The 72,089-nt window shown below is 38.2% G+C and overlaps 1 long non-coding RNA gene and 1 other non-coding gene across 2 annotated transcripts; both read left to right on the forward strand.

Moving 5' to 3' along the window:
• Positions 1-21,930: 21,930 nt before the first annotated feature.
• On the forward strand, positions 21,931-22,000 carry LOC118150800 (small nucleolar RNA SNORD30). Its single transcript, XR_004738936.1, has one exon. It is a non-coding gene; the product is annotated as a small nucleolar RNA SNORD30 (small nucleolar RNA).
• Positions 22,001-45,398: 23,398 nt separating this feature from the next.
• LOC144581182 (uncharacterized) lies at positions 45,399-47,357 on the forward strand. The gene is made up of 3 exons (XR_013531720.1): positions 45,399-45,664; positions 45,748-45,812; positions 46,753-47,357. It is a non-coding gene; the product is annotated as an uncharacterized LOC144581182 (long non-coding RNA).
• Positions 47,358-72,089: the final 24,732 nt, after the last annotated feature.

The following is a 72,089-nucleotide window of genomic DNA, read 5'->3' on the forward strand; positions in this document are numbered from 1 at the left end:
TTATTGTTGTTTTGAAAAAAAGTCTTTTTCTTCTCAGTCAACTGACTTCTGTTTCTCCATTTATGTCTGACTGTCCCTCCTCCCTCTTGCCACTGTCTATGCCATGTGTAAGACCTAAAGGAAAAATAAGGAATTTATAATAGCCTGCGATTCCTTGAGAAAAACAAAGGACACTAACAACCCCTCTGAAAGGAATCTGTTTTCCTCATGGAATCCTAAAAGTTTTAAGCAGACAGATTCCACTTAGTTATAAAAGCTCTACTCTCTTTTGTATTGTAATACCTGTTCCTTTGGCTTTTGGAGGAGTACCAAAAAAATTATTTTGCATTATGAGAAAATTTTTTACCTTAATGTGTGTAATAGCTAAGTAAGAGATATACTTTCAGAGATAGCCAATGGCAGTCGCTTAGAGGACGTAGTCATTACTACAGGAGCTATTCTTTGCATGTTTAAGATAAGAAAGGATACAGTTTAAACTCTTAGAAAAGTGTCTGTAAAATCATTACATGGTTTGATTCCATGCCATTTCTCCCTTTATGAGTACGCAGGATTCAGTGTAGGCTCCACCCTGAGCTCAGAGGTCCAGTTAAAAAGATAGAGACTAAATTTAAAACTAACTATCTTAGCCAGGAGCAGTGGTTCACGCCTGTAATCCCAGCAGTTTGGGAGGCCGAGATGGGCTGATCACTTGAGGTCAGGAGTCTCAGACCAGCCTGGCCAACATGATGAAAGCCCATCTCTACTAAAAATACAAAAAGATTAGCCAGGCATGGTGGTGCATGCCTCTAATCCCAGCTATTTAGTAGGATGAGACAGGAGAATTGCTTGAACCCGGGAGGCGGAGGTTGCAGTGTGTGGAAATCATGCCATTGCACTCCAGCCTGGGCAACAGAGAGAGACTTCATTTCAAACAACAGCAACAACAACAAACTACCTATCTAAATGAATTGGTTACCTTATAAAATCGTATGGTAAATTTCTATGATTTTGTGTTGCCTTGGCATCTATTCTTAATCTTGTTCTAACACACCCAAACTCTCTCTGTTTCTCTCTCTTCCTGTACTTTGAAATGTAAATTTGCTGCCCTCTTTTCTCCAAAACTCAGTAAAGGTGTCTGCCATGGCCATGTCAAACAGATAAAATTTAATCTTTTCACAATTTAACCCAAATTTCCTTTTAAACTCCTGAGTTATCTGTTTCCTGGTGAAAATTTTAAAATCAAAATTTTAAAGTCTTTGTAATGCTCTATATCTTTATGTATACATGGATATATGTCTTTCTGTATACTGTCTACATGGATATCAAATTGACTTACTTGTAAATGAAACAGCTGAAATGAAAATGACCTTAGGCTTAGATAACTTTTGGTTTTGGTCCCATCTTCTTATATTGCACATAAGAAGAATCAGATTTCGACCAATTAATCTGGCTGAAAGTCCATAGCAAGTTAGTAAGAAGATGGACTATAATATATTTCTGTAGATAGCATACATGAATGCAGCATAAGCCATAAAAAATTCCTAAGTCCTTAGGCATCTATAGTAGAACACCAACTTTCTTTTAGCCTGATATTCAGATATATCTGAGCACAGCTGGCAATGAATTGGTGAGCAAGCCTGAGAAGAGATGATTTTCACAAAGTTATTAGAGCTTTTATTTTTGAGTTTGAGTGTGTAAGTGTGTGTATAGCTGAATAAAAGAAAAGGGAGATGGAAGTGATATAGCATATGTTGGAAAAATTTGTCGCTGGACTTCTATATGCAACAGACCGAATGCTAATGTAACCTCTGTAAACCAAAAAGTATCAGAAACAAATCTCAGTCATTTTAGGATTTTATTTTGTCAAAGTTGAGGATGCATCCAGGGAAAAGGAACACAAAACCACAGAAAGATCTGTGATCTGTGCTTTTTTCCAGTAAGTAAGGGTTTGGGGACTTCAATACTTAAAGGGGTAAGAGTCGGAAATAAAAGGGGAAAGAAAAAAAGTGGGGAAGGAGAGCAGATAAAAGGGGCAAGTGGCCCACTCTTTTCAGGTTTTGATCAGTGTTCACTGAATCCATATTTTTCATGTGAAAGGAGGGGGTAGAGAAATAGTCAATTATGCATTTGTTTCATGTTCAGTGAATCTGTGCTAATATGCATTTGCGTCAGGTGGGATGTGGGTCATGTGTCAGAGAAGACTTCTGTTCCTGTTTTTTGTCCTGTACCTGTGAAGATAAGCTGTTAATGATATTGTCAGGGTGCAACTCAACAAGACCGTTTTAGGGTAAAGATCTTGGGGCCTACAAGGAATTTCCTTGTGAGCAAATTGTGCAGGAGGGCCCCTGGGGAGGTATGTGAATTTTTATCTTTGTAAGAACAAAAGTGGGAGGCAATTTTGTGTGAGTCAGTTCCCAAGCTTGACTTTTCTTTGTCTTAGTGAGTTTGGGGTCCCAAGATTTTATTTTCCTATCACATTTCCCTCACCAAAAAGAAAAAAAAAAATCTTTCACAGAAAGCATATTAGAAGAAGAGGTTTCTCTGGGCTCACATTTTGTCTGATCTCTCATCACTAGGATGATTTATTACTAGACAAATAAGTCCCACAGTGTTAGGAAAGCTTATTCTTAGTAGGCTTTGAAGTCTCACATCCTGTGGAGAAAAACAGGGGGAGGAAGAAAGAAAAAGAAAATGGAAAAGAACAAAAAGGAGGGAGGAAAGATAATAATAACAAATTGGGAAAACAATACTGGAAAACTGATTTAGGCCATATTATCCTGATGTCTGTACCTCAGCAAGTAGGCACGAAATTTATTTCTATATAATTTCCTGTTATTTTCTCCCAAAGATTAAGTTGTCTAACTTTAGTTTGCAAGGATTTAAGAAAAGCATAGTTATAATTTCTAGTGATTGCAAGTCAGAAAAATGGGAGAAAAACAGGCAAATTTCAGTTTGGAGAAGTCGCCAGGAAAAAATGCAGAATTCATACCAAACTGTAGAAAACAATAAAACCTGAAACACAATGGACAAGGCTAGAATCTAATAACATTTGTACCATAGCTTCTTTTGTAAAATAATTTTTCTCTTTCCAACTTCCCAATTTAACTAAGGATGAAATCATAGTAAGGATCAATTTATTCACAAAATAGGTTTTAGTCTTATTATACTCAGCTTGATTATTTGCATAAAGTGCAGCAAGAATAATCATTTGCCATATGACTCATTTTTAAATTGACTTTGCTGGAGCATTTTTTCATGAAGAGTCTTAGATTAGACCTTTTAAATAAAAGTCTCAAGCCCCAGCCAATGATTTATCTGTGTCTGCAGATACTTGTATGAATTAGGTGAATTCCCCTCTTTTTGTTGTCTTGAAATAATTTGGGGTGCCTGGGTTTACTAATTTGCTATGGACTTCTAGCCAGACTAATTGGTCGAAATCTGATTCTTCTTAGGTGCAGTATAAGAAGACGGGACCAAAACTACAAGTTATCTAAGCCTAAGTTCATTTTCATTTCAGCTGCTTCATTGCTTCATTCAGCTGTTCCATTTAGCTATGATTCTAAGGGCAGATTCAAAGAAGATGTATCATTAACCTAAATTTAAATGACCTCTTAGATTCCCTGATAAAAATTCACATATTATAATGATCTGTCAATTGATAATCAATTTTATTGTGCATTTACTATTCAATTAATAAGTACTCAACTAAGAAACAATTTCAAAGAAAGGGATTTGTGTTTTATGTCTCAGATATATAGTGGATGATAATTTCTCAGTGGTCTTTCGTCACCAATGAAGATTTATAACTTTCCATTTTTTTTAATGAATTCTGTCTGAACTTGCTGTGGTCACTGGTAGTATCTCAAGCAGGTAGCACACAATGTCATTACAGAAAGATATTTCTGACATGTAAATAATAACATTTATAGAAAAATCAAAATCAAATGGAAAATCTTAATGAAAACATTCTATAAATGACCTTTTTGGTAAATGGTTTAGCATACAAAATTTCTCCACAAACTTCTAGCTTTAGTTTAGTAACCTAAAACAGCAGAAAGGAAAAACATAAACAGGTGGTTTATTTTAACATATATTTTACAGTGATATTCCTTTTATTATTTTATTCCATTATGAAAGCTATCAATTTGGTAATTTTTTGTCATAGTTTTACTTTTTAATCCTATAAAACCATCAAAAAGTAGTGTCATTAATTGCCTAGCAGAATTGGAAATACTAAGTGCTTTGGAGTAAGACCAACCTGGGTTCAAATACTAGCTTTCTATAGCCTGAAGCAAATCATTTGACCATTTATTCCCTGTGAGTCTTGGTTTGCCAATCTGTAAGATGAGAATATTGTTAGTTTATATTCTCTAGGATTTATTTTTTTATTAATGAATGACATTTAGCTCTTGGCTCCTGGCATATAGTAGGGAATCAGCAAATGTTAGTGCTAACCAAAATACCTTCCTCTAAACTCCCAACACACACTGTTAAACACACACAATATAAGTTCCCTACAATAATACTTTCTCCCTCTATTATAGTTATCAATGAATTCTCTAATTATTGACATGATTGTTTGGTCTAATTAAAATAACTAGACTCCCCAATAATTGATGTCTTCCTTGTGGAGAGATAATAGGTTAAGAAAAGAAACATTAATTTTGCCCAGAGACATATAGCAGAAATGGTAAATTTCACAGTAGAGTAATTTGTTCATTCAACAAATACCGTACATCTACCTTGAGCTAGTTACTTTATCATATGCTTTAAATATAAAGATGAAAGACCAGTCACTGCTTTCAAGGTTTTTGTGGGAGAAAATAACTTAAGAAGATTATGATAAAACACAGTGACAAGTACTTTGACAGGAGTGAGGGGTGCTTAGTGTAAGAGGAGTACGTGAAGATATTGTTGTTGTTTGGGGAAAACCATAGTAAAAGATTTCTGGAGGAGAGGCACCTGAGCTGAATCTCAGGATGAATAGGAATTTACAGATTTCCAAGAACAGGGAGACTTGAAATATTGCAATGACTTATGGCTGAATCTGGCATGTGGAACATTGGTGAAATGTCAAGAGGTGAAACTGGAGATGTTTACAGAGGATTAGAAATAATGAGCCATCTATATCATAGTACAAAGTTTGTATTATATACAGAGGGTAAAGAGAAAAAAAATGAAGGATTTTGAGCAGGAAATAAAATGATCAATCAGCATTTTAAACAAAAAAAGAAAAATAATGCTGGCAGTGATGTAGAGAATACCATTTAAAAAGGGGGGGATTAGCATCAGGTACTCTGGGTAAGAGGTTATTGGTCCCAATCCAGGAGGAAATGATATGTGCAGGAACTAAGGCATTGACAAGGGAAAAAAAGACAATACAAAAACTAATAAGAAAATAGAGTCAGCAGACTTTGAAATCTGTTGCTATGAGGAGTTTTAGCAAAAGCAAAGGAGTTCTCACTTGAACTATAGAGAAAATGGTATTTCTTTTTTTTTTTTTTTTTTTGAGACGGAGTTTCGCTCTTGTTACCCAGGCTGGAGTGCAATGGCGGGATCTCGGCTCACCGCAACCTCCACCTCCTGGGTTCAGGCAATTCTCCTGCATCAGCCGCCTGAGTAGCTGGGATTACAGGTACGCGCCACCATGCCCAGCTAATTTTTTGTATTTTTAGTAGAGATGGGGTTTCACCTTGTTGACCAGGATGGTCTCGATCTCTTGACCTCATGATCCACCCGCCTCGGCCTCCCAAAGTGCTGGGATTACAGGCTTGAGCCACCGCGCCCAGCCGAGAAAATGGTATTTCTATTCATCAAGTTCAGGAACTCAGGGAGACTTCCCACTACAGCATGGTGTGAGTTGTAAGAAATGTTGTGAATAGAAGAAATGGTTTGAACTACCTGTAAAACATCTTTGTGAGTTTGTGCTAAAGCTCAACATGGATATAGATACAGACACAGATATAGGTAGATACAGATGATATAGATATCTAGAAGTCATCCTCATCTTCATATAAAGGGTAGTTTAATCCCATAGGAAGAGATGAAACTCTTCTGGGGCATGCTAAGTGTATTGCTTGTAATATGTGTTCACACATCCTACATTAGAAAATATCTAGCATGGAGGTCACAAGCTCTTGACCCTCTAAAAATTTGCTAAAGATCACCAACATGAGATAGAGTGATTAGCAGAAGAAAAGGCATACAAATTTATTCAATGTGTATATATGGTAGTCCTTCAGAATGAAGATCCCACTTCCCAATGAGTTATAGAAACTTATATGCCATCCTGAGGCCACAGTAATGTACGTAGGGTCAGAGCATGGCCAGAAACAGCTAGTGTTGGTAAATCAGGTTTGGTGGCAAGACAGGTTACACTTGGCTAGCAAAGGCGGCCTTGTTAGGTAGATGAAGCCTTCCTCACAGAGAATAGCTGATAATTTTTTCTTTTCAGATTTTTAAAGATGTCAGACTCTCAATTTCTTCTGGATCCAGGGAAAGGCATAGAAAAGGAAGGTGGCCTGGCTGCATCAATGGAGATTCTCTACAGACACAAACTTTTTCCAGGAAAGACAGCTTTTCAAGACCACTTCTGTTTGCTGGCCAAGTGGTGGCCATTTCAAAGTATGACAAAGAAATATATTTTGGGGTAAAATATTTTAATTTTCTTCACTAGAATGCAACATGAAAATGTTCCACTCCTGACATCAAAACTTTCGAGAATTGGCCCTGGCACTCCATGTTTTGGAAGAGGGATTCTTTAGCACAATAACTGTGAAAATAGGGATAGACAAATGATATGGTAGCCAGCCTCCAAATTGACCCCTAATAAGCTCCATTTCCTGGTATACACATCTGTATACAGCCCTATTCCATGTTTGACCGTGTTTGATCTGTGTCACCAGTAAAATATGGCAGAAGTGATGAACATGACATGTCATTCTTACATTAGGTTATGAAAAGACTAAAGCTTCCATCTTGAAGATTCTTTTTGATCGTTGGCTCTGATAAAAGCCAGCTGAGAACACTATGGCAGTCTGTAGAGAGGCCCACACGTTGGGTAACCGAGGCCTTCAGCCTACAATCTTTGAAGAGTTGAGACCTGCCAACAACCAAATGAATGAACAAGTAAGCTAAGTGTAAGACCCTTTGGTCCCAGTCAAGACTTCTGATGACAACAGCCCTAGCTGCTATCAGACAGCAATCTCATGAGACACCCTGTACGAAAACCATGCAGCTAAGTCACTCTTAGATTCCTGATGCTCAGAAACTGTGAGAAAATAAGTGTTTGTTGCTTTAACCTGCTAAGTTTGAGGATAATTTTTTATGCAGCAATACATGTGACAGATTCCATATGAAAAACACAAGGCAAGATTCAAGGTCATTACTTGAGGTTTTAATGTATATGTAAAAGTCCTTTTCTCTTTAATCAATTAATGTTGGCTTGTCAATTCACAGATACTTATTAGATGTCTTCTCTGTATGTACATATTTATTGCCTGTTTCCTCTATTAGAATTACGGTAATCACCTCATCCCAAGTGTTAGCACTGAGATTTTTTGGTTTTAGTACTGAAAGCCCCACATTCCAAGAAACCTATTAAGTTTTCTTTAAACCAGGGCAGTTGGTCACTCTAACTAAAATGAAACAAGAGGTAAGTGGCAGTTTATCGTTTATCACTAGAAACCAGTATCTAGAACAGAAACTAACATGTCAATGGTGTCTAAAAAATATTTTGAATGAAGGAATTAGTGAAATAGCACTTTATATGTTTGTTGATCATACCTTCCCTAATGTAGCAGCAAGCTAAGTGTTGAACTCCATTTGAATGGCACACTGTGCATTGAAGTCACAATTGAACAGAAAGTTGGTAGAGGGGTACTAACCATGGTATTAAAACCAATTAAAGCTGATTCTTAATGTGGTTTTTCACTTTGATCACATAGGGCATGATAGCTCACAGTAAGAAGATTTCATTTTATTCTACCTAGAATGAGAAATGATTGCAGGATTTAAAACAAGAGAGAGAAATAATTTGATTTATAATTTTAGAAGATACTCCAGATATTCTGTGATAATGGACTGTCATGGAGCAAGAGTGTCAATTAGCTGAGCATTGTACTAGATGCTGTGGATAATTTGGAAGTATGCAAAACAATGTAGTTGGAAAGCTGAATTAATTAATAGAAAACAGTTATCAATATAAAATAAGTATGCAACTTGGCCAGGCGCGGTAGCTCACATCTATAATTCCAGCACTTTGGGAAGCCGAGGTGGGTAGATCACTTGAGGTCAGGAGTTCAAGACCAGCCTAGCTAACATGGTGAAACCCCATCTCTACTAAAAGTAGAAAAAAAAAATAGCCGGGCATGGTGACACATGCCTGTAGTCCCAGCTACCTGGGAGGCTGATGCAGGAGAATTGCTTGAACCAGGGAGGTGGAGGTTGCAGTGAGCCGAGATCATGCCATTGCACTGCAGCCTAGGCGACAGAGCAAGATTCCATCAAAAAAAAAGAAAGAAGAAAAGAAAGAGAGAAAGAGAGAGAGAGAAAGAAAGAAAGAAGAAAAAGAAAGAAAGAGACAAAGAAAGAGAGAGAGAAAAGTATGCAACCATGATGCATTATGGTGAAGATTCTAAAGTTTACGGAATTTCAAAGGGAACAGATATGAGTAACTGATTTAAGACAAGTAAGTAGAATAGATAAGGGATGACGTTTCTGGCAAAAGAAATGAAGTCACAGATGGCATGTTTGTGATAAACACAAAATGTATGTTTATGATAAAGGGGATAGATTAATTAAGCCTGAAGATTCTTTTTAGTGAGATGTAGGCTATTGGATAGTTAGGCCAGGCCTAATTCACACTTAGGTGATGTTAGCCAGGCAGTGGTTTGAAGTGGAGAAAGTTGGTTTTGGTTGCCATTCTTTCTTTTATTGATATGATACAGCATGTCTCTAAATAAAGGGTTATGGGGGATTGAGTATACAAAAGAAAGATCTAAATCTTCCTCCCTCATTCTAATTACATTTGAGGTACTTATCAAACTCACTGATGTTCTTTAGTAGATCTCAACGTTAAGATCTAGGCAAGAAACAGTTGGTACAAATATTCAAGTGTCCTTGTGGCGGAAAATAGAGCTCAGAGGAGGGATTTCAGTGAAGAGCAGCCCCAAGGGAGAAGACTGGATTTGGATACGTAAGTTAATGGCCAACAGGCCCTTTCATCTCTAGGAAGATATCTGTGGCTTGTTACTCTACTTAAAGTTGACAGTAAAATTTATCCATCACTGAGCTTGCCAACTGCCTATCATTTATTACTTCATAATGAGGTTTTTAATGCTAACTTTAGATTAATAAAATCAATGACCAATAATATATTTTAAAAATTCAACAGCAGGACTACCCTTTTTAGTATGAAATGGTCAAGATCCTTTAAATAGAATAACAATTTTATTATGAACAATCATTTTATTTTTACTTAATAACTTACCAGTGAAAGAAATGGCTTGAGATCAAGCCTTTTACTCTATAATACACTGACTCATAGACAAAGTCAGAACAATTTTTACCCAACAAACTATGACCATTTTACTCTTCAATTTCAGAATGAAAATCAGAAACAATTGTTTCATAAAAAAAGTGTTCATCTTTCTCACTCTGTGGAATGCTGCTGAATCAACCTTGTAAATTGCTTGTGATGCTCCTGGCAGTAAATTATTCCAGTTCATCTTTTCTTTTTTATTTTTAAATTTTTAAGTCAAACATGTATATTTTTTCAACTTAAATTTCTCCCTTGGCTAACTTATATAGATAAAGCCTGTGTGACGATGGTTGTTTTAATTAGCTTCCACAAATTAAATATTATTCTTAAAGAAAAATTTTCAATCAGTTTATAATAGATCACTTTAAATGTGAACATACAAGTAGCAAGAATTAGTGAATATTTATTAGGTATAAATTTTAGACAGTTAGCACTTGGTGACAAAGGCAAAATTAAGACTTGGCTAGGTCTATGCTCTACAGAAGGACTCCATGGCCTGGACTCCTTTTTCTGACTTTCCAGCTAATCAAATCTGCCTACCATATTTTCTATTATCTGGGGCCTACAAACCCCAACTATTATATTTTAAAGTGACAACATGACCAATTCTTTTCAGGGCACAAATGGGTGAGTTTGGCTTAACGTGTTAATTTTAATCTTAACTAAGACCTGCTAGAGACCTTGTAACTGATGCAGAGGATTTAATTCTAATGGTACCATCAAGCAGCTTGTAGCAAAAAAGGAAGATATATACCATTGGTCATAGCTGCCAAGTCTGTTTTTATGAAAGGCTGCATCTCCAATGAATGTCTTGTGAAAAATAACGATCATATAAAAATATCTACATTAATTGGAATTTAAACTAGAAATAAGCAAGTAGGCCGGGCGCAGTGGCTCACGCCTATAATCCCAGCACTTTGGGAGGCCGAGGCGGGTAGATCACGAGGTCAAGAGATCGAGACCATCCTAGTCAACAAAGTGAAACCCTGTCTCCACTAAAAATACAAAAATTAGCTGGGCATGGTGGTGCGCACCTGTAGTCCCAGCTACTCGGGAGGCTGAGGCAGGAGAATTGCTTGAACCCAGGAGGCGGAGGTTGCGGTGAGCTGAGATCGTGCCATTGCACTCCAGTCTGGGTAACAACAGTGAAACTCCATCTCAAAACACAAAAAACAAAAAACAAAAAAAATAAAACAAAATAAAATTTAAAAATAAGCAAGTAATATAACAAGACATAGCAGACAATATGTGGTTTTATATATTCAATAGCACATGACTTCTCCCACCTGATGAGTCAATATTAGTGCATTATCATTTATTCATTCATTGATTCATTCAAGAGACACATCATGAGCCAGATACAGATTTATAAAAAATATGAGCAGAAGATAGTCCATTCATTATTATGGGGGATACACTACCTTAACAAAGACACCCACAATTACAGTGGATTTCACCATAATATTTATAATATGAGATATATGTTTATTTTTCTGTCAAATCCAGAGTGGGTTAAATAGATAAAACTTAAAACTTTTTTTTCAACGTATTGCTCCATTCTCTTCTAGGGTGTTCATTTTGTTCACAGGTTCAAACTAACCTTTGGGAAGGATAAACATCAAAATTCAGAGAAATCAATGTATCTTTCTGGTAGAAATGGCTCAGATCTTACACACTTACACACATTCCATTGGTCATAATTTGGTCATGTGGTTATATCTATCTTCAAGAGAGGGTGAGAAATGAAAATTTTTGCTAAGTGTGCAGCCATTTGAGTAAGAAAAGTAGAATAGGTTTTGGTGGCATTTACAGTGTTCTTAGAATGGAGTGCTTTTCCACTCCATTCTAAGGTGTCTGAGTATTCTACAGGTGCTGGGAGTTGCATAAGGTTTTACAAAGAGTAGTGCTTTGAAGAACAGATTGGAAGGGTCTAAGATACAGAGATACCATTTAGGATGCTGTTGCAATGGTTCCAGGGAAGAGATGACTTAAGTTCTTAACTAAGGAAGTAGCCTACTTTTATGGTCTATACTAAGTTTTACAATCAAATGCTCAGCACATTCAAAAGGGGAAATGATATATGCTAACTGGAAGGAGGGAGTGGCACCTACTAAATATAGTCCCATTCTCTTACCCTCTATTCCAAGGCAGAACACTCCGAACATTTTTCTCTTTGGAACAGATGTAGCTAACGACAAATGTATTAATGGTTCCTCATTAACTATTGTACAACAATATGCGTTTTCATTTTTTCTAACTGCAGAAAGCTGGTGAGAATAATGTAGCAATGATCTCAGCATAGTATTACAGGTGGAACATTAAAATATATGTTTTTGGCTGGGCGCAGTGGCTCGCATCTGTAATCCCAGCACTGTGGGAGGCCGAGGCGGGCAGATCACAGGAGGTCAGGAGTTCGAGACAAGCCTGACCAACATGAAGAAACCCCGTCTCTATTAAAAAGTATATATATATATTTACATTTTTTCACAAATTTCATGTGATTCTTAAGAACAGTCAGACTGAGAAACACTATTAAATTATCAATGTACAAAAATTAGTAGTGATAATAGACATTTATTTACAGTATACTCTTAAAACACATTCTATAGACTTAATGACCAACAACAGAACAAATTCTATGATTGGGGCCTGGCATGGTGGCTCATGCCTGTAATCTAGCACTTTGGGAGGCCAAGGTGAGCACATAACTTGAGGTCAGGAGTTCAAGACCAGCCTGGCCCACATGGTGAAACCCCATCTCTACAAAAATACAAAAGTTAGCTGAGCATGATGTTGGGTGCCTATAATCCCAGCTACTCAGGATGCTGAGGGGGTAGAATCTCTTGAACCCTGAAGGTGGAGGTTGCAATGAGCCGAGATTGTGCCATTGCACTCTAGACTGGGCGATGGAGAGAGACTCCATTCCAAAAAAAAAAAATAATTAAAATTCTCTGATTGGTAACATGGGTATTGATGAGCAAGCACTTTGACGTAGGACCCTCAGAATTTGGGTAATTGATATTTAGAACTGCTTACTATATGTCATCAATATTGAAAACTCATGTCAATCACAACTATATTCCGTATAATTCTTATTAATCAATTAATAGAAACAGTCTCTTCTGAGTATCATCACAGACTCAAGGTTGCTTTACAGATTCAACTTATTCATTGCCCTTTCTTGCCTCACCTCATCTTACCCTAGCCATCAATTACTCATCTTTTTCTGTGTTCTGTAGCATCTACAAGTGTTCCTTGCCCTAACTCACTTTACGCTTACATTTATAATGGACTCATTCTTCTCCACCCCTTCAAGCATTGTACAGATTTTGCTTTTCAACCTTCTCCTGACCAGTTCTTTGCCATGTCCAGCTTCCTTGTCCTAGCACACCCTGACATATCATGTCAGACAATGCCCTGTTTTACCCTACCTTGTCTTACTCAGCTTCTCCTTGCTCTGGGTATCTCTGCTATGCTCTGCCTTATCTTCCTTTTTTTTTTTTTTTTGAGACTAAGTTTTACTTTTGTTGTCCAGGCTGGAGTGCAATGGCGTGATCTCAGCTCACTACAACCTCCACCTCCTGAGTTCAAGTGATGCTCTTGCCTCAGCCTCCCAAGTTTAGCTGGGATTACAGTCATGAGCCACCACATCTGACTAATTGTGTATTTTTAGTGGAAACGGGGTTTCACCATGTTGGTCAGGCTGGTCTCGAACTTGTGACCTCAAGTGATCCACCCACATCGGCCTCCCAAAGTGCTAGGATTGCAGGCGTGAGCCACCAGGCCCCGTCCCTTATCTTACTTTTTCTGAATCATACCTTTACCAAAAGGCACTATTCAACCCTTCTTACTCTGTTGGGCTTGAACCTACCCTTACATTTTCTAATGTGCCCTACCTTCCCTGAATAGTCATTTCCTGACCTGCACAACACTTTCCTTCTCTGCTCTGCAATTTTTATAGCTCTCCTGGTTCCTGACTGATGATACCTTCTATCAAATAGACCTTGAGTAAAGCTCTGATGTCTGTTATTCAGCGGTAAGATGATGACATTGACCGAAGACACTGCTAGTATCCCAGCACTAGCACAAGATCTCTTAATTCTGAATTTATATGTGTCAAAATTCAACAAAGCCCTCTTTAAATTCAAGTTTAGAAACTGTCATAAGCTTTTTTTCAGTTTAATTCAAGCTTTATACGAACAGCTACAGATAACAGTGATCGCAATTTTAACAATTATTTCAATAATCATAAGTTACTTTGAACTTTTCTAGAATGTAATACAACAAAAAAAATCAATTCAAACCAGAAAAGAAGAAATGGAGAAGAACCAGACTGAATTTATATATATAAAATAATGATTAAGGATCTTGAGATGAGGTGATTATCCTAGATTGTTGAGGTAGGACCTGAATGCCAACACGTGTCTTTATAAGATAGATGTAGAGTAACAGTCCATTCATGTAAAAGAGAAGGTGATGTGAAGATTGAGGCAGAGATTGTAGTAATATGGCCACAGACAAAGGAAAACTGTTAGCCACCAGAAGCTGGAAGAGGCAAGGAATAGACCTTTTCCACAGAGAACATGGCTCTGCTGACACCTCGATTTTGGATTTTGGATTTCTGGCTTCCATAACTGTGAGAGAATAAATCTGTGTTTATTCTTAAATGAGCCACTGTATTGGTCTGTTCTGGCATTGCTAAAAGGCACTATGTGAGACTGGGTAATTTATGAAGAAAAGAGGTTTAATTGACTCCCAGTTCCGCAGACTGTACAGGAAGCATGGCTGGGGAGGCCTCAGGAAACTTACGATCATGGCAGAAGGTGAAGAGGAAGTAGGCACATTTTCACATGGCGGAGCAGGAGCAAGAAAAAGTGAAGGGGGAAATGCTACACAGTTTTAAACAACCAGATGTCATGAGAACTCACTCACTACCATGAGAACAGCAAGGGGAAAGTCCATGCCATGATCCAGTCACCTCCCACCAGGCCCCTCCTCCAACATTGAGAATTACAAGTCCACATAAGATTTGGGTGAGGACACAAATCCAAACCGTATCATCCACCCAGTTTATGGTAATCTGTTACAAATGCCATAGAAAACTAATAAGAGATTTGGGTACCAGGAAATGAGATGCTGCTGTAGCAAATGTCAAAAATGTGGAATTGGTTCTGATATTAACTAATGGGTAGAGGCTGGAAAACTTTTAATAACATGATAGAAAAAATGTACATGCCTTTAACAGACTGATAGAAATAAGGATGTTAAAGATGCTACCAGTGAGGACTCGAGAGGAAATGAGAAAAATAGTAGAGGAAATCTGTATCATATTAGAGAATATATACTCTGCCTGTCATTATAAACAGAATGTTGGTAGAAATATGAACATTAAAGGCACACACAGTGAGGAAGCAGAAGGAAATGAGAAATATGTTACTGAAACCAGAGGAAAGATGATCTTCATTATATACTGACATAAAACTTTGCTGAATTGTTTCTTATAGTTGTGTGCGAAGCAGAATTTGTAAGTGATGAACTTACATGTTTAGCTGAGATTTCCAAGCAAAATATTAAAGGTACATCCTGGATTTTTCTTGCTGCTTGTAGTAAAATGTGAGAGGAAATAAATACATTGAGGGAAGTATGGTTAACAGTAACAACAAAAATCAAAACTTGATTTGGAAAAATCTCAGCCTATCCTGATTGCAAGACTTGCTAAAGTTAGAAGATTAACAGTTAATAAAGGATGCTCTGAAGAGAAAGCCAATGACATGGCTAGGTAACCACTGGCTAATGCCATGAAGAAATCTTAAGTTTGAAGTATTCTCTCACACAAAGGGTCCTTTGTAACGATTAAGCTTGTGACTCATGAATCCACTCAACAATCTCAGCAGACTATGAAGTTATCCGGGAGAGGTGTGAGAGGGATTTTCTTGTTTAATGGTGTGAATATCTGTAACATATACAGAACACTCACAAAGTTTTTAAGAATGTTATATCATATCGGGCATGGTGACTCACGCCTGTAATCCCAGTCTTTTGGGAGGCCGAGACGGGCAGATCACGAGGTCAGGAATTCAAGACCAGCCTGACCAACATGGTGAAACCCCATTTCTACTAAAAATACACAAAACAGCCAGATGTGGTGGTGCGTGCCTGTAATCCCAGCCACTTGGAAGGCTGAGGCACAAGAATAGCTTGAACCTGGGAGGCGGAGGTTGCAGTAAGCCTATATTACGCAATTGCACTCCAGCCTGGGTGAAAGACATAGTGACAGAACAGTGAAAAAAAAAATGCCTCTGAAGGCAGATCCTTGGGCCCAGAGGCAGGAGCTACAGAATCACAGCAATTCTACTTCTAAGTATTTATCCAAGAAAAATGAAGACATATGTTCACACAAAGAAGTGTACATGAATGCTCATAGTAAGTTTATTCACAATAGCCAAAAAATCAAAAAAACCTGAATTATCATTTGAAGAAAATAACCAAATTTTGACATATTAATGCAATGCAATACTACTGAACAATAAAAAGGGATTATCTAGAAATATACATAAAATATGAATAGATTTCAAAAACATTATATTGCACAAAAGAAGTCACACATAAACATTTTGTACCATATTGTTCCATTCCCATGAAGTTCTAGAATAGGCAACATTAAATGTGTGGAAGGATTGATTGGAAAGGAGAATAGGGAACTTACTGGCATGCTGGAAATGTTCTCGGTCTTGATGGGTGTGAGTTATAAGGGTGTCTGCATTTGTCAAAACAAATCAAATTGTTCACTTACAATTTGAGAAATTTACTCTATAAATAATAATTCATACTAAAAAATTTCATTCACAAACCCACCATATTAATTAAGATCGTTATTCTTCTTGATGTAACCTTCAAGGGTCCCCTATTTTGTTCAAAATAAAACACAATGTTCATACAAAGCCTAGAAGAATATCCAAAACCTGACCCCACCAACCTTTCTAATATTTCTTCTTCTACTCTTCCTACGAATTCTGCCCCATCCACCCTGGCTTTCAGACTATTTCTTGAATATTCTATGCGCACTCCCAACTCAGGGCTTTTGATCAGCTTTCCCTCTGCATGCGTTCCTCCTCAATTTCTTCAATATTTGTTAACTTTCCACCTTATCGAAGAGGCTTACTCTGTCCATCCTATTTAATTTTTTAATGAGATGCAAGTCATATATCAAAAAATTTACCCCTTTATGGTATACTATAAAGCAGATTTTATTTTATTTGCAAAGTTAGACAACCACTACCTAATTAAGGAAAACCTTCATCACCTTTTAAAGAAATCCTGTATCCATTAGGAATCAATCCAGAATCCTCCCTAGCCATATTTCTGGGAAGTCACTAATCCACTTTCTATTTTTTGCGTATTCTGGACACTTCATATGAAATCACATGATACATAGACTATTGTATCTGGCTATAATGTTTTCATGTTGCAGCATGTAGCAGAAATTTGTTTATTTTTATAGCTTAATAATACTCTACTAAAAAGATATAACACATTTTGTTTATTGTCTATCGCTTGATGGACAACTTGGTTCCTTCAACCTTTTGGTTATTATGAATAATGCTGCTGTGCCCGTCTCTATGCATGTTTCTGCATCAACATATGTTTTAATTTTTCTTCGATCTATACATAGGAGGGGAATTATTGGGTCATAAGTTAAGTCTGGGTTTAAACTTTTCAGGAATTGCCAGACATATTACCAAAGCAGCTGCACTATTTTAATAATAAAATAAATATTATTTTATAAATAGGGTTTCAAGTGATTCTTCTACCTCAGCCTCCCAAGTAGCTGGGACCACAAGTATGTGCCATCATGCCTGGCTAAGTTTTGTATTTTTAGTAGAGATGGGGTTTCACCATATTGGCCAGGCTGGTCTCATACTCCTGACCTCATGATATGCCCGCCTCGGCCTCCCAAAATGCTATGACTACAGGCATAAGGATTCCTCCCTTTGATCCTAGTTTTATGAGTGTTTTTTGTTTGTTTTTTTATCACAAAACAGTGTTGAATTTTATCACGTTTTTTTCTGTGTCAATTGAAACAATCACGTGGTTTTTGTCTATTTTTATATGGTGCATTAAATTAATTGATTCTCCTTTGTGATTTTTTATTAGTCTATTCTTTGCCCCAGCTGTTACCTACTGTCACAGGCAGCCAGTTTCAACAATTGCTTCTCAAAGATTTTAATAAGTGTTCCCAATAAAAAGCCTGTTTACACCTGTTCATACAAGGTAAGCTCCAAGTTAGGTCAAATAAAGACAATCTCATTGCAAGTCTTCCCAGGCACCTTTTGACAGGATGTTATGGTTTGAATTGTGTCCCCAAAAAAATCACAAATAAAGCCTTAAGCCCCAATACCTCAGAATGTGACTGTATTTGGAGATAAGCTTTTAAAGAGGCAACTAAGTTGCAATGAAGTCATTAGGGTAGGCTCTACTAGAGTCTGAGTAGTGTTTTTATATTAAGACTAAATTTAGATACACAAAGAGACAGCAGGAATATGAGTGCACAAAGAAAAGATTATATGAAGAGGCACCAAGAGGGAAGTCATCTGCAAGTCAAGAAGAGAAGTCTAAGAAGTATACAATCCTGTCCTTCAATTTCTAGCCTCCAGAACTGTGAAAAAATAAAATTATGTTATTTAATCTATCTATTCTGCAGTGTTTTGTTATGGCAGCCCTACGAAACTCATACATTCAAGTAATGACAATTTTCCAGAAATGGGGTTTTAAAAGATCTCCAACCCTATCTTGTCCCTCTGTACCAACCAGGCTTTTCATCATGATTGGGAGCTGTTGGTTTTCAAGGCTACCATCAAGCTTGGGGACATGGGAATACTACAATTAAAGACCACAAGCTTGTTGTTCTTAGAAAGATTCATCTATATTTCTTGAATAAACAATCCTTAGATTTGCTGCAAATATATGGTCAATTTCCAGACTTCTGAAAGTTGTTTTTTTTTTTTTATTGCCAGATTTCTTTTTTTTCTCTTGAGATGGAGTCTTGCTCTATTGCCCTGGCGGGAGTGCAATGGTGGGATCTTGGCTCACCACAACCTCCGCCTCCTGGGTTCAAGCAATTCTCCTGCCTCAGCCTCACAAATAACTGGGATTACAGGCATGCACTGCCACCATGCTTGGCTAATTTTGTATTTTTAGTAGAGATGGGGTTTTCCCATGTTGGTCAGGCTGGTCTCGAACTCCCGACTTCAGGTGATCTGCCCACCTCGGCCTCCCAAAGTGCTTGAGATTCATCAGTGTTGCTGTGAGTATATTTACTGGTTCCTTTTTATTGTAATCCTAGTCAGATATATGACAGATATGCTCCAAATATTTCTATTTTCATGTATATCTGGCTTCAAAGATTAGCTGTGCTGTATTTTAGGATCATGAATAAATGTAATGGAGCTAAAAACGGCCTGGGCGTATAATATTGAGAGAAGGCAGTCTGAATGAATAAGAAAAAAAGGGTTTTGAATCAGCAATAGGGCAAGAATTAATATTAGCATGAGTAAAAGGAACATATCCTTAATTATCAAAGGAAGATTATAAAAAACTGCAGAAACAGCTGTTGGAAATGGTAGTGATAATTAAAGGCAGACATAGAGGCTGCTAATACAAAGCAATGGTAAATCTCTGTAACACAATTGAAAGAGATATGCAGGAAAAAAATGGTCAGCTTAGTTGCTCTGATCAAGTAATGAGAGAGATCAAGACTTAGAAGAAATACCCTGAAACAATGACCTTCCCCCCTTTAGTAAAGGATTCGTGACTCTATTAAGAAAGGATTAATGGTTGAATTTCAATTCACATTTCCAGAGTTTGTGAAATGTTGACTGTAATTAGCTTATTGGTTTTATAATTAATTTAACTGCTCTATTCTTCCTAATATAGTTTTTCCCCACATTATGTTTACCGTGTTATTCTCAAATTATTTCTTATATTATTTAAATTTGTCTTTTAAAATTTATGTACAATAAGGCATTCTTTTTGGTATGCAGTTCTATAAACTTTGACAAATACTCAGAGCCATTTAATTCTCACCACAACATGGGTGAATTACTTTTTTAAAGTCCTGGTTTTATACAGCTGTAGAAGGGTGTGTGTGTGTGTGTGTGTGTGTGTGTGGGTGTGTGTGTGTAAGATAAAGGCTAGGGATAGAGACACACTTTTTCCCCAAAATCTTTATGGATTAAAGACTTAAACATAAAAAAAATCATTGAATGTATTCTATGAAAATACGAAACAATATTTCACTACCATTTAATGATGAAGGTTTTGTTAATCATGAAACAAATCATAGGAATTTTTATGAAAACGCTATTATCAGATTTGACTACATAGTTTATAAAAATTCATGTTTGGTAAAAGACACTGTAAACAAAGCTAAATAAATAAGAAGCAATAAAATATTTTGCAATACAGAGGAAGCACAAAAGATTTTGGTCTAGTAGGAGAAATATAGCGTAGTGAAATTATAGTGTAGAACATTAGTCTTGAATTAAGTCAGAAAAAACAGGTACAAATTATAGTGTAGAACATTGTTCTTGAATTAAGTCAGAAAAAACAGATTTATTGCCACATAAAACATAGATGATCTTAAAGCATTTATTCATCCTCTTTCTCCTTATGGCCACATTTGTAAAATTAGCAAAATAATAGTATTTACCTCATAGGATTTTTGGAGGTTCATAATTTCCATTAAAGACTTGTTACAATGATTTGCTCATAGTAAATCCTTAATTAATTTTAGCTATAGTATTACTTTCACTGTTGCTAAATGATTCTGCAAACCAATACGAAAACAGAAAGCAGGCTGTGGGGGTGCCTCAGCCTGTAATTCCTTCACTTCGGAGGCTGGGGTGGGCAGATTACCTGAGGTCAGGAGTTGGAGGCTAGCCTGGCCAACATGATGAAACTCATCTCTACTAAAAATACAAGGGTTAGCTGGACGTGGTAGCCTATATCTGTAATCCCAGCTACTCCGGAAGTGGAGGCAGGAGAATCACTTGAACTCAGGTGGTAGAAGTGGAAGTTGCAGTGAGCCAAGATCATGCCATTGCACTTCAGCCTGGGCAACAGAGCAAGACTCCATCCCAAAGAAAAAAAAAAGACAAAAAAAAAAAAAAACCAGCAAGCAAATTATACAGAAAAAAACAGTAAATTTCATGAACATAAAATCTTCAGAAAATAAAATGCTGATGGCTAATAAGTATACAAAATGTGCTAAACTACATAATTAACCATATACAAGTTTTAAAATGAAATATTAACTTCTATCAAATTAAAAAACATTAAAATTTGATGATGTAAATATATAGATATTTTTATACACTGTGTGAGTCAAGGTCCTCCAAGAATCAGAGACCAAGATATGATTATTCTTATAAGAAATTTATTGAGAGAAATACCTGTGATAGAAAATGGGGAAGGAGCTGGAGGAATCTGGGAGAACGGCCAGACCACAATGCAGGACTGGTTCTGGATGAAAGAGAACAAAGAAGGAAGAATTAAATAAATGTTGGGAGAGGAAGCATTCTAGACTGCATTGTGGTTTAAGAGACTTCTGAAAGATCGTTGGAGAGTCCTTTGGCCAAAATCCCCCATCAGAGCAGCCCTTCATGTCTTAGGAATGGGCTTGTCTTAGAATCTCTATTGTGCTCAATTGTTTACTGGCTAGAAGCACCCCTTAGGAAGAGTGGTCTGTGCACAGCACAAGTACAGTGATGGATTTCTAAGTGCTGCAACCGGGCCACAGTTCAGTCACACTCCATTCCACCAGAGACATAAGAAGCACATTTTCATGGCACTATGCATGGTGTATTAGTCCATTCTCTCACTGCTATAAACAAATAACCGAAATTGGGTAATTTATAAAAGAAAGAGGTTTAATTGACTCACAGTTCCACATTGCTGGGGAGGCCTCAGGAAACTTACATTTATGATGGAAGGCAGAGGAGAAGCAGGCACCTTCTTCACAGAGCAGGAGGACAGAGTGAGTGCAAGCAGGGGAAATGCCATATGCTTATAAAACTATCAGATCTCATGAGACTCGCTCATTATCATGAGAACAACATGGGGGAAACCACTCCTATGATCCCGTTACCTGCACCTGTCCCCACCCTTGACATGTGTGGGTTATACAGATTACAACTGAAGATGAGATTTTGAGTGGGGACACAGTCAAACCATATCAAATGGCAACATATATTTATTTATATATCTGTAGGTCATTTTGGCAGTAGCTTTTATATTTGGAATGTTCATTTCCTTTCACTTGGCAGTTCTACCTCTAAGAATTTATCCTTCAAAAATATACAACTATATATAAATATATATATGTATATATATATATATATATATATATATATACACATGATTAATTACATGGATTCTCATTCAGCTAATGACTTGCTGCTGAAACATAGAAATCTGAATTTTAAAAATACAAAATAAGTAAAAACATAAATTAATAAATTAAAAATAAATTTTTTAAAGAAATATATACCATATAAAAATGTACCCAAAGTAATGTTTGCTGCATCATCACATGTCATTGTTGAAAATTAGAATCAGTTTAAAGGTTAATCACAAGGGGGTTGGAAAAGTAACATATAGCATTGAATATGATATTGTCAAGATATATGTACATTGAAAGGAATACAAGAGATAGTATTGAGCAATAATAGATTACAAGGCCGGGCGCGGTGGCTCACGCCTATAATCCCAGCACTTTGGGAGGCCAAGGCTGGTGGATCACGAGGTCAAGAGATCGAGACCATCCTGGCCAACATGGTGAAACCCCGTCTCTACTAAAAATACAAAAATTAGCCGGGCATGGTGGTACACGACTGTAGTCCCAGCTACTCGGGAGGCTGAGGCAGGAGAATTGCTTGAACCCAGGAGGCGGAGGTTGCGGTGAGCCGAGATCGTGCCATTGCCCTCCAGTCTGGGTAACAACAGTGAAACTCCATCTCAAAAAAAATAAAAATAAAAATAAAAATAAATAATAGATTACAAATAGGATGTCTCCTGTGAACTTTCACGCCTATGAAAAAGAAATAAAACCAAGTAAGTGGAATAAAAGTGTTCATCTTTCTGAATATAAGATGAAATTTTAGCTCAGTATTTTGTCTCGTAGAGAAAATGAAACATAAAGTTGTTCTCATAGTAGAGAACCCTTCTTAATTACTTTATTTTGAACAACTACTTGGAAAAAATACATGAATCTCAAATGTCTTTGGTCAATGTTAGTTTTGTGTGTTAGCAGAAATTAGCCAGAATTTATAAGAAAACAAGGGGAGACAAAAAAAAAAACCACTGATTTTTAAATTATCATCTATGAATAGGAGAGATGACCGCACAATTATAGATTCTGAATACCAAGTATAAACAAGCCTTTACAGGACTACTTTAGAAACAAATATGTTGTCAGTGGTTTTATTAGGAATTTTATTGTGAATAACAGATCATACTTATAACTTGGGGTAAAATTTTGAGTGATAGCATCATATGCAGATTCAAAAGTGCTTTCTTTAAAATATCTTAGATAGAAGTGATTATGTTGTGTTCTAGAAAACTGTCAGGTCTCTCAAGAAAAAAATCTTTAGTGATAACAACAAATGTTAAATTTGCCAGTAAAGTGTGAATAAAATTGTTTTATAAAACATGAGAGGCTGGGCATGGTGGCTCAAGACCAAGCACTTTTGGTGTCAGAGGCGGGCAGGTCACAAGGTCAAGAGATTGAGACCATCCTGGCCAACATGGTAAAACCCCATCTCTACTAAAAATCCAAAAATTAGCTGGGCATGGTAGCACAAGCCTGTATTCCCAGCCACTTGGGAGGCTGAGGCAGGAGAATTACTTGAACCCAGGAGGTGGAGGTTGCAGTGAGCCGAAATTGCACCAGTACACTCCAGCCTGGTGACAGAGCGAGACTCCATCTCAAAAAAAAAAAAAAGAAAAAGAAAAAGAGATAATATAACATTATATTATACCTAAATCAGCATTGTGTGTTTATTGTACAAACCAATAGATTGGGTGATATAAAGGATAATAGAGAGAAGTATGAAAGAGACCTTACCCCAAAGGGCATACTATATTGTTGAATCATCAAAAACATTCATGAATTTTTTAAATATATATTTGTAATTAATTTAATAAATACTTGCAAAGTAAATAAGGAGACATCATCTTATTTGATTGCTATTTACCTAATTTTCTATATTCAAGCTAGCCATATACTCTTTAGAAAAAATTATCCTTAAGAAAATAGAGTGAGGGCATGGTGGCTCAAGCCTGTAATCCCAGCATGTTGGGAGGCCAAGGTGGGCGCATCACGAGGTCAAGAGATCGAGACCATCCTGGCCAACATGGTGAAACCCCATTTCTACTAAAAATACAAAAATTAGCTGGGCATGGTGGTGTGCGCCTGTAGTCCCAGCTACTTGGTAGGCTGAGACAAGAGAATTGCTTGAACCCAGGAGGCGGAGGTTGCAGTGAACCAAGATTGTGCCACTGCACTACAGCGTGGTGACTGGCAACAGATTGAGACTCTGTCTCAAAAAAAAAAAAAAAAAAGAAATAGAAACATTTCTTACATTCAAAATTATCTTATAATTGAATTTGTATGGAAAATGCCCCAGCCCTTCAGGAATCTGCTTCATTTCTCATATGGGCAGAAGAATAAGGTTGAAAGGCTTTTTTTGCTGTTATTATTGTTTGTACCAGTTTTCTATTGCTACCAAAACATGTCACAAAGCCAGTGGCTTAAAACAGCACAATGTATTATCATATATCTCTGTAGGTCATAAACACAACACAGATCTCATTAGGCTCAAATCAAGGCATCATCAGGGCTGCATTCCTTTCTGAAGGCTATAGGGGAAAATCCATTTTCTTGCCTTCTCTGGCTTCTAGAAGCCATCTGCGTTCCTTGGTTCATGGCCCTTTTCCTCCACCTTCAAAGCCAACAACATCAAATATACTTCTCATGCTACCATAGTTGGTTCTCTGCTTTAAAAGACTCATGAAATTAGATAGGATTTACCTGGAGAATCCAGAATAATCTTCCCATCACAAGCTTCTTAACCTGAATCACAGATGCAAAATCACTTTTGCCATGCAAAGCAATGTATTCACAGGTTCTGAGGATTAGGACACATACATCTTTCAGGGGCCATTATTGTGCTTTCCACACTTTTACTTAAAAATGAAACTTAAATTAGTTATGAATTCATGTTATTTTCAGATTCATTTCAATAGAAAAACATATACCAACAAATCTGCATTGTGTGCTTATTGTGCAAATTAATGGATTGGGTGCTATTAGATATAATAGAGAGAAGTGCTAAAGAGATCCTAAAGAGCATTCTATATGTTTGCATTGTCAGAAACATTCATGAAAAGACAATTAACAATAAAAGCCTATGTGCTAAGTGTCACTTTATCTTTTAAACAATGTTTATTGAGTACCTACTATGCTTTTCTAAGCTCTGATAATACAATGAGAGAAAACAACACAATGTCTCTACCTTCATGAAGTTTATGTTCATACAGGGAAAAGAGGCAATAAGAAAAGAAACTGTGAAAAATAAATAACATTTGGGGACCCCAAACTCAGTATGCCAAAGGGAAGAGTTAAACTTGGGAGATGAGTCATGCAAAAACTGCCTTCCTTTTATTCCCAAACAGATAGCTACAACAATAGAAGGCCACCTATGTCCCAGGGGGCCTCCTTTACAAATTGCTCACAAGGAAGTTTTTTGTGGGCCTTAAAATCTTTACCCTAAAGCAGAATTTTGTTGAATATCGCCCTGACAGTATAAATTGACAACTTGTCTTCACAGGTGTGTCACAAAGACTGGAAATCATCCCTCCACTCACCCTAAGAAAAATGCAAGTTTGACTTCCCCTTCCCTGTGTTTACTTTATCTTATGTTAAATGCATATTTACTGACAGTGAGATAAATGCATAATTGGTTGTTCCTCTTTTCCCTCCTGTCTACCCTCCCTTTTAAATACTGAAATTCTCAAATCATCTTTGGAGAAAGCATTGGGCTACAGATGTTACTCAGGCACATCCTGAACCTTGGCAAAATAAATCTCCAAATTGATTAAGATCTGTCGTGGACCCTTTTTGGTTTACAAATTTAATAGATATACTGTAATATTAAGCAGAAATAAGTGCTATGGAGGAAAATAAAGTAGGTTAAGGGGATAGAAGAGATGGAATAGCTATTCCAGAAAGGTTAGTAGTCATCTTTGAAAGCTGAATAAATGAATGAATGAATGAATGAATGAATGACTGTTACAGAGAAATACTGTATGACTTCACAGTACGGCAATGATCTCTCTTGACTAGAGTAATCCCAAAGACTTCATACTAAAAAATAGAACATATATCTTTGGAGGATAAGTAGGGTTTTAATAAGTAGCACAATATTTCTCAGTGTGATATATGTATCATCTTCATGAGAATCCACTGCTAAAGTTGCAGATTCTCAGGTGCCACCAATAGACCTACTAAATCAGAACCTCTGTGGATGGAGTTTAGGGATATAACCAGGTGATTCTTACCTACACTGAATTGTGAAAGAACATCAAGACAGAGTCTTAAACCACTAAAACTTAAAATAAAACATGTAGCCCATGCCATGCTTGGGAGGATTAGTGAGTAGACTAAACTGGTGAAACAGATGGTCAGAACCGGAAGGATGTTTTCTACCTGGCCGAGAAGTTTAAACTCTTTATAGACCGATGAACCATCAAGTATTAATCATCAGGCAATTAACATAAAAAGCAATATTTTAGGATATCAGCAACCTTTAAGACTAGTAGTGACGTGTACAGGATGGACTGAAAGTAAAGGTATCAATTATGAGGAAAAATGTGATAAATCTATGGCAGTGGTACACACTTGAGGCATTAAGCATCAGAGTCAGGTTGACTTCAATAATAATCAAAGGAGAAGAATAGATACGGAGGACATTATGAGGTAAGTAAAAATGAGACATTGTACTTTTTTTGATTGTGAGAATGAGGGAAGCGTCAGAAATGACTCAGACTTTGAACCTAGGTAACTGGCTAAATGGGTTTGCTGATTATTATGGAACACCATTACCTAGCTTGATGGGACAATACTCAGAAATGATTATATAATAGTGTAGGAGGAAAAAGCTATTACCTTCTTCCTGCAATTTTTCTAAATTTGCCAGTAATCAAAGAAATATGATTAGAGCCCTCTTGTACTTCTATCCAGGTTAACATGTGAAATAACTCTCTGCTTTTGGGAATCAATGTGCAAGAAAAAAAACACTTAATATTGAAGAAAATTGAAACTAGTCCTTTCCACAATTGTTAGTAATTTATTAGCTAAGGAGGAAATGGAATCTAATTATAGCTTTATGTTTGTCAGTATTACTAGCATTTTGGAGAAAACCTGTACTATTTCATGTTTGCTTCTTCAGTTATAGTACATATTCTTAAACATAATCACACACTAAGAAATAATTACTATTGTTTAGCAAATGATAGTAATTATGTCTTTCAATAATTTTTAATTAAAAAATTATGTCTTTCAATTACCTAGTAATCCATGTAAAGCAAACTTCATTAAAATAAAACTTTCTAAAGGTTGAAGCACACATTTTTCTAAACCAAGATATAGTAGGATATGCTCAAAGATAAGAAACAGGTAATATGGTGAACAAAATATATATATAAAAATATATATATATTTTGTTCACCATATTAATGGTTTTGGAATTACCTGTGCTTATCAAAACACATTGGGCAATATGTTGTTACTACTCTAGAAAACTATCATGTCTGTTTTCACATCTTGCTTTTTATATAGTTTACTTTCTCTGTTTCACTTTGAAGACAAATCATAGGATTCTCTCTCTTCCCATAACTTTCTACTTCGAGAGAAATAGCTAACAACTAGAATAAGCAAAACTATACCTCTATTTTCTTCCGAGGTCAAACCCACAGAGAAACTACAGTTGGTATTGTTGGGTTTTCATGTGATTACTTGTCTTCTCATGTGAAACATGAATACACAGCCGGGCGCAGTGGCTTATGCCTGTAATCCCAGCACTTTGGGAGGCCGAGGCAGGTGGATCACGAGGTCAGAAAATCGAGACTATCCTGGCTAACATGGTGAAACCCCAACTCTACTAAAATTAGAAAAAATTAGCCGGGCATGGTGTTAGGCGCCTGTAGTCCCAGCTACTTGGGAGGCTGAGGCAGGAGAATCGCTTGGACCCGGGAGGCGGAGGTTGCAGTGAGCCAAGATCGTGCCACTGCACTCTGGCCTGGGTGACAGAGGCTCTGTCTAAAAACAAAACAAAACAAAAAAAACTGAAACATGAATACACATAATGGAGAATGGGTTCAGCTTCCTGTAATGGCCAAGTGGCTCCTTTCAGAACAATCCTTGTACAAATAACACTATCAATTCTGAATAAAATATTTTTTTTGATTAAGGCATTGGATTATGGATAAAAGCAAGCAGGAACTGGAGTAGATTTGACAGTTGTGAGGAAGTTAAGTTATGAGGTGATATTTCTTTTTCTTTTAATAGCTTTTAGCCTTACGGCAGTCCCCAATCTGTGTCAGCCTTATGGATAATGCCCTGACAGAAATGCTGTAGTATAACAGGCTTGAAAAATGAGAGTAAGTAGTTCTGGACAACCACAGCTACTGACAGTGAGGGGGAAAAAAATCACAGACAAAAAGAAGCCAGAAAGGGAGATGCTCAATTTTTTTCTTTTTTTTTTGAGACGGAGTCTTGCTCTGTCGACCAGGCTGGAGTGCAGTGGCTTGATCTCGGCTCACTGCAACCTCCAGGTTCAAGCCATTCTCCTGCCTCAGCCTCCCGAGTAGCTGGGATTACAGGTGCATGCTGCCACGCCTGGCTAATTTTTATATTTTTAGTAGAGGCGAGGTTTCACCATGTTAATCAGGCTGGTCTCAAACTCTTGACCTCATGATCCACCCACCTTGGCCTCCCAAAGTGCTAGGATTACAGGTGTGAGCCACTGAGCCTGATTGAGATGCTCAAATATTATGAATAGATTCTGCCTAAATCTCTGGCTGACCCTTGAACTATACAAGGGTGAGGAGGACTATAAGGAGCTAAGCCAAAATAAAAGAACTGACTTGAATCTGAGCTGCCTACCCACCACAGGAAAGACATTTTTTCACATTACGAGTTCAGCGAAGTAAAAAGAGTTTTTGTAAATGAATATTCTTTAGGAAAACATAAAAATAAAAATCAGAATCTTCACAAGATTTGCAACTTCAAGGTACAATTCAAAATATTAAGAATATGAAGTATCAGAGAGAAAAAAATTATCAATCCCAAAAAAAGGAAAATTAATGGAAACTAACCCCAAGATTTTGTAACTATGTAATAATTATAAAGACATCAAGAGTGGATGCACGTAACCATGGAACTTTTTTTTTTTAGATGAAGTCTTGCTCTGTCGCCCAGACTGGTGTGCAGTGGCCCGATCTTGGCTCATTGTAACCTCCTCCTCCTAGGTTCAAGTGATTCTCCTGCCTCAGCCTCCCGAGTAGCTGGGACTACAAGCGCACACCACTACACCTGGCTAATTTTTTCTTTTCTTTGTGTGTGTGTGTGTATTTTTGGTAGAGACAGGGTTTCACAATGTTAACCTCAAGATTTTGTAACTATGTAAAAATTATAAAGACATCAAGAGTGGATGCACGTAACCATGGAACTTTTTTTTTTAGATGAAGTCTTGCTCTGTCGCCCAGACTGGTGTGCAGTGGCCCGATCTTGGTTCACTGTAACCTCCTCCTCCCAGGTTCAAGTGATTCTCCTGCCTCAGCCTCCCAAGTAGCTGCGACTACAAGCGCACACCACTACACCTGGCTAATTTTTTCTTTTCTTTGTGTGTGTGTATGTGTGTGTGTATTTTTGGTAGAGACAGGGTTTCACAATGTTTGCCAGGCTGCTCTTGAACTCCTGACCTCAAGTGATCTGCCCTCCTTGACCTCCCAAAGTGCTGGGATTACAGGCAGGAGCCACCGCACGCAGCCTCATGACCACGAGACTTAGATGAAGCCCACAGATCATAGTTCTCCCAAATATGTAGCACATTCTCAAGGACAAAGCTAACACTGCTTCGTTATACAAAAACTATCCTGTGATTTGAATACATAGTTCGAAATTACGTCTTAGGTGCATTTTAAATTACTTACCTTGGGAGTGCATTTTTGAGGAGAATAATACATGAATGATTCTTTGGAGCTCACTTCTGATTCAAAGGGATTTGGTTCACTTTTTTCATTCCAATATAAATGAAAATAGGCTGGGCACGGTGGTGCATGCCTGTAATCCCAGCACTTTGGGAGGTCGAGGTGGGCAGATCACTTGAGGCCAGAGTTCAAGACCAGCCTGGCTAACATGGTGAAACCCCACCTCTACTTAAAAAATAATAATAATACAAAAATTAGCCAGTCATGGTGGCGCACACCTGTAGTCCAAGCTACTCTGGAAGCTAAGGCAGGAGAATTGCTTGAACCCAAGAGGCGGAGATTGCAGTGAGATGAGATCGTGCCACCGCATTCCAGCCTGGGCAACAGAGCAAGACTCCCTCTCAAGATAAAAAGAAAAAGAAGAAGAAGAAAGAAAATAAAAGAAATTTTAAAATTCTGAAGTCATTGATGTAGATCTATACTACCTCCGGATGGTCACTAACGAGATCAATTATCTCAGTTATAGCAGTTCAAAATGTCGTCTTATTAGTATATAATACAAAAAAGTTCCCTTATCCGAATGCCAATTAACTGACTTGGGAAAATAATAAATGTTCTCTATTTCCCCTATGAAGCATTCTAACTGATGCCCACTGCAAGCTAAATACTCATTGCTAGTTGGTTGTACTCACTACCTTCACATGCTTCTCCTTCCGCCTTCTGAATTTGATGCTTACCAACAGTCTGTTGTTTATTCCAAAACTTATTTCTGTCAGTTGTACATGTTAACGTGTTAAGTAGTTTAAGGCAATATTGTGTAAAGTGATAAGATAGAATGCAAAACCAGAGTTGTTCTTTCTATAAAAACTAACCTGAATGCTTTGAAAAATATTATTAAAAGTATATCTTTAAACAATGTTTTTGAATTTGGTGTAGATGAGAATGGCAACTATAGGGAAAATTTATTAACATTTTAAAAATTTCTAAACTCAGATTGCTTGCCAATTTTCTTTAAGTCCCTTACACTTAAAAGAAACTCAGTTGTAAAAAATAACTTGATTTATATATTTTTGAATAGTTCATATAAGAACAATAATGTGAAACTCAAATAATTGATCTATATACTCAAAGGAAAAGCCCTATGTTAAAAAAAAAAAGCCAAATTTATATTTCATATTTTAAACATCATGGCACATTCCACCATTTTTATATTTCCTCAATTTTGCTTACTTAAAAACAGAAACCAATAAACTACTACCATGACATAAAAGAAAAAAAATAAAGATTTATCAATGCCCTTTGATGTGTTATTATAAAGCTATTGTTACCAGAAAAAATTCTGGAGAAGAACTATTATATTATCCGTATCCCCCATTCAACACCATTTTAATAACATAAAATATGTGCTTTCAAAATGGAGAAGTCATGTGAATAAATATAGTTTTCAGTTATCATTGTCCAACTCCACTTTTCTCCTATTAGCATATTATTATTATTCTTTAATTTGGCATGATTATAATAGTAAAACAAATTGTGTAGAAAGCTTTATAATGATCAAAATAATAGCTAGCATTTATAGAGTCTTTATGCCAGGTATCTTGCTAAGTACTTTATAGGAATAAATCACCTTTAATTTTCTCAACTCTCAAACTAACTTTCAAATGAAAGTTATTGAAATGAAATGCAACAAACTGTCATTGAATAGCCTATAAGGCCTATTTTTGTATCAAATATATATAATAATGAGGCATCTCAGTACCTATTTCCCGAGTGAGTAATCCAGTATAATATAAATACCTTGCTGTTTGGGGAAGAAAACAATGCAAAGTAATGAAAGTTCTTAGGCTTAAAAAAAGTAAGCACATTGCAGGGAGTAGTATCTTCTTTAATAGAATGCATGGAACAATCAAATTTAAGACCACAGATAAAATTAAGGAAATGTATTTCGCCAAAGGATACAGACAAGCCTGGACAACATAGTGAAACCCCCTCTCTACTAAATATACAAAAATATTAGCCAGGCATGGTTGCAGGCACCTGTAGTCCCAGCTATTTGGGAGGCTGAGGTAGGAGAATCCCTTGAACCCGGGAGGCAGAGTTTGCAGTGAACTGAGATCAGGTCACTGCACTCTAGGCTGGGTGACAGAGCGAGACTCCATCTCAAAAAAAAAAAAAAACTCATATGTGCACTCCATAAAAGAGTCAGCATTTGGGTATCTGTTACACAGAGGGCACAGAGAGCCAGTGTTTGATAGAAAATCAGCAACGACAACAACTGCTAAAATGTATATGTTGAAATTCCAACCCCCAAGGTGATAGTATTAGAAGGCAAGGACTTTGGGAGGTCATGAGGGTGGAACCCTTATAGATGGGATTAGTGCCCTTATTAAAAAAATCCTTAGGCTGGGCAAGGTGTCTCATGCCTGTAAGCCCAACACTTCGGGAAGCTGAGTTGGGCAGATCACTTGAGGTCAGGAGTTTAAGACCAGCCTGTCCAACATCGTGAAACCTCATCTCTACTAAGAAAGATACAAAAATTAGCCAGGCCTGGTGGTGGGCACCTGCAATCCTAGCAACTTGGGAGGCTGAGGCAAGAGAATCGTTTGAATGCGGGAGGCGGAGGTTACACTGAGCTGAGATTGCACCACTGCACTGTAGCCTGGGTGACAGAGAGAGAGACTCCATCTCAAAAAAAAAAAAAAAACAAAAAGGAAGAAAGAAACTTCAGAGTTCCTTTTCCCCTTGCCCCATGTGAGGACCCAGCAAGAAGGCTGTCTGCAACCTGAAAGATGGCACTCATCAGAACCTGATTATGCTGGCACCCTCATCTCACCTGGTCTGTGGTGTGATGTTATAGCAGTCTGAATGAACTGAGAGAACACCAAAAGTCTGCAAAATGCTGTCAGTTAATTAAAGAGACAGTCTCTTCTCATGCCCCCTTCCCCAAAACCTTCGTGTAATCAACAGGAAAGAAGCAGAAAAAAACTAAGAAGAAAAAGGACATCACAGGCTACTGGTAGAGTATGATGTCTCTCCACTCTAGGCCTTGGAGCTCTATGTAATTAGATACGAGACTGAAGTTTGAAACTGGACTAGACTTTTTTTTTTAAACTGTGAATTATATTGCACACACAAATGTTGTAAAATGTATCCATGCAGTTTTAAGAATAATAGTAAAATAAACACATGCATAGCTGTCACCCAGGATAAGGTAATAAGGCAACACTGTTTAGGAGGCCCCTGTGTGCTCCTGCCATATCTCATTTCCTTCCTTCAACCCTTTACCATTTTTTTGTTTGTTTGTTTGTTTGTTTGTTTTTATTTTTTTGAAACGGAGTTTCGCTCTTATTACCCAGGCTGGAGTGCAATGGCGCGATCTCGGCTCACCGCAACCTCCGCCTCCTGGGTTCAGGCAATTCTCCCGCCTCAGCCTCCTGAGTAGCTGGGATTACAAGCACACGCCACCATGCCCAGCTAATTTTTTGTATTTTTAGTAGAGACGGGGTTTCACCATGTTGACCAAGATGGTCTCAATCTCTTGACCTCGTGATCCACCCGCCTCGGCCTCCCAAAGTGCTGGGATTACAGGCTTCTGTTGCCCAGGCTGGAGTGAAATTACTAAGTCATATGGAAGGTGTCTATTTCACATTGTAAGAAACTGACAAACTGGAAAGTGGTTGTGTGAAAGTTCCATTTGCTGCATATCTTTGCAAACATTTGATAGTTTCAGACTTTCATTTTTTAGATATGTAGTGTTATCTCATTGTAATATTTTATAGTTTCTTTCTACATTTTTTCTTTGGCCAATGAGCTATTTAAAACTATATTATTTACAGTTGGGGATTTTCAAAGTATCTTATTATTAGTGATTTCTAATGAAATGCCATCGTGTTCTATGAACATAATTTTTAAATTTAATTCATAATTTTTAAAGGTAATATTATTTATTTTTATTACTAATATTTTTTAACAAATCATAATAGTAAACATTCAGGGGGTACACAGTGTGATGTTTTGATATATGTATGAAATGTGGATAATTAGATCAAACTAATAAACATATCCATCATCTGGCTTATTTATCATTTTATATGGGGAGACATTTACTCTCAGTTATTTTGAAATACATAGTACATTATCATTGCCTATAGTCACTCTGCTATGCAGTACATCTCAAAACCTATTCCTTGTGTATTTCTGAAATTTTATACCCTTTTAACAATGACTTTCCATTCTTTTTCCCCCCATCCCACTCCCCCAGCCTCTGGTAACTACTATTCCATTCTCCTCTGTGCCTACTTCTATAAGTTCCACTTTTTTAGAATCCATATATAAATAAGTGAGATCATGTAGTATTTGTTTTCTGTTCCTGGCTTACTTCATTTAGCTAATGTCCTCCAGATATATCCATGATGTCAAAATAACTAGATTTTCCCCTTAAGAAGTTTGAATAGCATTCCATTGTGTTTATATACCACAGTTTCTCTATCCATTTATCTGTTGACTAAAACTTAGGTTGATTCCACATCTTGGCAATTAGGAATAACGCTACAAAGAGCATGGGAGTAAAGATATCCTGTATTAGGTTCATTCTCAGGCTGTTATCTGAAACTGGGTAATTTATAAAGAAAAGAGGTTTAATTGACTCGCAGTTCCACAGGCTATACAGGAAGTATGACTGGGAGCCCTCAGGAAACTTACATGGCAGAAAGTGAAGGAGAAACAAGCACATGTCACCATGGTGGAATAGGAGAGAGAAAGCGAAGGGGGATGTGCTATATACTTTCAAACAGGGGGATGTGCTATATACTTTCAAACAACCAGATCTTGTGAGAACTCACTATCACGAGAAAAGCAAGGGAAAATCCGCCCCCATGATCCAATCGCCTCCTACCAGGTCCTTCCCCCAACATTGGGAATTACAATTTAACATGAGATTTAAATGGGGACAAAGAGCCAAACCATATCATATTCCTTCAACATAATTTCAGTTTTTTGGATATAGAGCCAGAAATAGGATTACTGGACTATATTAAAGTTCTATTTTTAGTTTTTTGAGAAACCTCTATTCAGTTTTTCATAATGGCTGTACTAATTTACATTCTTACCAACAATGTATAAGAGTTTCCTTTTCTCTGCATCCTTGCCAGCACTTGTTAATTTTTATCTTTCTGATAATAGCTGTTTTAACTGGGATGAGATGATGCCTCATTGTGGTTTTGATTTGCATTTTTCTAATGATCAGTGATTCTGAATGTTTTCTCATGTACCTGTTAGCCATTTTTATGTCTTGTTTTTGGAAATGTCCATTCAGGTCCTTTGCCCATCTCTTAATTGGGTTATTTGTTTTCCTGCTATTGAGTTGTATGAGTTCCTTACACATTTTGGATATTAACCTATTATCAGATGTGTGATATGCAAATATTTTCTCCCATTTTATAGGCTGTCTCTTCACTTTGTTAATTGTTTCCTTTGCTGTGCAGATTTTTACTTTGATACAATTCTATTTGACCATTTTTGCTTTTGTCACCTGTGCTTTCAAGGTCAAATCCAAAAAAACCATTGCGCAGTCCAATGTTGTGAAACTTTTTCTATATGTTTTCTTCTAGTGGTTTTACAATTTCAAGTCCTATATTTAAGTCTTTAATTCATTTTGAGTTTATTTTTATAGATGTGGTGAGACAAAGGTCCAATTTCTTTCTTCTATATGTGAATATCTGGTTTTCCCAACACCATTTATTGAAGAGACTTTTCTTTTCCTGTTATGTGTTCTTGTCACCACTACAAAAAAAAAAGTCAATTTACTATAAATGTGTGGGTTTACTTCTGGACTATCTATACTGTTCCGTTGGTTGATGTGTGTATTTTTATGCCAGTACCATGCTGTTTTGATAATAATAACTTTATAATAGGTTTTAAATTGGACACTGTGAGGCCTCCAGTTTTGTCCTTTTGCACAAGATTGTTTTGGCTATTTGGGGACTCTTGTGGCTCCATATGAATTTAAAAATTGCTTTTCAATTCTTAAAAAAATTGGAATTTGTCATTATAGATGTCTTTTACCTCCCTGGTTAAATTTATACTTAAGGGTTTAATCGTGTTTTTGTTGTTGTTTGTTTTTTTATTTGTTTTTCTATTGTAAATGGGATTTTTTGGAGGGTAGTTCATTACTGATATATAGAAATCCTCCTAATTTTTGTATGTTGATTTTTCATCCTGAAACTATACTGAATTCATTTATCTGTTCTAACTTTGTTTTGTGGAATCCTTAGAGATTTTATACATGGCATCATGTTATCAGCAAAAAAAAAAAAAAAAAAAAAAAAAAAATTTCAATTCTTCCTTTTCTGTTAAGGATACCATTTAATTCTTTCTCCTGTCTAATTGCTCTGGGTAGGACTTCCAGTACTATGTTGAAAAGAAGTGGTGAGATAAAGATAATTTTAGATTGAAAATATTTCATATATAAAATTTGTTGTCTTTTGGCTCAGAATTTGGTCTTGCTGGAAAGTCTATATGCATTTGAAAAAAATGTGTATTCTGAGTTTTGGTTTTACTGCCCCATGAATATCAATTACCGCAAGCTGGTTAATAGCACTGCACCAATCTTTTTTTTTTTTTGCCAATCAGTTTGAGCTTATGAGGTTGCTCAGGTTAGCCTTGAACTGATGACCTCACCTTCGTGAGCGCCATGAGCTCCGGCGGGAGCCACTTTGGACCCCGGCACTGCACCAATCTTATATCATTAGTGAAATTTATTTACACTAGTTCTTTCAGTTAAAGAGAGATGTGTACAAATCTCCAGCAATATTTTTTTTTTTTTTTTTTTTTTTTTTTTTGAGACGGAGTTTCGCTCTCGTTACCCAGGCTGGAGTGCAATGGCACAATCTCGGCTCACTGCTACCTCCGCCTCCTGGGTTCAGGCAATTCTCCTGCCTCAGCCTCCCAAGTAGCTGGGATTACAGGCACGCACCACAATGCCCAGCTAAGTTTTTGTATTTTTAGTAGAGACGGGGTTTCACCATGTTGACCAGGATGGTCTCAACCTCTTGACCTCATGATCCACCCGCCTCAGCCTCCCAAAGTGCTGGGATTACAGGCTGGAGCCACCGTGCCCGGACAATATTTTTTATATTTCTCTATTTCTCCTTTAATTTCTGTTGATTTTTACTTTATGAATTTTGAGTCTCTGTGATACAGGTTCATAATATTTAGAATTGTAGCTCTTACTGATTAATTATCAATTTATCATTATGATATTTCCTATTTATCCTTACTGAGGACCTGTTAGTCTCTTCTTGCATTGCCATAAAGAAATACCTGACAGTGGGTAATTTATTAAGAAAAGAGGTTTATTTTTGCTCATGGTTCTGCAGGCTGCAGAGGAAGCATGGTGCTGGTCTGTGCTCCTGGTGAGGGCCTCAGGAAGCTTTCAGTCATGACAAAAAAGAAGTAGCCATGTCACATGGCAAGAGAGAGAGCAACAGAGGGAGGGAGAAGGTGCCAGCCTCTTTTAAACAACCAGATCTCATGTGAACTAACAGAATGGGAACTCACTCAATGCTATTAGGACAGGACTAAGCCATTCATGAGGGATCTGCCCCCATGACCCAAATATTCCCTCTAGGTCCACCTATAAAATTGGAGGTCACACTAAAATTAACTCCAGATGGATTAAAGACTGAAACATAAGACCTGGCACCATAAAAACTCTAGAAGGAAATCTAGGCAAAACTATCCAGGACATAGGAGTAGGCAAGGACTTCATGAACAAAACACCAAAAGCATTGGCAACAAAAGCCAAAATAGACAAATGGGACCTAATGAAACTCCACAGCTTCTGCACGGCAAAAGAAACAGTCACTAGAGTGGATCGGCAACCAACAGAATGGGAAAAAATTTTTGCAGTTTACCCATCTGACAAAGGGCTGATATCCAGAATTTACAAAGAACTCAAACGGATTTACAGGAAAAAAACAAACAAGCCCATTCAAAAGTGGGCAAAGGATATGAACAGATACTTTACGAAAGAAGACATATATGAGGCCAACAATCATATGAAAAAATGCTCATCGTCACTGGTCATCAGAGAGATGCAAATCAAAACCACATTGAGATACCATCTCACGCCAGTTAGAATGGAGATCATTAAAAAATCTGGAGACAACAGATGCTGGAGAGGATGTGGAGAAAAAGAAACACTTTTACACTGTTGGTGGGAGTGTAAATTAGTTCAACCATTGTGGAAGACAGTGTGGCGATTCCTCAAGGCCTTAGAAATTGAAATTCCATTTGACCCAGCAATCCCATTACTGGGTATATATCCAAAAGACTATAAATCGTTCTACTATAAGGACACATGTACACGAATGTTCATTGCAGCACTGTTTACAATAGCAAAGACCTGGAATCAACCCAAATGCCCATTGATAATAGATTAGATTGGAAAAATGTGGCACATATACACCATGGAATATTATGCAGCAATCAGAAATGATGAGTTTGTGTCGTTTGTAGGGACATGGATGAATCTGGAGAACGTCATCCTCAGCAAACTGACACGAGAACAGAAAATGAAACACCGCATATTCTCACTCATAGGTGGGTGATGAAAAATGAGAACACATGGACACAGAAAGGGGAGTACTAAACACTGGGGTCTATTGGGGGGAAAAGGGGAGGGCCAGTGGGAGGGGGAGGTGGGGAGGGATAGCCTGGGGAGAAATGCCAAATATGGGTGAAGGGGAGAAGAAAAGAAAAGCACACTGCCATGTGTGTTCCTACGCAGCTGTCTTGCATGCTCTGCTCATGTACCCCAAAACCTAAGATCCAATAAAAAATTTAAAAAAAAGAAAAAAAAAAATTGGAGGCCATATTTCAACATGAGATTTAGAGGAGACAAAACATACAAACCATGGCAGGGCCTAATTATGTTAAGCACTCTGCTAGTCAATTTACATGTATTCTTTTCTTAATATGTATGCCCAAATAAGCCAGGATCAGGGTAGGAAAGGAGTATAACTTTAGGCATAGCAAGCAGCAAGTTTACAGACAAGTCATGAATGAGATTGACTTTTTTGATAGAAATGAGAGGGGTTGATGGTGACGCTGCTATTTCTTTTTTTCCCCCTTTTCCCTCTAAGCTCAGTAGCATGCAGTACCACTCAGTCTTGTACTGCTGTCCTATCTTCTGAAGTATGTTTATATCAATGTAAAAGGCAAATGCCTGTTTATCATGATAAAAATGCAAATTCAAAATTCACATTAGAGTTATTTCTAATCTCACTACCATTCCCAGACCACACAGGACCTTTCCTGATCACTGATAAGCAAAATCTTTTCCAAATGAGTCCCAAATCTACCTCTTTGTTTTCTGTCAAAACTATTTTCTTCATGAAAAAAAATAACAAAAATCATCATGTCTTGGTGGCTTCCTGGATCTAAACATAAACACATAAATTCTCCGCAAAGGCTAACAACCTAATTAATACATGTGTAAAGAACTTGAGTGGACATTTCTCCAAAGAAGGTATGTAAATGACCAACAAGCACATGATAAAATAATGAACATCATTGGTTATTAGGGAAATGCAAATTGAAACCAAAACAAGTACCACTTCCCTCTCATTACAGTGACAATAATAATAATAATAGCTTATTTTGTATGTATTTCACTTATTAGTACCATTTTTCTTTTAATTATTTGAAACACATTTTCTTTAACACTTGGGACATATTTTTAATGACTATTTAAAATCTTTGTCTACTTAATCCAACATCTGGACCACTTTACAATTTTTTATTACTGACTGCTTTTTGCTTCACAGTGTGTCACATTTTTCTGTTTCATCACCTAGTATTTTTAATAGTATGTTGACCTTTTGACTCACATGTTGTAATGACTTTGGATTTTTCTATCTTCTTCTGAAGAGTGTTATATATTTTATTCTGTAAGCAGTTCAATTACTATCTAATTACCAGGAATTTGGATAGGCTTGTTTTTCTCTCTGTGTTGTCAGATTTGTGAAAAATCCAAAGTGTTTTCAAAGCTCCCAAAACATGAAAAAATTCAACCTCCAAACTCTTCTCACCTAGGATTTCCTAAGGCCATGGTTGTAGGCTTATTTAATGTGATTCTGTGTTAAACCCTACTCCACAGAAGGGGTCAGCAAACTACAGGAACCTGTTTTTCTAAACTATTAAGCTAAGAATGAATTTATATTTTTGAATTGCTCTTAAAAAGAAGGAGGAGAAGGAGGAAGAGAACAAGAAAGAGGATGAGAAAGAAACGTGAGAGAGATGTGTGGCCTACAAAGTCTGAAGTATTTATTACCTGGCCCTTTACTAAAGGACTTTGCCAATCTCTGCTCAAGAGCATGGCATTCTCTCCTAAAGCACAGTCTTTCTGGATGCCTCAGCTCGATATTAGGGATATCAGTATAGTGTTAAGCAGATCTTTCCTTTTTGGCTCTGCCGGAACTCCAAAGTCCTCCAGCCCTGAAGGACCTCTACTACCACTGTTTTGTTCACAATCCCACTGAGAGCACACTATAAGCCTTAGGTAGTTTAACCCTTTGTATTTTCAGCCTACCTTTCACTCAAGGAAGTACAGGGGATGTTCACATAGTCTCAGAGTCCACTTTTCACAGAATTTTCTTTGATGACCTGCTTCACAGATTCTAGGGACTTCATTTATTTTGAATTTAGATCTCTGTCCTTTTGTTCAACTGGACTATTACGCTCTGCTTCAATTCTAGCTCATACATGTACTTGGAAAATAGTGCATATTTAAGAAGTTATAGTTATCTTAATCAATAACTCATTAAAATCTTAAAATGACACTATATGTTTGATACTATTATCTCCATTTGACAGATGGAGCAACTGAGGTGCCAAGAGTTTAAACTGCTTTTCATAAGTCACATAAAGTCTCTTTTTATCAAAATATAGAAGATAGTATATATGTGCAATATATAAAAGGCATTGCAGGAAATTTAGTTGAGGAAATTGATGGACATGGAACTTTCTTATATACCTGAAATTATCTCCATTCTCATTGCAGAAAAAAGAAAGCATCTTTTAAAATTCGTGTAGTACTGTTCCGTAGACATTCCAAAATACAGAGGAAATTTTCAAAGTCTGAGACAATAAAGCATATTAACTTTTGCAGCATTTAATTACTTTATAATCACTGTAATTATTTGAGTTAGCTAAATAAGTGATACGTATCCAAATAAGTATATAAGGTACATACATAGAGCCACATTAAATATTTCAGAGTGAAGATTGTGCGGTAGTTGATTTTCAGAAAAATAATGCTGATTAAGTGACGTGGATAACAGAATAAGAATAATTAGGAAAATATTTCAATTCTATGAAGAATTATTTTGAAAAGACAAAATACAATGTCCAGTAAATTTGGAATGGTTTGCTATTAAGTTGGTTAATGGTTAATCAACTTAATGGTTGCTATTAATTACTTTGGCACCAACCTAATATATTCTAGAGAAAACACATCAATTGTATTCTCTTAAAAATACTACTACTTTTACCGAAGTTCAAGATTTGAAATTCAGTTTGCTTTTATTACAAATAGTGAATGAGGCATTTTTATGGCTTTAAAGATAAGTCTCTTGGTTGGATAACCCCAGAAAATAGTGAATTCTTCTATATCGTCACTATTTTTAGCCTTGCTAAATCAAATATTTCTTTGAAAATCTGATAAGATCTATGTATTATGTCTTCCAGGAAAGAAATGTATAGGTGGAAATACATAATATTTTATGCACAATTTCAGGGCATTCACATATTCCATTAACATCATTATGAAACTAAGACCATATTATAAACCACTAGTTTAGTATAAGTGTTAACAGAAGGAAAGAGGAAGCAAAAATGAAGCCCGCCATCAATGAGAAGGGTGTTTGGTTTTATTTAAACATGAGACCAAAACTTTTGCAAACCAATAGGAAATCTCTATCATGCAGTATTTATTTTTCCTATCATATTCCTAACAAATAATTGTAACTAATTTGCTTCTCATTACCGAGGGAGCAGGTGATGCTCTTGTTATACAGCGACAAGTGTTTAACTGGAAATGAATCATGTTGTTTTTATAATTTGTTGGGGAATATGTCCACCATGTCCATCTATGCACATTCTCAACTGGGTATACAAAGTTGCAAAGCTTTCATCACTCTCTACTTGGTTCATTTATTGGGGCTGCATTTGCACAAAGAAACCCTAAGTATGAGGAATCATCTCCTTCCAAACAAAGAGCAGACTCGCTTTTGCTTTCTATAAAAGTGGTGACATTTCAAAGTTTAGTATTACTCTCCTGGAAAAAAAAATCCACTGCATATATAGGCATCTACCACGGGCCCTTTGGATTGCCATAGTGGAACGTGGGTGGCATGGAGATCCTATATGAATCAATATGAAGCTCTGATGATTCATTTTTCTGTGAGTAATAAAGTTCTTTGTCTCTGACACAGCTCTTCTTGTTAGCTTATAAGTAGTGTAAAATCTCAGCCTCTGTCTGCTGTTGTTGACACAAACTACCATAAAACATGGTGGCTAAAATAATAAACCTTTCTTAGAGCTAATGGTTGTGTGTGTGTGTGTGTGTGTGTGTGTGTTTCCCCATTAGGAATTTTAAAAGTGCTTAACTGAGTGAATTTTCTGCTACACATGGTGTCAATTGGGGCCATTCAGTGGCAGTCTGCTGATGGCTGAGCAAGTATGGAGGATCCAAGACAGCTTTGTTCACTGGCCTGATGCCTAGGCAGTGACATCTAGAAGACTGCACTCTGGTAGGAATCTCGCTTCTCTGGTTCAAATGCAACTTCACATGGTATTTACAGCAGTGTAATCATAAATAGAAAAGCAGTACTTCAACAGTAGGTGTTCCTAGGAGCGCCCTCAAAAGGTGATGAAAAGAAAGCCCTAGACTCTTCTTGCCCCAAGGACACAATGATTCCACAGTAATACACAGATCAATTCTCTTTGTGGGAAATGCAGAAGCTAGATGAGAGGCTCCTGCACTGTGAGTGAGTGCAAACCACCCACCTTGAAACCAGTAGGAAAACTGGATAAATCCTCACACCATAATCCTCAACCCTGGCACCAGAGACCATATAATTGGGAGGAAATCCTCAGCTCCTAGCTTCTTATTAAGGAGAAAAATACTTGGATTGGGGATGTCAGTTAGCAAGATGACAGGAAAGGAAGTCTCAAGATCTACTCCTCCTCACAGAAAGTTCAATTAACAACTACCCAAAGACTAGAGCATCCTTTTTAAAACTCAATACATAAAAGCAAGCCTGAGAAACTCGTGTAGCCCACAGAACTGAATAAAAGCCAAATGTGAAAGATAGAAGGAATGATCTTACTTTGACCTCGATGTTCCCCGACCCCCAGGTCAGTGCAGTGTTGGACAGAGAAGATTTCCCTGGGCCCACAGTTTATACAGGGCAAAAACAGAGTAGGAGGCAGTCATTCTGGCATCCCTAGCACTTTGATGTGCTTCACAGGAAGCTGACTTGCCTCACCTCACTGAAAACACTAGGGTAAACAGCACACCTAAACCACCCAAGATCAGGTAGAAACAAAGAAAAGAGCCAGAGATCATGACAAGCACACAAATCTTGGTAGTTCCTTTGTGTTCCTGCCAACTCTGGCAGCAGATCAGAGACATTAGCCAACCTCATAGCCCACCTGCAAAGCTGAGCTGGTTTGGTTGCCTTCAGAAGCACAGTGGGAAATTTAACCTAGTTTGAGTACCTAGATGACTAGTCTCCACACCCAGCCTCAGAGCCTACCCTCATGACCCCACCCAGGGAAAGAGACTTCTACCTCTGTGCACTTTGGAGAATTTAAAGGACTAGGCTGGCTTGACCTGCAAAGTCAAGCAGCAGCTCCACTCAGCCAACCAGCCTAATCAATGACCTTTCCCAGGAAGGAAGACTCCTATTTCTGCACATTTTGTAGAAAGAAAAAGGTTAGATCAACTTGACTTGGAAAGTCAAGCAGCAGATTCATTTAGCCAAAAAGTTCAGTCAGCAACTGTCCAGGCAGGGAGACTTCCACCTCCATGCATTCTGAAGAGGCAAAGGGGCTGGACCAGCTTGACCTGGGAGGTCAAACAGCCACTCGCTTCAGCAAGAAGCCCATCCCATGATGCCACACTGACAAGAAGGCAATTTTCAATCATGCAATAGTTCTAAGGAGCATAGCCCTTGGTTTCACACATCTCAAACACCATCTCTACTTAATCTTGGAGCCCAGCCTGCAGTCCTGCCCAACTAGAGATCCCAAATAGTGGAATTGCACAGAGAGGAAATACATCTTATGATCAGCCTGACTAGAAGACATTGTTGTACCCAGCTAGTATCTCCACCTGATAACAGAGTCCAGCCAGTGGTCCTACCAGACAGTGGAGACCATCCAGCAGCCCCACTTGACATCAGAGCAAAGGCAATGGCCCAGCCAACTGCATAGAAAAAACCAGGTTGTTCTTACAGAATCACAGGCTAGTGAAGGCCTATCTTTGCCGAAGACTACCTATAAGGGCCAGGACAGGGGGCTGACTTCTCAAATACACAAACAACAATGCAAGGACACTGAGATTATGAAGAATCAAGGACTCATGACACCTCCAAAAAATACAAATAAATCTCTAATCATGAACTCCATGAAAATGGAGATCTATAAAATGGTAAAATATTCAGATTAATACTCATAAAGAAATCCAGTGAACTACAAAAATATACGGATAAAAATTTACCGAAATTTGGAAAACAGTACATGAAGTTTGACAAAGAAGTAGAAATACAGCACCAGACAAAAATCCAAGAGATAATTTATAAAAACGAATGAACTAAAAAAGTTATGGAGAAAGCCTAAACAGGTTGCCATGAAGAGAAAAGAAAGGGGACCAGACAACACATTTCTTTTTTGAGACGGAGTTTCACTCTTGTTGCCCAGGCTGAAGTGCAATGGCATGATCTCTGCTCACTGCCACCTCTGCCTCCCAGGTTCAAGCGATTCTCCTGCCTTAGCCTCCCTAGTAGATGGGATTACAGGTACCTGCCACCACGCCCAGCTAATATTTTATAATTTTAGTAGAGATAGTGTTTCTCTATGTTGGCCAGGCTGGTCTCAAACTCATAACCTCAGGTGATCCATCCGCCTCAGCCTCCCAAAGTGCTGGGATTGAAGGCATGAGCCACCACGCCTGGCCAGAAAACACACTTTAAAAAATAAAAGCTGAAAAATCCCAGACTTTCATCTCTGCCAGCTTCAATTAGTTATGTCAGTCAATGAAAGGGAAATTAGGTCCTAAATCTTAATGGTACGAGTGTTATAAGTTTCAAATTATTTCTCAACTGTGTTGAGGCTTAGATAACGGTATCCTAAAATATGGCATTTTAATATGCAGAACTAAGGAGGAAGCCCTAAGGTAACTGACCACCCACCCCTAAAGCAGGTTTCTCAGCCTTCCCTTTCTCCTGTTTCTCAGCTTTCTGTCTCTCCCAAAGCACAGGCTGAGGCTTTTACTCTGATATTCCCTTATCTATCTTAAGACTGGACCCTTCAAAAAAACACAATTGCCTTCCGTCTCATTATCTCTCTTAGAAAGGAAGACTGAGGAATGCAACCACACAAGGACTGACTTTCTCCCGCAAGATAATGTGTGCCTCTCTGGCTCATTCAAATTCCAAGCAGAACCATTTAGAAGTAAATTTCTGTATCCTGCCTCTATTCGTTCTCCTTAATAACTATTTACTACTCCTCAAAAGAATTCCCTACATTCCCCAGATCTCCTCTCTTCTGTGAAAAAGGTATGCAAGCAACTGTACCACACTGGGTTATCAGGTAATAATTCTCTTGCAATTTCTGCATGCTATGCATGTTAATTTTGTACGCCATTTCCCCCCTATTAATCTGTTTATTATCAGTTCATTTACAGCTACCCTTCAAAAGGCAGAGGAGAAGTTTTTCCTTGGCCCCTATAATTGCCACAGTAGGTACCAGTAAGAATTATGTGTTTTGTTTTGTTTAGTTTCTGAGACTATCACTTCAGTTTCCAAATCTATCTGAGTTTATTATTATACAAATATTTGGCTATAGTCTTTGATTATAAATATATCTGATTTACCCTGGTGAAATAAATTTGATGCTTTTAAAATTTGTTTATGCATTTAACTGGGGGCTTGTGATTGATGTTGAGTGAAATAAAATAGGTGTTTAATATTTAGTACCATAGTTCCCTTTAATATGAGTTATCTTGTCTTTATTAATTTTAGTCAGAAGAAGACATACTCTATTTGTACTGTTAATTGAGAAGAAATAATATATTGTCAATTCAATTTAGCATTTCATTTTGTTTGGAGAATTTTATCTATCAAGTAAGCTTAGTGAAATCTCCTTAATATGCAAAATAAGCATGTGAGCATGGTGGATAAGGGTTGGTAGTTGAAATGGGATCTTTGCTGAGTTGTTTTTCTGTTTTCTGGGAATTACATTTTTCCACATTTAGGCCATCGATATATTTGAAAATAATGCAGTAAATTGTATATTATTTCAAGAACAATTGTAGAGCTAATGCACCTGTTATACTAGGGTTGTTTTTGATTCAGTGATTAATGTTTTGCTAGATATCTGGCTTACCTTTTTCTGCCTCTCAATTGTATCAATCTGAGTTAATGGTAACAGTTTAAAAATGTCTAAATCCTTTGTTTTAAAATGTCCAAAGGTGTAAAATGTTGTGAAATGATTTAAAATGCATTACTAGAGGTTTAATCAGGAAAGACTATCAGTTTGTGCAATAAAATCAACCTGAAAACATTCCAAGATCTAGGACATAGCAACTAATAAAAACGTAAAAGAACTCAAAGAAATTTTAAAATACTTGTGATATTGTGACTTATTATAAGAAATATAAATTTGGTCTTTTTCCCCAGATCCTGACTCACAGCTCTGAAAGCCCTTGAATTCTCTGAAATGATAAGTGTCTTTTTCTATGCTAATAAGATGACTGATGGCTGGGGCCTCTTGAGCAGCCTCAGGATGAAGGCCAGCTTCCAGGAGAACAAACCATGTGATGAGAGGATTGAAATTTTCAGCACCATCCCCCAAACTCAGGAAGGGGAGAACATCTGAAGGTTGAGTTAATCACTAATGGCCAGTAATTTAATTAATCATGCTTATGTAACCGAGCCTACCAAAAATATCTTAAATGATGTGGTTCGGAGAGCTTGCGAGTTGCTGAACATTGGAGGTAATAGGAAGGTGGTGCACCTAAATAGGGCATGGAAGATCCACGCTTCCTCTTACCTGTGTATCTCTTTTGTCTGAATATTCTTGAGTCATGCTCTTTTAAAATAAATGAGTAGGCCAAGCACAGTGGCTCCTGTCTGTAATCCCAGCACTTTGGAGGGCCAACGTGGGTGGATCACCTGAGCTCAGGAATTTGAGACCAGCCTGGCCAACATGGCGAAACCCCATCTGTAGTCAAAATACAAAAATTAGCTGGGCGTAATTCCAGCTACTTGGAAGGCTGAGGCGGGAGAATCGCTTGAACCTGGAAGGCAGAGGTTGCAGTGAGCAGAGATCGCACCATTGCACTCCAGCCTGAATGACAAGAGCGAAACTCCATCTCAAAAAAATAAATGAAATAAAATAAAAGAGTAATAGCAAGTAAAGCAGTTTCCTGAATTTTGTGAGCTGCACTAGCAAATGATTGAACCTGAGGAGGGGGTGGTGGGAACCTGCCAGTCTGTCAGGAGTATTGGAGGCCTAGACTTATGATCAGCATGTGAAATAATGGGCACTCCTGAGGAACTATATTAGCTGGGAGTGGAGGCACTCACCTCTAGACCCAGCTACTTGGGAGGCTGAGGTAGGAGGATCATTTGAACCTGGGAGGCAGAGGTTACAGTGAGTGGAGATCATGCCACTGAACTCCAGCCGGGGCAACAGAGTAAGACACTGTTTCAAAAAATAATAATGATAGGGACAGGAGGCAGGGAAATTCTGGACAGAAGAAGGCAGGTCCCTGGCGAGGACCCCACCCTAAGGCCGAAAAGCCTACTACCTCTACATCTCTTTAAAAGAAAAAAAAGAGGCAAGGGGGCCTGGGCACAGTGACTCATGGCTATAATCCTGGCACTTTGGGAGGCCAAGGCAGGTGAATTACTTGAGCCCAGGGGTCAGAGACCAGTCTGGGCAACATGGCAAAACCCCATGTCTACAAAAAATACAAATATTTCCTGTGCGTGGTGGCACCCATCTGTTGTCCCAGCTACTTGGGAGGCTGAGGTGGGAGGATCACTTGAGCCTGGGAGGCAGAGGTTGCAGCTCTCCCACCTGGACTCCTGGGCGCCAGAGGAAGAGCAAGACTGTCTCAAAATAATAATAATAATAAAGTCTATAATACTAAGAAAAGGCAGCAATATTTAGAAGCCCAATACTAAAAATATTCTAAATACTTTTTAAAAAATTATTTTAGCTCTACAATGCAACAAAACAAATACAGAAAAGACTGTAAAACTCTAAAATAAATCTCTTTATATCAGTGGTTCTCAACCATAACATTTATGCTTAAGGCACAGTGTTTGCAGAATACCCAGAATTATTTATGCACATTTTATGGCACCATGAATATAATTTCATCCATTTCTTTCTTGCTCAAGGAGGGCTATCAAAGTGAAAGTAAAAGTTAATACAGAAATAATGTAAATTTCCTTTTATTGAGAGGCAGTAACTACAAAAAGATCTTTAGTACTTTAATTTTCACTAATAAAAAACACTGATTTTTCTGCCTGGAATATTTTTTCCTGACATTCTTTGACTTACTAAGTTCTGGTGCCTCAGTTTCCTCATTATGAAGTTGGAATTGTCATAATACCTGCTCATGGAGTTGATAGTGAGGATCGGTTAGTCATGTTAAATGCTGCAGAGAGGACCCAGCATTTAGCATGTACCAAAGAAGTGTTCGTCATCATTATGTCCAAACATGCCTAAAATAAGATCTACCCCTTGATTTGTTTTTCAGTTCTAAGAACAATAAATTCTCTTTTGTATTAGCCAGAAAAAAACAAATCATTCTATTATTCTTTGTCATTGCACTAGGTACCTTGCCTTCATAAGACAATGTTTAATCCGGTATATTTTCCTTTTTTTATTGTTGTTTTCCCCCACCTCTAGAATAGAAACTCATTGAAAGCAAAGACTTTGTCTTGTTCACTGCTATATACTCCAGTTTTTTGAACAATGCCTACCTAGCATATAATAGGCTCCCAATAAATGATTTTTGAAGAAATGAATGCATGATGGCTTCACAAATACTTATATTTATTATTATTATTATCATTATTATTTGAGACAGAGTCTCACTCTGTCACCAGTCTGGAGTGCAGTGGCACGATCTCGGCAACCTCCGTTTCTCAGGTTCAAGCAATTCTAGTGCTTCGGCCTCCCGAGTAGCTGAGACTACAGGCATGTACCATCATGCCTGGCTAATTATTTAAATTTTTAGTGAAGATGGAGTTTTGCCATGTTGGCCAGGCTGGTCTCGGATTCCTGGCCTCAAGTGATCCGTCTGCCTCGGCATCCCAAAGTGATTACAGGCATGAGCCACAGTGCCCGGCCCACAAATAATTTTAATTCACAAATGGAATTAATTTTAAAAAAGGAAAAAATGTTTACAATCATTTAAAAACGTTGCAGTTGGCAACCAATATTACTTGACTGGAACCTTTCCAAGGATCAAACCATGACATATATATAGATTAAACTAGAAGAGACTGAGATAGATAAAGATAGAGATTGCACTAGAAGGGACTCTGATTTTGTTATGAGTTTGAGACACAAAATGAATATTATCTTCTGTGTTTTTGCTACAGTACGTAGTCAGCCAGGTATGACCAGGGCAGGATAGTGCTCCCCCAAGCTACTCACCAGGAATGTCAGGTGACCATCAGGTGATGCTTTGGGAGCCATCACACTGCCTCTCTAAAAATGGTAATTGGCAACCAGTGTCAGGGAGAGGTAATTTCCTGATGGTCCACAGTTGTCAAACTAAAGTGATCATTGATCCCAGGCACCAGGTGGAGGCAATTTCCCAAAAAGGTAAAAACACTTGAAATTTGTAATTAGCTTCCGATAAAATTCTGGGAATTGGGTGAGTGAGCCTAAGCATGTGCATTAAGAGACAGTATGGCAGAGCATGACCTTCCAGGGGCATTCCATTGGCAAAGGGAAGGGAGCCTCAGGTGGGCATGCATACAACTTCTTCAACAAACTGCACATGCTCACCTCTCACATGTAAGGAGGGCACTGTTCATGGAAGTAGCTCACCCTTAAAGAGGAATGAAGGGAAAGGGGCTCAAGATGCCAGAAGTGGGCCAGCATATAAAGTCTTAGGATCAACTTAGGATCAAGGTTAAACGGGGAACTTGTCCTTCAAGTCACCCTCTTGGGTCCCTTCCAAGGGTACTTTCTTTTCTTTCCTGCTCTAAAGCTTTTTAATAAACTTCCTCTCCTATCTCAAACTTGCCTCGGTCTCTTTTGCCTCATACCCCTCAGTGAAATTCTTTTTCTGAGGAGGTAAGAACTGAGGTTGCTGCACACCTGTATGGATTTGCCACCCTCTAACATTCTAAATGCACACGACTGAAGAGGTCAACTCTCAAATTCATTATTTTACTCATTTAGTCAACAAACATTTATTAAGTACATGTGTGAGTGTGTGTAGGTTTGTGTATCAGGCATGGTACTCTGCACTAGAACTATGCTTTAGCCATGGTAGGCCAGAATTATCCAGAGCAAGACCACCTCTTCTTTGAAATGGATATAAAGCTGAAAGAAAAAAAGAATTGACATATTTGTCAAGCAGCACAAATGACTAGCACAGTTCATCCTTCCAGTTCAAAATATTTGGCTTATTATACTCTTGCTTGCAAATATACTCCCTCTTTCCTTGAGAAAAACAAACCACAAAAGGTGTGTCTCTTTAGGAAATAAAGTAGTATGATGGTTAATAGTAGGTGTCGACTTAACTAGACTGAAGGATGCCTAGATGGCTAATGAAGTGTTGCTTCTGGGTATGCCTCTGAGCGTGTGGCCAGAGGAGACTGATATTTGAGTCAGAAGACAGAGAGAGAAAACCCACGCTCAATGTCGGTGGTTCCATCCAATTAGCTGCCAGTATGCTAAAACAAAGCAGGAGGAAGAAAATGTAAGCAGTTTGCTGACTCTGTGAGCTCTCTCTCTTCCCATGCAGAATGCTTTCTTCCTCTCAAGTCCTTGAACATCCAGACTTCAAGCTATTCTACCTTTGGACTCTGGGATTTGCACCATCAGCCTCCTAGTGGCTCTTGGGCCTTCAGCCTGCGACTGAGAGCTTCACTGTTGGCTTCCCTGGCTTTGAGGCTTTTGGACTTGGACTGAGCCACACTACCAGCTTCTCTCTTTCCTCAACTTGCAGACGGCCTATTGTGAGACTTCATCTTGTAATCATGTGAGCCAATTCTCCCTAATAAACTCCTCTTATATGTACATAAATCCCATTGGTTCTGTCCCTCTGGAGAAAACTAATACACTTAGGATCTCTGAATTATTGCCTACATCAGATATTCTCCCACTGAATATGCCTATAACCCAGGTCATGGTATATCTTGGGGTTTAGGGGGTTTAGGGGGCCCCTTTTATATGGGCATCTCTCCTACAGAATCATATGATTGTTTGAGAAGCCTTATCAAATTTGCTGTACCTCATGGGTCTTACAGATGCTTAATAAAAGATTGGGGGTAATTAACAACAACAACAAAATGAAAAGAAAAGAGGGAGTCAAAATGTTTGCCCAAGAAAGGTGACCGAAATTTTTGGATGGTTATTCACTGTTTGCCCCAGATTGGAAAATTAAGGGAAAAAAAAATGAGAAGGCAAAGGTCATCATGAGAAATTTAATATTGCCTGGGGCAATGCTGAGGCAAATTAAGATAAAAGTTGACAAAAGTGTCTGAACCCCTTAGCTCAACTCCTTGCTGGGAACCTAAACCCTTCACCAGAAGAGGTAATATGGTCTGTGGGTAGAAAAGAAAACTTCCTGGGACCTTCTAAGTTCAGAACATAAAAGACGTGCAAGTTGGCCAGGCATGGTGGCTCATGCCTGTAATCACAGCACTTTGGGAGACTGAGGTTAGCGGATCACCTGAGGTCAGGAGTTTGAGATGAGTCTGGCCATGATGAAACCCCATCTTTACTAAAAATACAAAAATTAGTCGAGTGCTGTGGCAGGCGCCTGTAATCCCAGCTACTCCGGGGCTGAGGCAGGAGAATTACTTAAGCCCAGGAGGCAGAGTTTGCAGTGAGCTGAGATCATGCCACTGCAGTCCAGCCTGGGTGACAGAGTGAGACTCTGTCTCAAAAACAAAACAAAACAAAACAAAAATTATTAAAGTTAATAGAATTATGAAATTTGAGATGTTTAAACAGATTTTATGTAAGGTAGTTGTGACTCTACCTGTGTTATGAAAATAGGTATTCTCTCTAACTGGGGGATGTTTCCCCTATCTAGTACTATAAAACTGAAAGCATTTAAATCTGCTCTTTGAGAAATATTAATTGGACATGCTAAATGGGACCAGTAAGATTGCCTGGGCCAAAGACTGTAGGGTAGAAGCTGGAGTGCAAGTCAGGACAAATCCTCCACTTCATAGCCTTTTGTGGAGCATTAATTGGGGCTTATGGCAAAAGACTATGTGTACTTCCCAATAACAATGACTGGACTAGAGAATTTCCACTTGAGGGGCATTTACTGCCTTGCTATGGAATGCTAACTGAAGCTGCCCCTATGCTAATGGAAGTAATGCTGTGCAAAGAGTTTCATGAAAAAATAAAAATGGTATACACAGGATCTTGGTGCCTGAGTGTATTAGTCCATTTTCACACTGCTAATAAAGATATACCCAAGACTGGGCAATTTACAAAAGAAAGAAGTTTAATGTACTTAACAGTTCCACGTGGCTGAGGCCTCATAATCATGCAGTAAGGTAAAAGGCACATCTCACATGGTGGCAGACAAAGAAGAGGGCTTGTGCCAGGAAACTCCCCATTTTAAAACCATCGGATCATGTGAAACTTATTCACTTTCACGAGAACATCACAGGAAAGACTCCCTCCCCATGATTCAATTACCTCCTACCAGTTCCCTCCCACAACACATGGGAATTCAAGATGAGATTTGGGTAGGAACACAGGCAAAACATATCACTTGGGATACAAGAAGGAGATTCTCATGAGCAGGGAGCCTCTTTTTTCCCTAGAACTGTTTCTAACTGTAGGAGCTACTATATTCTACAGTGCCTGATAGAGACAGCCCTCATGAGCTGTTTGGCTTCTGAATGGCAGTTTCAAGGTGAACAAACATCTTGTTTGAAAGGCCACTGCTCTGGTTAAAGAAAGGTCAAGAAATATTTTTTTTTCCTGATTTAATTTTATTTTCTCATTTTTTTTTTACTCAACATAATTTTTTGAAGTTATTTGGAGTTTAGAGCATTTGGGTGAAGTATCTTTATGTAAGCAAATTTACTTTTCTCCCTATTTGAGTTCTCCAAATTTGCATTGTTATTTTATGACAATATACTTATTTGCATAACTTGAGTAAGAGTCTTTTAGAACAGAACCATTGGAAACACTGGTCATTTTACCAAGACTTTCACTAAAATCGTAAAGTTCCAGCAAAGCCAACTTAAGAGGAGCCTATATAGCCAATCAATTCTTGCTGTACCTTATGTGAATAATCAGGCTGATAAAAGAAAAACTTCAGCCAAATTAAACTTAAAGGAGTTTAATTGAGCAATGAATAATTTGCGAATCTGGCAGCCCCCCGGAATCACAGAGGATTCATAGAGACTCCAGATGTCTCGTGGTCAAAACAAATTTATAGACAAAAAAGTAAGTGACATACAGGAATTGGACAAAAATTGGATATTTTTTGTTATAAGAACAAATTTACAGACAAAAAAGGTAAAGTGATATACAGGAATTGGAGTGAGACTCTGTCTCAAAATAAATGAATAAATAAATTTATAGACAAAAAAAGGTAAAATGACATATAGGAATTTGATGTGAGGTACAGAAATGGTGATACTGGTTACAGCTCGGCATTTGCCTTATTTGAACGCAGTTTGAACTTCAGCTGTCTATGAGTGGTTGAAGTATGACCACTGGGATTGGCGAACACTCAGCTGTTGTTACAAGAGCATATACTACTAAGTTAGGTTTTCAACTTTGTCTGACTATTAAGCTAGGTTATAATTCATCCACAAGCACTCAAATATAGAAGTATAGAGTCCTTTTCAGGCCATAGTTAGTTTTCTTTAACAAGGCAAACTATAAGAAGCCTAAAACTTATTTGTCACATAAATTGTTAGTATTATAAATTCTCTTTAATAGAAAAGGAGGGCTAGAGAGAGAAATTGTTTCAAAAGAAAAGTGTAACATTTATTACTCCATTTTAACCCTGATTTTTGTTTTTCAGTACAGAGTGAACCAAGAATTGTTTCTTAGCTACAATAATTCCCTAAAGGGTACCAGATTATAATTTTTCTTCATGGTTTTACCTGGTACCCTTATGGAATAGATTCCTTTTTCGGTTCTGACACACAGGTACTCTTTTGATTGTCAAACTATTAATGTTATTTATTTCTCCTTGTTTTATTCCCAGGGAAACCAAATAATGGTATTCTGAAGACCAGAGATTGTAATCTCCCTCATCTGGCATCCCACTGGGCCCGATCTGTTATTCACTGCAAATACCTTGCTGCTAAGACAATACAAGCACACTCCCTATAGGCCCAGGAACTATTGCAGAAGTGGGTGTGTGAGATTGTAAGGGCTGGTTTTGAGGGATAGAATTAAGTCAAGATCACACCCTCCAAATGAAGGATGGGTACAAAGATGCCTAAATAGCTGATAAAACAAGAGCCTTTACTTCCTGAGCTATTATGTGGCACCTTTGCATCCACCCCAGCTATAAAGAATTTTCTTCTCCTGTAGAATGAAAAGAAAATCATTATCAATAGGATAAACATACCTTCTGACAAAGCCTCCTGGGTATAAGACTCCCAGTTATGAACTGTACAGATAGATATTTCATTTTTTATTTTATTTTATTACATTTTTAAATTCATTTTTTTCTTTTTAGAGACGGGGTTTCTTCATATTGGTCAGGCTGGTCTCGAACTCCCGACCTCAGGGGATCCACCCACCTCAGCCTCCCAAAGTGCTGGAATTACAAGCATGAGCCACCACGCCCAGCCTAGATATTTCTTTAAAAAATTTTTTTCCAAATAATGCTTATGATGTTTTGTAGAGCTAATTGCTATAAGTCCATAACTGAAACCAAGATTACAGTAGCTCAACACACAGAAGTTTAAAATAAGCCAGTTTTGGGTCAGGTACAGTGGCTCATGCCTATAATCCCAACACTTTGGGAGGTCAAGATGAGTGAATCTCTTAAGGCCAGGAGACTGAGACCAGCCTGGCCAACATGGTGAAATCCCATTTCTACTAAAAATACGAAAATTAGCCAGGTGTGGTGGTGCACGCCTGTAATCCCAGCTACCTGCGAGGCTGAGGCAGGAGAATCACTTGAACCCAGGAGGCAGTGGTTGCACTGAGCTGAGATCTCACCACTGCACTCCAGCCTGGGCAAAAGAGTGAGACCGTCTCAAAATAAATAAATAAACAAATTATGTAACCTCCCCTTCGGCTTTTTGTTTGTCGGCTTTCTACTTTAAACAAATACTTTTAAGGGGTAATAAACGCCTGTTCATGTCCATTTCTATCTGGCCTAGAGCAATTAAATTGACTATAAGTCTTGTTGACCCAAAGCCTCTCAGCCATAGGGAGTCCCGCTGAGGGACAGAATGGACCCAGGGCAGACAACCATGCCATCCTGGCAATGCTTATGGGACAAAAGTGAGGACGAGGCTCTGATGTTTTAATCTTGCCCAAATTCCTATCTAAGGGGTCTGGGGACTCATGCCCTACAAACCATAAATTCTCATCAGATGGGTTTTATTTGCCCCTATGTGTCATGACTTACTTTCCAACCTGACTGTGGCAAAACATTACGAGACAAGGAAGAAAATAAAAATATTTTACCCTAAAACATATTTCTTTATCATATCTTGAAATGGCCCAGTAAAGCTGTTTTGTGTGTGTGTGTGTGGGGGGGGGGGGAATCTGCATCTGTAAACAATCTCTATTAACATAGCTAGATCATTTTATTCCAGGCCCTCCCAATCCTAAAGAAATTAGCACCTTTTAAAGATCAGAATAGAAAACATTTGTCATCTACTGTCCCTAAGAGAAGCCACTATAAGGCTTCAAAAGAACTTTGGTCTCCACAGGTTTTTTTTTTTTTTTTGAGATAGAATCTCCCTCTGTCACCCAGGCTGGAGTGCAATGGCCCGATCTTGGCTCATGGCAACCTCTCCTCCCGGGGTTTAAGCTATTCTTCTGCCTCAGCCTCCTGAGTAGCTGGGATTACAAGCATCTGCCACCACGCCCATCTAATATTTTGTATTTTTAGTAGAGACGGGGTCTCACTATGTTGGCCAAGCTGGTCTTAAACTCCTGACATCAGATGATCCACCCACCTCGGCCTCCCAAAGTGCTGGAGTTACTGACGTGAGGCACCGCACCCAGTCAGTCTCCATAATCTTTTATCTTAACCTGCACATTTCCTTTCTATCGATCTCAGGTCTTTAGACAAACCCAACCAGTTGTCAATCAGAAAATATTTAAATTTACCTATAGCCTGGAAACTCCCACTTTGAGTTGTTCCACCTTTTGGACCAAACCAATGTATTTCTTAAATGTATTTGATTTGAGTTGCTCCACCTTTTGGACCAAACCAATGTATTTCTTAAATGTATTTGATTGATGACTCATGCTAAAACCAAGCTGTACCCCAACCACCTTGAGCACATGTTCTCAGGACCTCCTGAGGGCTGTGTCATGGGCCATGGTCACTCATATTTGGCTCAGAATAAATCTCTTCAAATGTTTTACAGAGTTTGACCCTTTTCATTGACAAAAGTACAATTTGGTGACCATCGATGTTGCCTTTGAAAAATCTTGTCCAGAAGAGAGAGAATGTAAACCAAAAATAAAATTTAAAGGTCCTCCAGCAACCCTTCTGAATGGACTCCCTCCTTGGTCAGGGCACCCTAAAATTTAACCTGAAAGACTGGTTCGGGCTGTGATGGGAAGTGGGGGTTAGACACGCACCATTATACTCCTCCAGCATTAACATCAGCACAGACCTTAAGTCTGTTAATAAACATTTATAGTCTATTCTCTCTAAAGTCTGCTACTTGGAGGATTCATCTGCATGATTTTTTTTCCCGTCAGCCCTTTCTCATCTGCATGATTAAACCTACGTCTCCACAACCCCTATCGTAACCCTGACATTCCTTTCTATAGATAATAACTCTTTCAACCAATTGCCAATCAGATTATTTATTTATTTACCTTTGAGATGGAGTTTCACTCTTGTTGCCTAGGCTGGAGTGCAATGGCATGCAATCTTGGCTCACTGCAACCTCCACCTCCCAGTTTCAAGTAATCCTCCTGCCTCAGCCTCCCAAGTAGCTGGGATTATAGGTATGTGCCACCATACCTGGCTAATTTTGTATTTTCAGTAGAGATGGGGTTTCATCATGTTGGTCAGGCTGGTCTTGAACTCCTGACCTCACGTGATCCACCTACCTCAGTCTCCCAAATTGCTGAGATTACAGGTGTGAGCCACTGCACCAGGCCCAGAGTATCTTTAAATCTACCCTGTGACCTGGAAGTTCCCACAACCCAGTTTCGAATTGTCCCACCTTTCCAGATCAAACCAATGTAAATGTTACCTGTGTGGATTGCTGTATTATGTCTCTCTAAAATGTATAAAAGCAAGCTGTACCCCAACCACCTTGGGCCCATGTTTTCAGAATTTCTTGAGGCAATGTCACACGCACGTCCTTAATCTTGGCAAAATAAACTTTCTAACCTGATCGAGACTTGTCTCAGATTTCACGCTCCTTGCCTCAAGAAATCCCCACTCAACCTATCAAAGTGTTGGGGTTACAGGCTTGAACTACTGTACCTGGCCACCTTAAGACAATTTAACCAGGAGGGAGTGTCTGCTGAATAGTTATTTTTAAAAGACTTTCTTAATATTATATTTTTTAAGTTGAGAAGTAGCTGCCTTTTTTTTTTTTTCAGTCACCAAAAAGATAGAAATTTCTTGACTCTCTCTTTTTCTTTTCTTTTTTTTTTTTTTGAGACAGAGTCTTGCTCTGTGGCCCAGGCTGGGGGGCAGTGGCGTGATCTTAGCTCACGGCAATTTCTGCCTCCCAGGCTCAAGCAATTCTCATGCCTCAGCCTCCCAAGTAGCTGGGATTACAGGTACGCACCACCATGCCTGGCAAATTTTTGTATTTTTAGTAGAGACGGGGTTTTGCCATATTGGCCAAACTGGTCTTGAGTTCCTGGCCTCAAGTGATCTAAACTGCCTCGGCCCCCCCAAAGTGTTGGGATTACAGGCATGAGCCACCATGCTCAGTCCCACCGTCATTTTTTGAAAAAGTGATGTTTGAGCTGAAATTTCAAGACCGAATAAAAGTAGGTGACAAAATCAGATTTATGTTTTGAAAGGTTTACTCTGTAGTTAGTGAGGAAAGTGGAAGAGTGGGAACAAGAATGGACATGAATAAGACCGTTAGGAGGCTATGGAAATCTTTTAGTTAGGGGGTAATGGTTGCCCAGTTTAGGGTTGATCCTGGTGGTTGGGCGAAGTGTCTGGATTTGAGAATTATTTGTGAGACACACAATAGATGAGACTCAGTTATGGATTGTGTAAGGAAAGGGAGGTGACAAGAGGGACTTCCGGGTTTCTATATAACTAGATGAATGAATTATTATTATTATTTTAAATTGACAAATAGTAATTACATATATTTATAATGTTCAATCTGATATTTAGAAATATGTATACATTATAGAATGACTAAATGAAGATCATCAATGCTTGTATTATCTTATATACTTATGTTTTGTGGTGAGAACACTTAAAGTGTACCCTCTGAGAAACTTCGAAGTATATAATACATCGTTATTAACTGTAGTAACAAAGTTGTTACTGTAGTAACCAACCAACCAACTTGTATACTTGGTTACTATAGCTCATAACAATGTATTATATACAGACCTCCTGAACCTACTCTTGTCAAACAGAAATTTTATATCATTTGACCAACATTTTCTCAATCCTCCCCACACACATACACACAGCCCCTGACAACCATCATTCTACTCTGTTTCCATGAGTACAACGTTTCAGATTCCACATATAAATGAGAACATGTGATATTTGTCTTTCTGTGCCTGAGTTATTTCACTAACCGTCATGTCCTCCAGTTACATCCACGTTGCCACAAATGACAGGATTTTATTCTTTATTATGGCTGAATAATATTCCATTGTATCTATATACCACATTTTCTTTATCCATTCATTCACTGACAGACAGACACTTAGGTTGATTCCATATCTTTGCTATTGTGAATAGTGCCGCAATGAACATGGGAGCACAGGTGTTTCATGGAGATACTTATTTCATTTCCTTTGAATATATTCTGTGTAGTGGGACTATTGGGTCATAAGCTAGTTCTGTTTTAAATTTTTTTAAGGAGTCTCCATACTTTTTTCCATAATGGCTGTACAAATTTACATTCCCATCAACAGTGTACTACATCCAATCTTTCAGCCTCTGACAGCAGCTTCCTAGTTGCACCCCTCCCAATCATTCAGCCAATGCCAGATAATTTAGAATTCTGGTTTTGCAACATCTACTTCTATGTATCTAATTCCATTTCAGTCGGATAAAGTAGGTTATGCTGAAGTAACATCATCAAAATATATCAGTTTAACACAACGAAAGTATATTCTTCACTCACTGGAAGTGCCAAAGGTCCAGTGAGTCCCTAGAGAAGCTATGCTTCATACAGTGGCCCACTTGCTTTAATCCTGTGACACCTTATCAACACATGTTCCTACCAATTGTCTATCACATAATACAATGTACAAGACCGTACTAATAATGTGATTAGACATCATCTGAAAGCTGTGAATGAAAACTTATGTCCTTGCAGGCTTATACAATAGAAAAGTTACTAGATTGACTTCAGTGTCCCCTTCATTTACTACCTTGGAACTTATGAGGAAAGGAGTGAGAAATATGTGTAGTTAAGGCTATATAAGGGAGGTAGAGTTGTTTCCAGGATAGGAGGAAGGAAAAGGAACTAGACTACACTAGAATAAAGGAAGATGGGTGTTTATGTGCCTGTATAAAACTGGCAGTATGAATAAAACAATTTTTTTTTAAATTTTTTTCTTTTGGAGACGGAGTTTTGTTCTTGTCATCCAGGCTGGAGTGCAGTGGTGCAATCTCAGCTCACTGCAACCTCCACCTCCTGGGTTCAAGCGATTCTCTTGCTTCAGCCTCCTGAGTAGCTGGGATTACAGGCACTCACCACCATGCCCGGCTTTTTTTCTTTTTTTTTTTTTTTTGTATTTTTAATAGAGACAGGGTTTCACCATGTTGGCCAGGTTGGTTTTGAACTCCTGACCTCGTGATACGCCCGCCTCGGCCTCCCAAAGTGCTAGGATTACAGGCATGAGTCACTATGCCTAGCTGAATAAAACAATTTAAATATCTGCTCTTATCAAGCTCACATTTCAATGGGAAGTTGATATGTTTATATTTAGGTCCAGGGAGCCAGTAAGACAAGGCTTGTTTCTTTCATGAAGAAAGTAGTTTTGAGAGAATACGAAGAGACCAGATTTGGGACCTACTTGGAAAAGATCCTGCAGTGATCAAGAAAGCTCCTGTGTGGTCTGGGAGTAGTAGTGGGATTAGAGATGGCTGCTTTAAAGTGACATTTGCATTTTTATTATGGTAAATAGGCATTTGCATTTTATGTTGCTATAAACGTTCCCAGAAGCTAGGGAAGCAATACAGGACTGTGTGATGGTATGTGCTACTGAGAAGTAATGAAGAACTTGGAGGACAATGGTGGGGAAAAGAATAGCAACCACACCATCCCCCCTAGAAACATGATACACGTTTATCAAAAAGTCAGCCTCATTCATGCTTTGTCTGCCTACTTGCTGTTTGCTCTTGCCTGGAATGACACTGCTTTCCCACCCCCATCCTACCTTATTTGGGCACACATAATAATAAAATTATTTATGGGCCTGGTGTAGTGGCTCACGCCTGTAATTCCAACACTTTGGAAGGCCAAGGCAGATGCATTGCTTGAGGCCAGGAGTCGGAGACCAATCTGGGCAATATGCAGAAACTTCATTTCTACTAAAAATACAAAAATTAGCAGGGCGTGATGGCACATGCCTGTAGTTCCAACTACTTGGGAGCCTGAGGCATGACAGTGCTTGAGCCTGGAAGGCAGAGGTTGCAGTGAGCCAAGATCATGACACTGCACTCCAGCCTGGAAGACAGATCCAGACTGTCTCAAAAATAGTAAGTAAGGCCGGATGTGGTGGTTCATGCCTGTATTCCCGGCACTTTGGGAAACCAAGGTGGGCAGATCACTTGAGGTCAGGAGTTCGAGACCAGCCTGGCCAATGTGGTGAAACCCCGTCTCTACTAAAAATAAAAAGAATTAGTCAGGCAAGGTGGTGCGTACCTGTGGTCCACACTACTTGGGAGGCTGAGGTGGGAGAATCGCTTGAACCTGGGAAGTGGAGGTTGCAGTGAGCCAAGATCATGCCATTGCATTCCAGCCTGGGTGACAGAACAAGACTCTGTCTCAAATAATAGTAAGAATAATAAATATATAATAAATAAAATTATACATGTAAATTTACTAGCAGAGTGCTTAACATATATTAGACTCTCAATTCTTTCCTTTTACGACTGTATGAAGGGAGCAAATTCTGGATATTATTTTCTCCCCTTGGGACAGGTAGACCCACCAGATAATTTGCAATATTTGGTGGAATTTAAAATTCACTGCTTTTTACACTTCTGTATACTAATCCAGGGCTAAAAATTTAGAGATGGGATACTGTATTTGACATACTCAAAGAAGTTCTTACTACATACCAAGCATCCAATGTATTGTTAACTTATTCCCATGTATAGAAGAATATTTTTGGAAGAGCATGTCTTCAGTTTTGGAGAAACTTTAAAAATGCATTCTCACACTTTTGTAAAACTCATAGCTATTTTTCACCAAGTGATATGGTTTGGCTGTGTCCCCTCCCAAATTTCAACTTGAATTGTATCTACCAAAATTCTCACTTGTTGTGGGAGGGACCCAGGGGGAGGTAATTGAATCATGGGGACACAGTATTCAAATGATAGTAAGTCACACGAGATCTGATGGGTTTATCAGGGGTTTCCAGTTTTGCTTTCTCATTTTTTTCTTTGCCACTGCCATTTAAGAAGTCCCTTTTGCCTCCTGCTTTGATTCTGAGGCCTTTCCCAGCCATGTGGAACTGTGAGTCCAATTAAACATTTTTTGTTCCCAGTTTCAGGTATGTCTTTATCAGCAGCATAAAAATGAACTAATACACTGAGGCTATGCAAATTTGTCTGGAGCAAAGTAGTAAATTAAGAACCTCGGAATGATAGATTTAAAGTACCCACCTCAGTGTCTACTGTATAAGAAGTCTTTAATAAATTTCCTCCCGGTGTACACGGAAATTTGCACATGAAAAACCCTCTGCGTACAGAATTTATTAAAATTATATACAAATATAAAATAAAGTTGAGCTTTGATTTTTGTTTTCTTTCAAAATCATACAATTCATCTCAGTGTGTAATGTATAAGAAATCGTTAATAAATTCCCTCCCCATGTACACAGAAATTTGCACATAAAAACCCCTTTACATACAGAATTTATTAAAATTATATACAAATATAATATGAAAGTTGAGGTTCAATTCTTGTTTTGTTTTAAAATCATACAATTCTCATAGCAGAAGTCAGTTTTTCAAAAGCTGGGATATGTGCCAGAGGAATATGGGGGCTAAACAAATTGAGCTTCGAACACAGTGATATCAAGCATGGCAGCAGGATCAGCAGGGGGCAGGGAAGGAATGTGGCTACTTTCCCTAGTGTCTCTCAGTAGAGTGCTCTGCTGAGTCAAGTTATAAGCAAAGCAATAAAAGGAAGGAACAAAACAGAATGATTCAAGGAACAAATGACATGTCCACAATACAGCCACTATGTAGTTTATATTGGAATGATATATAAAAAATTAAAACAGAAATTGCCACAATAAAATCCATCATAGACACATCTGGACAGGTCTGTCCAAGTTTAAAAAGACAGGCAGAAAAAGAAAATAAAAGAGAGAGGGAGAAAAAAATAAAAAAAAAAAACAAAGAAGACAAGCAGTCCATGCCTCAGGACCTAGCAGATGATGTGAAGGAAGTGGGTAGGATGACAGGGCAACAAAGAGGCGCATAAAGGTGAGGAAAATAAGTGCCTGCTGCCATAGATAAACACTGGATACGCCAAGGTGGTAAAGTGAGAAGCAAATTTTGCTATCTGGGTCTCTCTCTCTCTCCACACACATGCACCCAGACGCTGATGTGTGCACACACACACATAACCACCACCATCATTACCTTTGAAGAAATCCTGCGTATCTTCTGAATGCCATGAATGCTGACAGAGTCAGATTATCTTCTGATTAGATATGTGAGGTCACAAGACACACTGTGACCTGCATTCTCATGTTCCTTATAGAAGGTAATTCAAGTATCTATCTTCCGACCAGCTCATACTTGCCAAACTGGGCAAGAGTGATGATGGTGAAGAGCAGTTTGGAGAAAAAAATATCAAGAGAGGTGAAGTAAAGTTGTTTCATTGTGTTTGTTACCTATTAGTGATACAGTCCTTTTGACTCAAGAAAAATCCTGGAAGGCTTCAGAGGAACAAGTGTAAAGTGAAAACAGGGAGAGTGGGAAGCCAGCTGATCTGACCTCAGTGAGTAGTGCTGAGCTCACAATGCAGCCAGAATAACAGAAAACAAGAGCAAGCAACTATTTTCACCATATCCATAGCAATGTTATTTAGATGTTAAATAACTCAAAAAGAAAGAAAATACAACTCAGATCAGAAGGAGAGTATGGTAGGCAAAATACTGACCCCTCAAAAATGTCCATGTCCTAATCCCTAGAACCTATGAATATTTCAGCTTACATCTGCAGATGTGATAAAGTTAAAAACTTTGAAATAGGGAAATTATTCTGGATGATCAAGGTAGGTTCAAGGTAATTACAACGGGCCTTAAGAGTGAAACAAGGGAGACAGAAGTGGTCAGAGGGATATGATGTGAAAAGGCCTTGACCTATTGTTGCTGGCATTGAAGAGGGAGGAAGGGCCCATGAGCCATGTCATGTAGGGTCGGTTCTAGAGCTAAGAAATGAAAGAAATTCATTCATTGTGAAGATTATTTAGAATAGGTTCCCTAGTCCACCATGCAAAAGTCTGACAGTTCACCATCTAGTTTGCCCCGGCAAAACCAGGAATGTCTGAATCCTATTTTTTTTTTTTTTTTTTTTGAGACGGAGTTTCGCTCTTGTTACCCAGGCTGGAGTGCAATGGCACGATCTCGGCTCACCGCAACCTCCGCCTCTTGGGTTCAGGAAACTCTCCTGCCTCAGCCTCCTGAGTAGCTGGGATTACAGGCACGTGCCACCATGCCCAGCTAATTTTTTGTATTTTTAGTAGAGACGGGATTTCACCATGTTGACCAGGATGGTCTCAATCTGTTGACCTCGTGATCCACCCGCCTCGGCCTCCCACGGTGCTGGGATTACAGGCTTGAGTCACCGCGCCCGGCCCTGAATCCTATCTTACATACTAGCTGGTATCTTTACGACAGCAAGCCTGAAGATTTATAATCATAGTATTCAAGCAGATATGTTGGAGGATGCTGTAAAAAGAATTCAAGCCTGTAATCCCAGCACTTTGGGAGGCCGAGGCGGGTGGATCACAAGGTCAAGAGATCGAGACCATCCTGGTCAACATGGTGAAACCCCGTCTCTACTAAAAATACAAAAAAAAAAAAAATTAGCTGGGCATGGTGGTACGTGCCTGTAATCCCAGCTACTCAGGAAGCTGAGGCAAGAGAATTGCCTGAACCCAGGAGGCGGAGGTTGCGGTGAGCCGAGATCGTGCCATTGCACTCCAGCCTGGGTAACAAGAGCAAAACTCCGTCTCAAAAAAAAAAAAAAAAAAAAAAAAAGAATTCACATATTCCTAGGAGGTTGAAACTGGTGACCCCTAAGGCCTATTTTATTTTATTTTATTTTATTTTTTTAGGCCTATTTTATTTTTGATCAGCAATACCCATCTGGCCTCAGAGTATCCCTCAGTCTGCAGCTTTAGACGTTGCAAAATGGATGATTATAACTTTGGGGAACAAGGAGTGAATTGTAGTTAGCACCTGGCTTTCCAATATAAATCAACTCTGTGGGTCTATGTTACCTTTCATAAGGCACAGGTTGTTTATAATAGAACATGACATACATGTTGTTAAACATTTTTATGCTTCATTCATTGCTGTATTTACAGTACCTAGAAGAGTTTCTGGCATACAGTAGCTACTCAATAACTATTTCTGGAATAAATAAGTGAATGTTGGCTACTGAACACCAGAGATGACATAGATTTTACAGAAGGTAATTCAAATATCTTCTGACCAGCTCCTCCATGAAAGCAAACCACCGTAAGCCAGTTGCTTCTTTAATATATTTACTAATTTGTAGATAAGGAAATTTCAGAAGACATAGTATACTGAAGCAAAGCAAAGTCTTTGACGTGATTATTATTTTCCTGTAAACAAACATGGGCTGTAGCTGAACATGTGAGGATCAAAAAATAAAAATAAATAAAAAAATAAGGGCTAAATGCAAGAATATTTGTGTAGATTAATTTCTGATTAAATAACTATATTGAAAGCTGCCTTATTCTTTAATGAGCATCGATCTGGAGTGAAGCCTCTTTTGACCTGCAAGGCTCTATCCTTGATGCTTGCAATTATTTATATATTTTTAAAATTTTCTTTTTTTTAGAGACAGGGTCTCACTATGTTACCCAGACTGGAGTGCAGAGGCATCATCATACCTCAGTGTAACTTCAAACTCCTAGGTTCAACCAATCTTCCTACGTCACCCTCCAGAGTAGGTAGGACTACAGGCATGTGATACGATGCCCAACTAACTAAAAAAAAAATTGTAGAGACAGGGTCTCACTGTGTTGTCCAGGCTGGTCTCAAACTCTTGGTGTGAAGTGATACTCCTGTAATCCCAAAGGCTTGGGATTATAGATACGAACCACCAGGCTGGCCAATACTTGCATTGAAGTATTTTTATCTGTGACTTGTTTGGATGAAGATATGAGATCATGCTCATGGAATATGCAGATAATACGTAACTGAGAGTAAAAGTCTCTACGATGAATAGCAGATTCCAGATCCTCAAATGTCTTGCCATCTTGAATAATGCACTGAATCTATCATGGTGATATGTAATAAGGACAAATTGGGGGAGGGTTGGCAACAACAAATTCAATGTGAAGCAAAATGTAGATGTGGCAACCTAAAATTTAATGACTCTTAGGCCATAATAATGATAAAGTATCTAAACTTTGCATGGTTTCATAACCACCTAGAATATCTGTTCTGGGAATCACATTCTAAAAGAAAATAAACAAATTTCATTGCATTTAAAGGAAGGCAAATGGAATGAGGGAGTTGATTTCTAATATCAATTGGTGAGACCAGATGGAAGATACTGTTGCTATTATTAGAAACAACATAGGAAGGCAGAAGCAGAAGCTTGCATGACACTCGTGTGCAAATATTCTAAAGAAAGATAGTATAGTATAGGATAGGAAGGGAGATTCTAGAAAAACACAGCCTAAGTTTAAATTCCAACTCTGTCACTTCCCAAATTTGTGATGTAAGGAAGAATAAAACAGTATCTTTTACTCATGCATCACAAGGTTCGTGGCTGACACCCCTATAAGAAAAAATAGATCAACAGGAGAAAAGCATACCAAACTTATTTAGCCCAAGTTTTATGTGACATGGAGCTTTCAGAAATGAAGACCCAAGACCCAGAGAATGCTGTGTATGTTTATGCTAAGTGTGATGTAAGAGGTGGACAATTGTAGAGAAAAGTGACTGGACAAAAAAGGGGTATCATTGAATGGTAATAAATTGAAGGGAACTCAACAAGGCCTGTGTCCTCAGATTCTTTCCTGTGTTTCTATGCAATAATCCATCCATCCCCACCATTTTTCCCTTCCTTATTTTACATGGCAGGACACCTATTATTTGAGAGTCTCCAAGTCAGAAGGGAGGAGGTCAGCAAGTGATCTTCCTAGGTTTTCTTTTCTTTCCCTCTTGTCCCCTCCCCTCTCCTTCCCTCCCCTCCCCTTCCCTTCTCTTTTCTTTTATTTTCCTCTTCTCTGTTTTTCTCCTTTTCTTTTTTGAAACAGAGTCTCACTCTGTTGCTCAGGCTGGAATACAATGGCACCATCTCAGCTCACTGCAACCTCCACTTCCTGGGCTCAAGCAATCCTCCCACTTCAGCCTCTTGAGTAGTTGAGACTACAGGTGCTCATCACCACACCCAGCTAATTTTTTGTAGTTTTTGTAGAGACAGGGTCTCACCATGTTGCCCAGACTGGTCTCAAACTCCTGGGCTCAAGTTATTTACCTGCCTTGGCCTCCCAAAGTACTGGGATTAGAGGTATGAGCCACCATGCCCAGCTGCTTCCCAGGTTTTCTCATTTGCTTAAAGGAAGAGGAATTCTAGCTTCTGTGACCCACTTCAGGGGAAGAAGGAGGGTGAGAGAACATTGAAGAGACCTTTCTGCTTCTGTAGCCCTCACAAATCTTCACGAGTTCAGAATATTCAGCATGTGAAGGGTGTGTACTTTTGGGTATTGTGCTCTGAATTCTGGCAGTGACCTTTAGCAAATTACTTAACCTCTCTTAAACTCTCATTTTCCTCTTCTGAAAAATTTGTATATTAACAGCATGAAGCATGTCTATATGACATCAAATTTTTTAAGCCATGTTGTTTAATATTTAATAAATATAGCAAAAAAGGAATGTAATATATGTTTTGACTATTTATATATTATGATAAGCATAGAAAAAGACAAGGAAGAATAGAAATAAAAATAGAGGTTACTTCTCTTTACAATTATTATGATGATGTACTGAATTATTATTTGAAAAGTACTCAAATCAATGCCTGATAAGTATCAGCTGTGATGTAAGTATTCGCAAAACAAATTAAAGCACAAAAATGTGTTGTCAGGATTAAAGAACTTAATATATATAAAGTACTTAGAACAGGGCCTGCTGGATAAAGAATACCAGAATTATAGCTGTTATATTTTCTTAACTTTTATTTTAGGTTAGGGGGTATATGCAAAGGTTTATTACTTAGATCAACAAGTGTCATGAGAGTTTGTTGTACAAATTATGTCAACACCCAGGTACTAAGCCCAGTAGCCAATAGTTAACTTTTCTACTCCTCTACTCCTTCCACCCTCCCCCATCAAGTAGAATCCAGAGTCTATTTATTGTCTCCTTCTTTGTGTCCTTGGGGTCTCATCATTTAGCTCCCACTTGTGAGAACATGCAGTATTTGGTTTTCTGTTCCTGTGTTAGTTTGCTAAAAATAATGGCCTCCAGCTCCAACCATGTTCTTACAAAAGGCATGATCTTGTTCTTTTTTTGAGATGGAGTCTCACTCTGTCACCCAGGCTGGAGTGAAGTGGTGCGATCTCGGCTCACTGCAACCACTGCCTCCAGAGTTCAACTGTTTCTTCTGCCTCAGCCTCCCAAGGAGCTGGGATTACAGGTGCCTGCCACACTGTCCAGCTAATTTTTGTACTTTTAGTAGAGATGGGGTTTCACCATGTGAAACCATGTAGGTGATCTGCTTACCTTGGGCTCCCAAAATGCTGGGATTACAGGTGTGAGCCACTGTGCCCAGCCAGACCTCACTCTTTTTTATGGCTGCATGTTTTTAAAGACTGTAAGGTGAAAGAGGGATTAGGCTTGACCTCCAAAAACAGTATTTTAGGAAAACAACAGAAATATATAAGAGTTGCATCTCAACAGACTAAAGAACTTTTCAATAGTAAGAGTTTCCCACTTGTGCTGGTATGGGTATATAATCTGCACTCTTGACTCAGATAGATATATTCCAATCACAATTCTTTCTTTTTTGAGCTTTGATTTTTCTTACCTGTAAACTGGGCAAATGTTGAAGGTAATTTTCATTATTAAATAAGAAACTTTTCAGAGGGTTGTTTTCTGTCTTATTCTAGAACCGTGTCTGGAACTTAGTAGGCACTCGATAAATATTTCTTGAATGAATTTGCAAAAAAGAAAATGCTACAGTGTTAGTTACCTTAGGAGTCGGTGGAGAGCTTTCACCTTGGCTTTCTGAAGGTTCACCAAAAACTTGAGAGGAGAAAGAAAAAAAAACCAGCCAGGCAGGCAGTTAGTGTGGGTCCTTGGTTGAATTCTTTCAAACAGAACATCATGCAGGCACAGATAAGGGAACTTGCACAGGGAGGCTTGGCTAAGTCATGCCCACAGCCACACAGATAAGAAAGGCTACACAGCTGACTTGCCCAGATATGCCTGCAATGGAAAATTCTGTCCACTGGCACCTGTTCAATAAGAGGAACAAAGCAATATGGAGTAACTCAAGCTAAGGGCCTACATGCACATTAGGAGGATGGGGTGCAGCTACCACAAATTTGTGCCTTATGCAAATGAGACACCCAGCGCTCATCAGTTTCTTATAAAAGCCTTTGCATTTAAAGTAAAAATGGCAACCCTTCTCCAGGACACCTCTCTGTAGCAGAGAGCTTTCTCCCTTTTACTTTTTTAAGTTTTGCTCTAATCTCATTCTTGGTGTGTCTACATTCTTGATTTCTTCTGCTATTAGACAAAGATCTCCAGGTAGTACCTAACAATAAGAGACTGCTACATTGTGGTGCATTAGTGAGACTGTAACAAAATCAACTCACAAAAGGCAGATAAATTGGAGAAAAGGCAAATTTATTTAGCATATATACACGGGAGCCTTCAGAATGAAGACCTAATCCCCCAAGGAGGTTCAGGAGTTTGTATACTGTTAAAAGAATAACTTTAGCTGAATTAAGTTTAAAGGAGTTTAACTGAGCAATGAATGATTTGAGTTTGAACACTCAGAAGTGTATGTGTGGTTGAAGTATGACTGCTGGGATCAGCCAAGACTCAGCTATTGCTACAGGTTTCTAAGTTAGGTTTTCAATCTTGTCTACCTATTAAGTTAGGTTATGGTTCATCCACCAGGACTCAGATATAGAAGTACAGAGTCCTTCTCAGGCCATATTTAGTTCACTTTTACAATATCATCCTGATAAAACAGGTTATAAAAGGGTGGAAAAGAGGAATTCTGTTGAGGAAATTACTAGGGAGAATGAACAGATCCAGGAATAGAGATTAAGTTGTAAATAATTCTCTTTGACAGTGCAAGGGTCTGTTCAGGTGTGGTTACATTCTTGGTCTTACAGGGAGGGGAAGGAGAAAACAGATTTTCTCCTTGGTGGGTCTGGATCTTAGGCAGATAAAGGAACTTCAACTTCTTTGAGAGAGGCTATGGGGACAGTGGGGAAGGTCAGAGAGACCTTCAAAGTTCTTCAGTTTAGCATGTCAACAGCTCCTATTTTGGGATATCAGTTTCTGAGCCCCAACATTGACTTTCCTATTTCATGACAAGAATCCAATCTTTATAGAGATTTCAAGAAACACTTCAACTTGCAAAAAGGAGGCATAGAAAGAATGTAGGACTGTTTATAATAATGAAAAATGGGCAAAAAAAAAAAAAGCCTAAAAGGAGAATAGCTAAATAAACTGTGGTTCATGTGATAGATTACTATGCAGCCATTAAAAAGAATGAAGCATGTCTATATGGCATGGAAGACTTTTCAAGCCATATTTTTTAAATAAAAATAGCCAAAATAGGTAATCTATGTATTGACTACTTAGATGTGATAACAAGCATAGAAAAAGGCAAAGAAGAGAATGGGGACTTGAAATAGAGATTACCTCAGGAAAGGAAAGTGAGATAGCATGGAGGGTGGGGCGTGGCTTAAGGGGTTTCAGCCTTTTCTTTCAAGTTATGATTATTTTTGGTTAATTCCCTCTGTAAGAGCTAAAGAGGAAGAAACACTAAACGCGGCTTGGCAGTCAAAGACAGGTTTTCTTTAGTTAAAACCTGACAGGCGCTCCTGGCTGAATTCAGTCAGGAGCACTTTCTCTTACAGACTAAGAGTATATATTGGTTTTAGGGTGACGGGGCTAATCACAAGCTTGGAATGTTTATGTGTATGGAGAAGTTTATGACAGGGTTGGAATCTCTCTGGGAGTGGGGAGATTATCTTGGGGGAGACATCTTTCCAGCCAGAGCCAGAGGTGCTAGCATGTCTCTGGTAGGGGAGGAGTTTGGAGAGTTGCTGGTTGGAGATGTTATTTATGCTTTATGGTCAAGCTGAGCTTAGCCATTAGGCTGATGCCCTTTGGATTCAAGCAGTTTTTTTTATTAAGGTGAACTTTTAGAATGAGAGGCTTGTCCAAGATGGCGATGCTCCTGCTTTGTCATCCTGTTACTAAATATAGTTATGGAGAGGCCAGAGAAACACTCGATAGGGATGTTTTAGAGAGGAATCAGCATCAAATGATTTTACAATTCTTCCTTACCCCTAGGTTTCTGATTTGATAATTCAAATTCACAGCTAAGTATAACCCATGCAGATGAACGTTCATTTCTCAGATGGTGTCTTTGTGAGTTGGAGGGGGAGGGTAGGGATCTCCTTTCTTCTCTTCAATATCCCTTTCCTCCAAGGCCATCCAGAAAGCCTTACACAGTAAAACAGACAGTTTAGGAACGAACATTTTAAAGGTCTCTGGGATTTGAATAGATTGAAATTGCCTGAGGGAATGTGTTTTCTGAATCGTTTTTTGATAAGCCATTCAAAGAAAAGAGAAAGAGTCCTTCAAATGACTCTCTATACAAACTTTTCCCCTGATGAAACACCTATTTGCAGATATTATTCTTAACTTTTCAATGAAGGACTCAGGAATGAAGAAAATCAGAAGCACAAAATAATAAAAAGAACAG

Source organism: Callithrix jacchus, chromosome X, assembly GCF_049354715.1.
Source record: "Callithrix jacchus isolate 240 chromosome X, calJac240_pri, whole genome shotgun sequence".
In the NCBI taxonomy this organism is placed as follows: domain Eukaryota; kingdom Metazoa; phylum Chordata; class Mammalia; order Primates; family Cebidae; genus Callithrix; species Callithrix jacchus.